This window comes from Protopterus annectens, chromosome 8.part0 (assembly GCF_019279795.1).
Source record: "Protopterus annectens isolate FY-2018-M chromosome 8.part0, PAN1.0, whole genome shotgun sequence".
NCBI lineage: Eukaryota > Metazoa > Chordata > Ceratodontiformes > Protopteridae > Protopterus > Protopterus annectens.
The window spans coordinates 505,978,786-506,050,874 of record NC_056741.1 but is presented as its reverse complement, the minus strand read 5'-3'; positions in this window follow the sequence as shown (position 1 = coordinate 506,050,874).

Sequence of the window (72,089 nt, the reverse complement as noted above, 5' to 3'; positions counted from 1 at the left end):
TATGCATTACTTAGAAGTGCACTGGTGGCATGGGCATGTTTGTCAGGCATTTCACAGGTATACATGATTGGCACCTTAAAATGGAATTTTGTTGTGTTAAATCTGTACGCATTTTTCAGGGACGGTTCATTTCATAGTACCTTTAGCATTTCAAAGATGGTTTGTTAGTAAAATGTGTCATTTGTCTGTTCTTTTGGGAGTGAAGGAGCAAAGCTGCGTTTGTTATGGCACAAGCAAGGATATGTTGCTATTGTTACTCTTTTTTTCCTTCATACTGTTGTAGTTAATACTGAAATACTACCTTTTCTGTTTTATCTTGGAACAGCTATTTTGTAGTTATGTGATGGTTATGTGTATTATCCTTCTGTTGGCTTTTAGGACACATAGGACTTTGGCACCCAGGAAGCTCAGTCATTGAAAACCACCCTTCACTGACACTGAAAATCAGGTTATTGTAGAAGCTTTTAGGCAACATGGTGCTTTCCTGCTAGAGAGGGGATGTGGAGATATGTCAAGCAGAATGCAAATTTTGCAGCAGATAGTTGCAGATGTTAATGCAGTAGGCAGCCACAGCAGAACATATGATCAGGTGCACCATAAGTTCATTGGCATGATCTCATCTGCACTAAGGAGAGCTGCAGTGGCTTGTGATTGGATGGGTACTAAAGTGGAATGCTACACAGCCACCACTAACAGCAATGAAGAGTTCCTGTCCACTCTCAGGGATCCAGGCAGCACCCAGGAAAGTGCAGAACAGCATGTCCTTGACATCAGTGCTACTGTTTCCAGGACATCAAGCAGGTCCCAAGAGGGGCTTCTATTTATGCTTTTGTATTTCAGTTGTTAAATACTATTGTACAGTAAAACAATTTAAATCAATATGTTAGTTCTGTTTCACAAGAATTTTTTGGGGTGGGAATTTGATTGCTACCAGTTAATAACACATTCTGAGTGCTTACACATGGGTTTAGATTGGAATTGTCATCCAAGTTCTTGTTGAAAGTATAGTTAATAGACATATAAAGGGGGGAAAGTATTATCTCCTGTGTTACCATTAATTGTGTTGATATTGTCTTTATGTTTTGTTTAACCTCTTCAAGGACCATACGGCATACGCAGCATAATATCATCTACACATGTTAAGCCAAACATTTGTCAGTACTGATGAGCAATTCTAAGAAATATTTGTGTGTTATGTTGATGTCAAGACTGTTGTGTGTATTGCTGTACTGTCTAATAGTGGCATCACTGTTATTTTATTAGCATATACTGGACTATAGTACTGTAGACATTAATTGTTCCTTTGTTTGTTGCTTATTATCACAGGCAATCCTGACAATGGGAGTGTGGGACTTCTACCACCTGATGTCAGATGGTGGCTCACCAGATGCACAGTTGGGGGGGCTCAAAAGTTGAATCTGACACTGAGGTTCACATACAGCTATCCCCTGAAATTGTGTCAGACACAGCCAGTAGGCCAAGGCCTACCCATTCCAGTAATTCCTCAGATATTGGACAGGTGGAATGAAACATTCGATCAGGGAAGTGTAGTTACTGCAGCTTCAGTGCCTGTTGAGTCTAACCTTAGCCAAAGTGTGGGCATGGTGTCACACATGAGAATTGATAGGGGTGCTCAGAGGAGGCCTGATGTCCATCCTCCACATGATTCAGGTGTCTTTTCCAGTGCCACTCAACGTATGTTTAAGGCCATCATGTAGGCAGAGGCATGTTCCCATAGGTCCTCCAGAAAATGTTTAGGGTTGTAGATGTGGCACAGGCGGACATGCCTGACTACATCCACTGTGTTGCAGATGCAATGGATCAGAATAATGACACATTGGAATGAGCGGTGTCTGTGATGAAATGTCTGCTGAAAGGGGGCTGGCATCTTCAGGGGCATAGGTTAGCCACATCTGCTGTTAGCCAAGGAGGCCATGTCTGATCATGTTCTTATAGTGGAAGTACTTCCACTGTTCTGTCACTGGTTGAGCTATCCACACTCAGATGTGGTAGGCCTTGGAGTCGTGGTCCTGGAGATTATTGAGGGGAGCTCATCCAGCAGACATCAGTCAAGTTCAGGTAGAAGCAGCGCATTTGACCATGGGTGTGCCAGTGCAACTATTGACAGAGCCAGTTCTCATGGTCTGGTACATCAAAGATGAACTGACACCTCTAACATGCACGGTACACACCTGTCTAACATACCAAGACATACAGCTAGCATAGAGGTTGGCTGCATTCATGCAGACAATCATGCACCAATTTCACCTGGAGGATCCATCCAGACACACACACCCACATCAGTTACATAATTCAGCAGTGAAGCTTAAATTTTGTCTCCCTGGCCATTTGTTGCTTTATCTGAATGTCTGCCTGCTTCTCTTTCTTACTCACGCATACTCACCGAGCCTAGGATTCCTGCCCCCCCCCACATGCACACACACACACACACACACACACACACACACACACACACACACACACACACACACACACACACACACACACACACACACAAAACCTTGTGCAAGCTATGATAACTGAGCCATGTACCTGTTTTGTATCTTTTGGATTCAGGGATACATAAGCTTTGTGTCTGATGCCCAGAGGTAATAGCTTACTTAGTGCTTATTATATCTGCATTTGGGATGTTGAATTGGTTATTATACCTTTGACATATTGATCTTAGAAAGCCAGACAGTTGATAGCATCAAAATATTTCCATCTTTATTATTATTGATCTTGTGAGGATTGTAAAGTCTGAAACTGAAATCATCATAACTTTCTAACTGTGCTCTTTAATGATTTTCCAGTGCAAACGTATTGTGCTAAACTGAGGGCATGTAGTGAGCATCAGTATTTTTGAGAGGTACGACTGTGTGAATCTGTGATGCCTGAGGCCTACTACTTAGTAATTGACACATATAAGTCAAATAAGTCTCTCCTGTCATATGTTAAGGTAATTTCTTTTCAAATCTCCCACCTTTTACTTGTTTACACTACCAATTAGCAATATGCAAGGATATGCCAGTCATTTATATTATTACACAACATACTCCAGGTTCAGTGGTTACCTAGTAATCCAGCAGTTGCAACAGTTTTAGTTCAGGGTTAATTCTGTCAGATGCAAGCAGTACACAGCCAATACATGGGGAGGTAAAGGTTGTGACAGTTGTCTGGCATGAATGTTACTATATGTATGTACATAGGAAGAAGGTTTTAGGCCCTTAGGTGGTGAGTGAGTGTGCTATGTGCTGTCTCTTAACCAATGTGATGGCATATTGAACACATCTACATCTGCTTATGCCCACAGCCGCTGCTGCTTCCCCCTCTGACAGCTCACCTGCATGTGGCTGTGATGACCTTGCCATTGGTGGTGGGATGTGTGCCCCTTCCCCTTGTTGATCCTTCTGAAGCTATTTTCTCAGGATGATGTTGTGTAGCATGGCACATACTGTGAACATTTCAGTACATGTTGTTAGATTGTACTGCAGGCTCCCCTCCAATGTATCTAGGCACTGGAACTGCAACTTCAGCAGCCCAAACCCACAATCTGTTATAATTCTGGTTTGAGCGTGCGCCTTATTATAGTGTTCTTCAGCAGGTGTGTGTGGATTTCTGATGGTTGTCATCAGCCACAGTTCCAGTACAACCCTGCGGGACATTCCCCCACTGAACACCTGATGCAGTTGGGAGGTGTGCAAGATATGTAAGTCATAGTAACTGCCTGGATTGCCAGCACACACATTCAAGATAATTCCCTTGGCATTACACATGACTTGGCAGTATTAATGTAGACACTTCCCTGTTCCCCAGGTGGTCCCTTCATTTTTACATGTGTGCTATCTGTGGCACCCAGTACTCCAGGGTCGTGTGCTATAGGATAGAACTCCTGCATATTTCTGGCCCTGTCCTTAGGAGTACATGGAAAGATATGTGGGCACCACCATGTTGTAGAATAGCATTCAGGAATTGATGGAGTATCCTGGACACTGATGCCTGTGCCATCCCCAGTATGTTCCATGTCGGTCTCTAAAATTCTAAGTGCTACACATACCTTTGTCTCCAATAGGATGGGTTCCCCTCAGTTTGCCCTGTCTCTGAGTTCAGGATGACAGAGGTTGCAGAGTTCCAGTAGTCTGTCTTTATCCACCCTGTAGTGCTCTGCAATTTCCACATCATGAAGATTGTGATAGATTCTGATAAGTTATGTAGGGTTCTGAAAACCCTTCTCCTTCTTGGCCATGGGCTATTATCAGCATCAGCAGCAGCAGCAGCATCAGCGTAGACTTCAGCCTACTGCACATACACATGAATTAAAGCAACAGCAGCACCTAACATTGTTTCTGTGTAGACTCCTTTCCGTGGCTGTGTTCCAATAGGTTTTGGAATTCTCAGGGAAAACCAGCACTGAGCCTACGTGATTGCTATATAGCTTGTTGAATAGCTCCTACATGTTGGATTGGTTAATTAGCATACAGTTCAGCTGTTTATGCAGTAATTTGCATTCCACAGTGTTTACCTTGTTTGCACTGTGGTGCATGACTCTACACACCTCCATTTAATGAATACAAACAGTGTGGTGCAAATGGACCGTGTAGGCTTTATTGAATCTGTCCAATTACTTAATTCGATTTTGAGGTAGGTTTCACTATATTGCTTGTTTAAGTCTTACCTGGGCCAACCGTCTCAGAAAGAAAGGTGAAAGATGCAATGTCTACAGCTAGTGGGGGTTGGCATTATTAGCCGGAATGCATTGGTATATTTAAAAAAAAAGTAAAAAGTCATAGGCATTCACAATCCATGTGGGACAAACACTGTTTTTTCCTAAGTTATGATCTCTGTATATCCTATGAGCTTCCACAAAAGGAGGTTTAAGGTATTTTACAGTGAAGAGTCAAGCTTTGCATGGTCTCCCTTGGAACTCTCCAGTTATCCTGATATCTAAATGGAAGAAAGAGAGTCATAATTAGATACCAGATAAAAAATACGTTGTACTACTTTTACTGTGCACTTATTTTTATTATGGAACTTGCTCATTTCAAAATACAGTATACAATATACACTACATGAGATTTAGTTATGCGAGTCAAAACAATGCACTTTTTATTTGTACTGCACCATAGAGGTTTACCTCATTCAGTCCAGAGCAGCAGGAGCCTAATTCATCTGCATGCTTTCAGAAGTATCTTAAGATAATAAAAAACTTGATTTCTAAAAGGTTTTCTCCCAAATCTTTGAGATCATGACAGATATGCTTTACAATATCCACAGAATGTTGCAATTAATAATAGAAATGTGAACTACAAAAGTCTATAGTTAGATAATGGACTGATGTTAGCATCAAATATGTGTCTGGGTGCACTGCATTTATTTTGTTTGTAAATTTATGAATGAAAATGGCATTTTCTTGCAAAAATATAGTAATTTTATTATGAAAGAGTTACATTGCTGTGAGTGTGCAAGGTAACCCTAATATATTAGTATATTAGTATATCAATTGTTTGATCTTTTGTGGCCAAAAAGTTACACTTCTGTAAGTATAAACAATATGCCTAATGTATCAGTGAGTGAGTGAATTGTTTACATGCTCAAGGGCTTTTCAAAGACATAAGACAAAAATGAGAAACAGAGTGTTGTTTTGTACTAGTGCATAATCAATGCAAATTATGCACGTCATATTTTCACAATATTTCAGAACAGCAGTATTAATCTATAAAACCATGCATACTAGATGACAAGGAGTGACAAAGTCATCTTTTAAATGACTTCCATCTGTCATGTATAACCTACCTTGCGATATTAAGGTCAGTATTAGAGTATTGTTCATTTTAATATTGTGTACCTCAATGATATGTGTATTGCTGTGCTTGTCTCACCCAAATGTTATGATGTTATTTTGTTTCTAGCACCAACTACTTGAACAATCCCCCCAATATAACAATATCACACTCTATTTTTGTTTCATCAATGCAAATATTTAAAGTATTTCGTATTTTTTATAAGCTCTTACAAGTACTCTTCATTAGCTCACATCCTGTACATTCTTACAGAGATGTTTTCTCTTAGGGTGCCCACCATATCCTTCAACATGCATATGTCATCTTACATCCTAACCTACTTTTTATAAGATATTAGTGTCAGTATTAGAATAATGTTAATATTAATTCAATTTACGGCAAATTATATTTACTTTTGGTGCTTTGTTTGCCATATCCAATAGTCCTTTTGGTTTTCAGTTCACCCTGCATCAATGATGCATTGTGCCACAGGTTGACTCTGCTGTGTCCTATCAGCTGTGGCTTCTTTAGCTTTCTCTCAAGTGATATTCAGGTAATGGAGGTCTTTTGTTAAAACTTCTTTCCAGTTTTGTCGAATATCTGGTTGTTCATTTTCATCTTATCCTGTAGTATTTTCCATAATTTGTTTTTAGCACCTTCTGCTTGTATGGTCCCTATAACATGACAATATCACACTGCTTTTCTGATTTATTAAGGCGGATATTGGAAATACTCTATAATTGTATGTATAAATATCTGCAAACATTCTTCAGTCACTGAAGCCCTATACTTCTCACATTTATGTTTCTGCTGTTGATACCTGATAGTTTTGTGTCAGCTTGCAGTTGCCACTTTGTTTTCTAATGCATGATGTGCTGTTTGTGAAATATTATTGTCAATCATAGAAAAAAATATTAATATTTTTATGAGCTTATCTTCTGTGTATAGTTTTCGTTCTTGCAAGGTTTCTTCCCAATTGTGTGCTGGAAAAAAACAGTCCCCGGGATTCATGAACCTTGTGCCAGGCGCACTCATAGCGTAGGCGCTACAACGCCAGATATGGCCGCTGAGCGATTCAGGTACGATCCAATTCCATGTGCACTACCGCCGTGCGCCTGAGTTGCGCCACCTCTGGCGTAGGTATGTTAAACAACCCATGTGCGGTGTTGCACCATGCAAATGAAGGCATATAGCGATCCACGAAGTGGCGCAGGTGTAGCATAAGGGCACGGCAATGTAAACCAAAAAAAAACGGTTTACATATACCCAAACATGACATAGGAGTAACGGAAGGCTGTCAACATCAGGTATCATACTGTTGCAACACGCCAATGGCGAAAGACACCGAGAATGTCAAAAGAAAACATGCACAAAATGTAAATAATGACATAAATGGTATGTCCGCAGAAACCACAGCAGAATCCCAGGACATGTCCGCGGAAGGTGCTAAATAATGAAATAATATGACAATGTCATAAAAGAGCAGTATAATACACATCAGCTTCACAGCCACAATACACCATAGTATGCATGGAAAGCCACAACCACGGCGCAAGGGTTGCCAAGGAGTGGCGGCAGTGTTCGGCGCCATAACTATGAATTAGTAGTCAATGCCATGCAAATGAGGCAGATAATACTGAATCACAAAACCCCCGCCGGCGTAAGGCTGCACCAAACGGCGCAGCGGTAATACACCGAGGAGTGGCCCAGAGGGAATACATGTCAACCGCAGAGGGGTGTGCCACTGTAGATGGAAGCACATTGGAGCCCAGCAAACATGGGCTGTACAATGCACATCACAGCAGCAGGACCGGCGTGTAGGAAAATAGTTGAGCTGAGAGCACACAATGCGCGCAGAGATGCATGTGCACGAGGATGACTACGTTCCCCTAACCCAGTCATGTGACAGCCGCCCCATCAACAACAACGGATACAGGAAGGTGATGCAGAGAATATGAGGAAATGCGGAAGCAGTGTAATTGGAATCGTAATGAGCAATCAACACGAATCAACCCACGAAGGCCAATTGGCGGCAGCTGACAACTCTGCATGCAGAAACCCGCAAAACGGGATAGGGGAGGCATATGAATGCAAAGAAAGTAGGGGAGGTAGCAGAATGCAAAGAGTGAAGAACCGATACAGCACAGCCAAGTAGAGAGGTAGCATAACGGCGGCTGCAGACAAAATGCATGATATGCCATGTCCCAGAAACGACACATGACAGGGCTCTGCAGGATGCAATCCAGGAAATAGTATGCGCAACATGCAGAAACAGTAAGGTAAGGTCTAAAGCTAAACCAATGCAGGCAAGTGTAATGCAACACCAAAGGCAACAGCGTTGCAGTGCCAATGGTAAAACACGGAAGATAATCCACAGATACGGCCACACAGACACACCCTATGACATCACCGGGTATACAGCACAACAGTATAAAGTGTGAATGCACACAACACACAGCCGCGTATTCCCAAACGCCGCACTCTAGGTGTAAACACACGGGGAACTTTTAAAATGTATATGTTGGGTGCCGCCATGGCCGTGATACATCAGCATGTGTCAGAGACAGACGGAGTTGTGGAGGAGGGTGCCGACAACTACCGTAGGCCTCAGAGGAGGAGGAGAAGGAGAGTGTTCAGACCAAGGGTAACCTACCAGGGGCTACAAGACCTGGAGATAGTAGAGCATTACAGGGTGGACAGGGACACGTTACAGCAAATAGCGGAGCTGTGCCGGCCATGCCTGAGAACAAGAAACAACAGAGGGGAGCCCATCCCAGTGGACACAAAGGTATGTGTAAGCTTGCGAATACTGGCTACAGGTACCTTTCAAAGGCCAATCAGGGATATAATGGGCATCTCACAGGCATCAGCATCCAGGGTACTACACCAGTTTCTGGATGCCATGTTACGACATGCCCATGAGTATATATACTTCCCCCAGATCTCAGGAGGAGTTGGCTAGCAATATGCTCCACTTCCACCGTGTGGCACAATACCCGAGGTACTGGGTGCGATAGACTGTACGCACATACAAATCAAGTCACCACCTGGGGAGCAGGGTAGACGCTACATAAACCGCAAGGGATTCCCCTCCATCAATTGCCAGGTTGTGTGCAATGCACAGGGCATTATCATGGATGTGTATGCTGGCAGCCCTGGAAGCTACCACGACTCCCATATCTGGCATGCCTCACAGCTGTATCAGGTATTAGCCAGGGGACATCACACAAGGCCACCTTGTGGGGGATGCTGGCTATGCACTGGAGCCGTGGATGATGACTCCCATCAGAAATGCACAGACACACACATGCAAGAACACCATAATGAGGCACACGCACAAACCAGAATAATCGTAGAGCGTGTGTTTGGGATGCTGAAATCATGGTTCCGGTGCTTGGATACATCCGTGGAGCCTGCAGTACTCTCCAGGCACATGTGCCCACATATTCATAGTATGTGCCATGCTACATAATATGATCCTGCGGAAACAGCTGCTGCAGGGACATAATGGTGAAGGGCCACAAAGCCCACCACAACTGCCAAGGCAAGCACAGGCACAGAGGGTTCAGTGCCATGAGCACACTGTGCCAGCCCCAGTAAGGCAGGCGGGCGTACCCAATATGCCTATGCCCTGGCAAAGAGGGAACGTATAGCACATACTCTGACAGCGTAGGCCCCATGGACTGACACCTCCCTACCTGCACACACAGTGAAATGGACGGCACACAAACATGGCCACCCATAATGTGTACCGTATGGGTGGTCCCATGTGTGACTCCAACATAGGCAGCACCCAAACACTGCACCCAACAGCCAGCGGGCATGGAACGCCAACACCTTAACTGTGCGGGTCCTACAGCAGACGGTGTTGCTGTATGCTGCCACGTTCGCCGCAAGGTGTATACATATAGACATGTACATATGTGCATATACAGATATGGAGATAGATATCATTACACATATAGAAATATATGTACACATACACATATATAAAGTACAACAGGTAAGACAGGGAATCAGAGGGATGCAAGGTGACAGAGAAGTAAGACGCGATATCTGTACATAGTAAACATAGTGAACGACAACCTGAGTATCCGGGAGGGTTGACAGAACAGGAAACGCCACCCATGGAAAGGTCAACCTACCTAAATGCATAATCGCGAGTCGGGATGATCGCCAGGCCACGGTACAGTAGCAGTACATGTGCGGGTAATATTATGAGGATATGAGGGTGGAGGTAGACACCACCGCCGGTGATGCGGGCCACGCAGGCACTGTGTGCAACCATCCCTGTGACAGCCGCAGTATGTGTATGTGTGCGGTGAGGGTGTCGTGTGTTCCGCTGTGCGGTGTAATGTGTGTGCCACTGTAAAATGTGTATGTTGGTGCCATGTGACAGGCGGAGTGGAACAACATGTGTAGGCATACAGTATAGGAACCACAGGCGTATGTACAGCAGTACCCCCAAAGTAGTACTGAGAGCCCCTCCCTGGCTAGGCGTGTGGCGATGTAAAACGATGCAAGGTGAAAATGTCCCAGAATGTACCACAGGAATATAGCCAACATGAAATGTAAAGGACGTATGTACAAATCATGACCATATGCATGACACCGATATGTTAATTGTAAAACGATACATTGGCAACGTTACACAGCAATAGTCATGTACCACGGAAATATGCATGTGCTACCCCGGTACTGATCATGGCTACGTATCGGCCCGTAAACACCGCTGTGTGTTCTACGAGTGTCAAACAAGCAATCGCCACCTGAATAGGTGGCAACCAGTAGCATACAGGCCGTCCCAAGTACAGGACCACAGTGACTGTAAATATCCGGGACAAAATGCCAAGGGATAGTCGGCACATACGAACAACCGCAGATGTACTACCGATGTGATGGAGGAATACATGCAGGAAGCACACATGCAGGCGATACCGACACCAGATGACATCAACACAACCTACACTCCCAGAACAACAGACAGGTAACTGCCAGCTCCCCAGGCAGGGATGGAGCACACACACAAGCATACCGTGTATGTAGAAATGCAAGGCCCACAACCTGTACCCGTCACCCACAACCTCCGATATTCCCCATCGCACATATCAAAGGGATACAAGCCGCAATAGCAGCACAAACATACAGGCAGTCAATGACAGCAGCATAACCGCAACATCTCGCGTGGGAAACACTATCAGCAGCGGATGCATACCTGCATCCGTTGTTTAAAGGAATACAAGAGCTATGTTATACATCCGAATGCAAAACGCCATCGACAGACGCCGCCAGGACAGGGACACCCACATGTCGAACATAATACCATACCCAACACACACAATCCACGGCTAACACCACTGCAAAATGTACCTGACGCCACACATAGCGGCTGCAGTTTTAATAATAGAAATGTGAACTACAAAAGTCTATAGTTAGATAATGGACTGATGTTAGCATCAAATGTGTGTCTGGGTGCACTGCATTTATTTTGTTTGTAAATCTATGAATGAAAATGGCATTTTCTTGCAAAAATATAGTAATTTTATTATGAAAGAGTTACATTGCTGAGTGTGCAAGGTAACCCTAATATATTAGTATATTAGTACATATCAATTGTTTGATCTTTGTACAAAAGTTACACTTGTGGGTGCATAAACAATATGCCTAATGTATCAGTGAGTGAGTAAATTGTTTACATGCTCAAGGGCTTTCAAAGACATAAGACAAAAATGAGAAACAGAGTGTTGTTTGTACTAGTGCATAATCAATGCAAATTATGCACGCTTTTCACAATATTTCAGAACAGCAGTATTAATCTATAAAACCATGCATACTAGATGACAAGGAGTGGCAAAGTCATCTTTTTAAAATGACTCATCTGTCGCGTATAACCCACCCATGTATATTAATAAGGTCAGTATTAGAGTATTGTTCATTTTAATATTGTGTACCTCAAATGATATGTGTATTGCTGTGCTTATCCTCACCCAAATGTTATGATGTTATTTTGTTTCTAGCACCAACTACTGGAACAATCCCAATATAACAATATCACACTTATTTTGTTTCATCACGCAACATTTAAAGGGTTTCTCGATTTTTTATAAGCTCTTACAAGTACTCTTCTATTAGTTCACATCCTGTACATTCTTACAGAGATGTTTCTTTCTTAGGGTGCCCACCTATCCTTTCAACATGCATGCGTCATTCACATCCTAACCTACTTTTTTATAAGATAATAGTGCTGGTATTAGAATAATGTTAATATTAATTCAATTTACGGCAAATTATATTTACTTTGGTGCTTTGTTTGCCATATCCAATAGTATTTTTGGTTTTCAGTTCACCCTGCATCAATGATGCATTGTGCCATTATGGTTGGATTCTCTGCTGTGTCCTATCGCTGTGGCTTTAGCTCTCAAGTGATATTCAGGTAATGGAGGTCTTTGTCAAAACTTCTTTCCAGTTTTGTCGAAATATCTGGTTGTTCATTTTCATCTTATCCTGTAGTATTTACAATTTGTTTTTAGCACCTTCTGCTTGTATGTCCTGGCAACACAATATCACACTGCTTTTCTGATTTATTACATGGATATTGAAAATAATACCTATAATTGTATGTATAACATTCGGTAAACATTCTTCAGTCACCGAAGCCCCATACTTCTCACATTTATGTTTCTGCCGTTGATACTCGATAGTTTTGTGTCAGCTTGCAGTTGCTACTCGTTTCTAATGCATGATGCTGTTTGTAGACACATTAATCATAGAAAAATATTAATATTTTATGCGAGTTTATCTTCTGTGTATAGTTTTTTGTTCTGCAAGGCTTTTCCCAATTGTGTGCTGGAAAAAACAGTCCCCGGGATTCATGAACCTTGTGCCAGGCTTATTCCATAGCGAGTAGGCGCCGCCAACGCCAGATATGGTCATGAGCCGATTCAGGTACGATCCAATTTGCTGGCGTACCTGTCAAGCGCGGCGCTTGGAGTTGCGCCGCTTCTGGCGTAGGTATGTTAAACACCCTGGCGCGTGTTGCACCATGCAAATGAAGGCATATAGCTATCCAATGGGCGGCGAGGTGCATAGCAGTACCTGCAACAAACCAAAAAAAAGTGTTTACATATACCCAAACATGACATAGAGTAACGGAAGGCTGTCAACATCAGGCATCACATTGTTGCAACACGCCAATGGCGAAAGACAACGAATGTCAAAAGAAACATGCACAAAATGTAATGACATAAATGGTATGTCCGCAGACCACAGCAGACCGGTGACATGTCCGCGAAGGTGCTAACACGAAATAATATGACAATGTTGGCAAAAGAGCAGTATATTGGTTGATCAGTTTACAGCCACAATACACTATAGTGAGCGGCGGTGCCACAACCACGGGCGAAGGGTTGCTGGCGAGTGGCGGCAGCGTCGCCGCTTCATAATAAGGGAATTATAGTCACCGCCATGCAAATGAGGCAGACAATACTGAATCAAACCCCCGCTGGCGAAGGCTGCAATCTGCTGGTTAAAACCAAGTATAGCGGCACACACCGAGGAGTGGCCCAGAGGGAATACATGTCAACCGGGAGAGGGTAAAGCCACTGTAGATGGAAGTTATTACTGCTTCAGCAAATACGTGGCTGGTACAATGCACATCACAGCAGCAGGACCGGGCGTGGTAGGAAAATAGTTGAGCTGAGAGCACACACGCCGCAGAGATGTAATAAGGTGCACGAGGATGACTACGCCCTAACCCAGCCGCGGACAGCCGCCCCATCAACAATAACGGATACAGGAAGGTGATGCAGAGAATATGAGGAATGCGGAAGCAGTAATTGGAATCAGAAGCAATCAACACGTAATCAACCCACGGCGCCAATTGGCGGCAGCTGACAACTTCCAGATGCTGCAGAAACCCGCAAAACGGGATAGGAGGCATATGAATGCAAAGAAAAGAGAGGCAGCAGAATGCAAAGAGTGAAGAACCGACAGCACAGCCGCAGAGAGGTAGCATAACGGCGTGTTGCAGACAATGCATGATATGCCATGTCTCAGAAACGGCTATTACGATACAGGGCCTGCAGGATGCAATCCAGGAAATAGTATGCTAAATATGCAGAAACAGGCGGTAAGGTCTAGCCAACCAATGGCAGCAAGTGTACGTAACACCAAAGGCAACAGCGCGGTAGTGCCAATGAAACACGAAGATAATCTACAGATACGCCACACAGATACAAATTTAAGGATATCACCGGGTATACAGCACAACAGAGAAGTGTGAATGCACAACACACAGCCACAGACCTCAAACGCACTCTAGGTGTAAATACACGGGAACTTTTAAATGTATATGTTGGTGTCACGGACATGGATATACTAGTATGTGTCAGGAGACAGACGGAGTTGTGGAGGAGGGGTGCCGACAATCACTGTGAGGCCCTCAGAGGAGGGAGGAGAAGGAGAGGTTCAGACTAAGGGTAACCTACCAGGGCCAAGACCTGAGATAGTAGAGCATTACAGGGTGGACAGGGACACGTTACAAGCAAACATGGAGCTGTGCCGGCCACGCCTGGAGAACAAGAACAACAGAGGGGAGTTCATCCCAGTGGACACAAAGGTATGTGTAAGTTCATATCACTGGCCACAGGTACCTTTCAAAAGGCCAATCAGGGACATAATGGGCATCTCGCGCATCAGCATCCAGGGTACCACACCGTTTCGGGATGCCATGCCACGGTTGCTCGGCGAGTATATATACTTCCCCAGATCTCAGGAGTTATTACACATGCGCCACTTCACCGCCGTAGCGCAATACCCGGAGGTACTGCGCGAGGCAGACTGTACGCACATGAAGCAAACCAAGTCACCACCTGGGAGCAGGGTGACGCCACATAAAACCGCAAGGCAAGGGACCTCCACTCAATTGCCAGTTGTGTGCAATGTACAGGGTATTATCATGGATGTGTATGCTGCAGCCCTGGAAGCTACCACTAATCGGTATCTGCATGCCCTGCACAGCTGTATCAGGTTCGTGGCATCACAACACACAAGCGTCACCTTTGCGGGGATGCTGGCTGGTGCACTGGAGCCGTGGATGATGATCCCACCAGAAATGCGCCAGACATCAATACATGCAAGAACACCGAGACGGAGGCACGACGACAAACCAGAATAATCAGAGAGCGTAGGTTTGGATGAACTATGTCTGTGGTTGATGGCGCGATCCGGTGGAGCTCTGCAGTACTTCAGGCACATGCGCGGTTATACCAGTATGTGCCATATACGCGATCCTGCGGAAACAGCGTAGGACATAATGGGTGAAGGGCCACAAAGCCCACCAATTGCCATGCGCACAGGCACAGAGGCTCCAGTGCTGGCGAGCACACCAGCCAGCTCAGTAGGCGATTTGAGTATCGCAATATGCCTATGCCCTGGCAAGAGGGGAACGTGAGCGCGCCTGGCGCGAATCGGCGGACTGACACCTCCTTACCCAGCCACACAGTGAAATTGACGTACACAAACATGGCCACCCAAGCATTGTACCAGAGCAAGTGGTCCCATGTGACTGCAACATAGGCAGCACCCAAACACCACCCAACAGCCAGCGGAGCATGTGAATGCCACCACCACCAGACCCAAGGATTGCGTTGCTGTATGCCGCCACGCCCGCCGCAAGGTGGCACATAGACACATATACAGAGGAAGACAGACATTATTACATATATAGAAATACATAAATACACAGGCAATAGGTAAGAGCAGGGGAATCAGAGGGATGCAGACAGAGAAGTAAGACGCGATATTCGTACATAGTAAACATAGTGATCACAACCTGAGTGTCCGGAGGTTGACAAGAAATTATGGAAACTCCGCCACCATGGAGGTCAACCATCGAATGGATAATCGAATGACGATCGCAGCAGCAGTACACAAAGCGGGCATGATTATGAGGAGGAGGTGAGGCATACCACCGCCGTGGCGGCCACGGCAATTCGTGTGCAACCATCCCTGTGACAGCCGCAGGTATGTGTATGTGTGGGGCGGGGTGAGGGTGTCGGTGTTCCGCTTGCGCGAAAGTGTAATGTGGGTGCTAATTTCGGTAAATGTGGCGTTGCGCCGCGTGACAGGCGCAGTAAATCAACACGCAGCGGCGGCAAAACCAGGCGATGGGCTGCGCAATTTCCAGCATGTACGAGAGCCCTCCCCTGGCTGTGGGCGTGGCATGGCGTAAAACGGCTGCAAGGTGAAAATGTCCCAGAATGTACCACAGGAATATAGCCAACATGAAATGCGACGATGGCAAATCATGATCATATGCATGACACCGATATGTTAATTGTAAAGACACATTGGCATAACGTTATATTGGCAATAGTCATGTAACACGGAAATATGCATGTGTTACCCGGCATTGACTATGGTTACGTGATCGTGCCCGTAAACACCGCTGCCTACGAAAAGTCAAATACACCACCTGAATAGGGTGGCAACTAGTAGCATACAGGCCCGCGGTTGTGACCACAGTGATCAAATATCCGGGACAAAATGCTAAGGGATAGCCTGCACATACGAACAACCGCAGATGTACTACTGGCGTGATGGAGGAATACATGCAGGTGAAGCACATGCAGCTGACACTGACACCAGATGACATCAACACAACCTACAATACTCCCAGAACAACAGACAGGTAACTGCCAGCTCCCAGGCAGGGATGGAGGTCAATAAGCATACCGCAAAGGGAAATGCAAGGCCCACAACCTGTACCTGTTACCCACACCTGATATTCCCGCCATCGCATATACTGGGGTGACATGCCGCAATAGCAATAAACATACAGGCAGTCAATGACATGCATAAATCAGCAAATATCTCTGCCATGGGGAAACACTTATCAGCAGCTTGATGGTCACTGCATCCGCTAAGCCAGGAATACAAGAGCTATGTTATACATCCGAATGCAAAACGCCATCGACAGACGCCATAGGACAGGGACACCACATGTTTTAACATAATACCATACCCAACACACACAATCCACGCTAACACCACTGCAATGTAAATTTGACGCCACACATAGCGGTGCTGCAGCGATTACAACATAACACAATACAGACCATCTCCACGAAGGTAGTAACAAATCAACGCCCAGGAGGAACAAACCATGTTCGAAGTTACGGCGATTGTACTATCGGAGTAGATGGCAGTGATGCGCGCAGGCGACACACCGTGTGTGAGGAACAGTTATTGGTGTGATGAACCTGTCACGTCGCAGGTGATGACGATATAAGGATGACCTCAGATATTCAAACCGTATGCTCATACCGAACCACAACGTTATCGAGGAGAGATAACGCTATAGCGACACGAACGGAAATGGAAGGAAACATAGTGTAGAACCTACGATATGTACTGGTGTAACGAGCGATGTGTGGTGATTTGAAAGTTGCACTGTATGTGAACGGTGTGTGTAAGTAAGATACGGTTCATAGTTAGAGAGTGTTGAAAGTTGGGTGGCGTAGTGCTGGTCCCCGCTGAGGCACAACACAGGACACTGTGCACAGCAGTGGCCATCACGTGGGCCACAGCCGGAATACAGCATGCTAGGGGGCATAACAGAACAATGCCACTCACGCCGATGCGTTGCAGTGATGTCCAAATGCTGGGCGCCGAGCAGGATAGAACATGTATGTATACCGTCACAGCGCCATGTGTATAAGACATACCGCCAATGCCGTCGAATGCGCACGACGGCACGATGCCTCGCAGTAGGGCCATTGCGTTAAGTATGTGTAATGAAGCCGTCAAGGTGATATGACAGACATCACACACAGTATTACAGGCATATCATGCATAATGGAGTTACGCCCGGTGCTGCACACTAACAGGATACGCATGGCCTGCAAGAAGGGGACAGTGGCGGCAGCAGAATAGCCACCAAATGGAAGGAATATCAAGCAACCAGTGTCCAAATCATCCAGCAGGTGCAATGTGTGCAACAATGAAGTCCAGTCTGCTGTGTAAACACATGCAGCGTACACAGTAGCACTCTCCCATGGTACCACTGAACAGCAGAGGCGCATATCAACTGCATGTTCGAAGACAGCACTGCCGCTGTGGTGGCACCCGCTGACCAGGTGTCACCCTATCAGCAAGGAGCTATCACATGAACAGTGCCACAGGCAGTCCCTGTGGGATGTGCACAGGACCTATGTTCCATACGGTGCGTGTTGTGTCTGCGGGAAGAAGCCCAGGCCATGCAATGTGGCATGTGCGCAATATTATGCAGGAGTGTTCATCACCCCGCCCACTGCAACGCTATGTATGAGTACTACATGCATCAGTACGGAGGACATGGGCCCATGTCAGATGGTGATGACACCCCTGTGCAGGGCTGTGGATGGAGCGCAGAGTTCTGCCCGTCATCCACATATGTAAACTGTCTGAGCCTGGTACACATCATGGCATGACAATGTTGTGCCATGTAAAGTCGTAGCCGCCAGGGCACACCACAAATGTGGCATTGTAACCTGCTCAGGTGTAGATGTGTGTATGGCAGGTACAATGGCTACCTATGTACCAGCAACACACACAGCAGATGATGTGTCTTGCAGATGTGTACCCATGCCACAGTAACACAGCAACCACAGCACCATGGGGCATGCGTACAGCAAACCATGGCCAATGGGGATGCAGATGAGCGGGGGACAGTATCCGCGTGATACCCAGTGGATGACTGTTGGCTATGCAAAAGGTGATGTGCACGCACCATGCGTGATGCATCCTGACGCAATGACACCCACATTTACGTATCCGCCACAATCGGCTACCTGCAATGCTTTTTATCGCACAGCCGAGGAGCCGCCTGCGCCAGGTGGCAGTTATGTGGGATATCTAGGCACGGACGGTACTTCATGAAAGTGTTGTGTATGTAAGCAAATAGTGAACAGGAGGGGCCCCATGAGGAGCCCGTAGCTACATGTACCGACATGTAGTAGGTAGCATGATATGCTTGCACCACGTGCCCTGTCCAGGAGTCACAGCCATCCTGGCAGACACAGTGGTATGATGTGACGGGGTGATGTAAATTAACACGGCGAATGGTGCCAAAATGGACAATGGTTCATTCGCCTGTACCACACCGCCAACCACCGGCGCAATGGTATGCGCGGCAGGCGCGCACAGAACCCAACAAGCGCGCGGAGGTCATCAATGAGTGGTGTGAAGTATCGGTGATGAGACGGCCTGCGCTATACTGTTCAACCAGCCGCTGGTGCACGAATGCAGTTCACACGCGTAATGCAGTACCACCCATGTGAAAAGGAGCAGATGCAAAAAGTGTCAAGGTGGCTAAGCAATGTCTGGTCAGAACAGGGCTGGTGTTACGCCAGTGGCTGGTGGGATACAGTTGGCACCGCCAGGTTGGCGGACAGGCACAGCGAATGGCGCATTAACAGTACCAGGACATAACATGCATGGCAAAATGGCGTCCACAGGACACCGCAGTCCATGTATGACGCAAACCAGAGCAGGGTGTGTATTGCCGAAAATTAATGCTTGGCATGTTGCCAACATTATTCGCAGCTGGTACTGCGATTGTTGTATGTAAATAGATCCAATGGATGTAGCGAACAACACAGGCACACCACACTGGTGCCTGAGGGGCCCACACTGCAATGTGGCGGCTGTGTAAGAAATAGCCTTGAGCATGTGATGGACCAAGAGTAACCACCGCGCTGTCGCCGGCGATGCAACCTACACAAGCGTGAACATACCCACCGCAAGCAGCCCGCACTTGCACCCATACAGCAGATGTAAAGTAACGCGATTTCTACCACTGCATGCCCAGAAAAGGCCAGTACCCCACGGCAACCCTTGTGTATAGCATGGTCCTCGCCATTATGCATATGTTGCGGAAGTGCATTGCATATGTGTCAGCATAGTCACGGCGACCGTCCATTCCTGCCCGGGTGTTATGTTACGGCCGCACCCCATCGCAGAACAGAGCGCCATGGCGCGTAATGCGCTTGCCCGGTGTATGGCAGGCTGGAAGCAAGGGCACTATCACCGTAGGGATATCCTTGAGAGTTTAACACAGCAGACACATGGCGTATCGCGATGCTGAGGGGGGAAAGTGGTGTATGGTATGTTGTGTAATGTGTCACCCAATTGCGGAAAGCGCATGGGCTGCTGTTGTGTGGCACGGGAGTCCATACTAGGAAGTGAAGGTTGCACATGGCAGGCAGTAGCTGTCCTGTGCAAAAGACAACAGCACAACCCAGTACAGTGTAATCTCTGTTTCGTTACAATGTGTTCAGTGTCATGTTGATGGGTATCCTAACATGAGCACCTATACAATGTATTGTGTTCGAAAATATACAGTAAACATTGTGTGATGTGAACCCTCACCTGTGGGCAGTCAGGTATGTGCCTGGGAGGCATGATCCGTGGTACAATCTGGGACTGCAGGTGTGTTGTGCAGAGCATGCCGGAGGTGGTCCCAGGCACTAGAGAAATGTGAGGTGGCACGAAAGCGCCTGCCGTGCAGCGGCAGCGTGCTATTGTCCCACAACAAGATGCCATGCCCGCCTGTTACAGCCTTGCTGAGACAGACATGACACCGCCACAGAGGCATAGTGCGTGAAGAGATGTATGGGGCTCCGCGAATTCTAGCAGATGTCCGCAGGTCATGTGTGCGTGCCACAGCAGTGTGGTCACACGACTGTCATCAGACTGGACAGATACCACATGCCTGTATAAGTACAGTATGAGCATAGTCAACAGTCCCAGTGACAGAGTAGGCCAATGTACAGTATCCCTGTGCAGACCACTGGCTACTGTACACCTGGCTAGACACACACCCAGAGGGTGAATATACCATTGAGCCATCACATGTCCCAGTCCACGTGGGCCTGTACAATGCCATCACAGGGTGGTCACAATAGCAGGTGGTAAGACAGACATGTTGTACCAGGTGATGTGTCATGTGTGCATATGTTGAGTTGCACAGCCGTTCACATGTCTGCAACATACTGGTGCATGATGTATGTTACATGATGTGTGGAACTGCACTGTCACCACAACAGGGCCATCTGAGACAGGTGGGTAGTGAATGGTGTAACCCATGGTCACACGGATATACACTGGTGCTGTTGGCTGCCATGCTGGGGCCACCAGTGGTGCCTGCAGTGGTCATACAGACATACTGCACACAGTGTTCTGGCAGGAATGTCCATTGTTGTGGATGATGTGTTGCTACGTGAAGGTAGGTGTGTTGTGAATGTTACATATCCAGATGTGACCATCAGGCGCAGTCATGGTCGTCGACAGCATCACACACATCCACAGCGGTCAGAACCCTGTCCCCAGAATGGGTGTCAGCCGCCTCGTGACTGTGTGACGATGTGCAGATGACGGAACACCTCCTACTGGCTGGAGAACAGTGTCAGCTAGGACGGCTATGTGATGGCTGGAATACGCCGTGATAATGTACAATGCTGGTATCCCAATGAAGTACCTGGAATTACACACAGTACGCCATGGCTGGCATGTAAACCATGTACAACAATGACTGTGTGACAGACACAAACAATGCGTAGACATGTTGAACATGCACACATGAGAACACCAAATGAGGTATGTTGCACATAACTGTCATCCATGGCCATAGCATGGATGCAGACGCATATGCCCCACAGGCAGTACCACGCCATGTAGGTAGGGAGCATTGCACGCGGTACATGTGACAGTTGCTGTACCGCCACATGTCCTGCATAGCCGCCATGTAGGGGTAGCAGTGGTACGTGACTGTTGGACATGCCTGTACATTTGACCATGTCCCACAGGATATGTGTTACGTGTGTACAACATGTGTTGTGCCATCATCAAGCTGTGAAGTGTATGGCTGCCAGTGTACCTGTGTGACATGTTCTGAGATGGGTGCAAAGGCATGCTAGTACTGCATTGCATGCGCCCACATGCCCCACACAGGTGCATAGCCTGAACATACAATACAAAGAGGGTGTTGGATGATAGCAACCCACAAGAGGAGATGGGTACGGGTGGCAACCCACTACCACCTGTTCGCAAGGTGCATGTCTATGACACATTAGCACCCGAGAAGCTAGCAGTACAGCAGTACAGGGTGGCATGCATATATGTTCACCAATACCCCTGTGTGTCCCACCACTGGCCCATGGACAGACAGACACCAACACAATGTGCAGATTTGATATGTGCACAGCACATCACCGCTGGCTACTGTAAAACAGGCTTACTGTGTAGACATGTGCACAGTAGGTCTGCGCCAGCCACACTCAAACACGTTATGTGCTGAACCACACCAATAGTTTAGCCCATACCACAGACAGATGTGCACGCATCTGTGTATGTACGTCTGGGAATGTCCCCGGCCTAGCAGTATAGCTGTGTCAGTGTTGCGAACAACATACTGAATGGGCTGTATGTGTGAGGGGTGCGTCATACGTGTATGGTCAGATCGACGATACCATCAGTGCATCTGCTATGTGAACATCCCTGTCCCCATACATGGATACCTATGCTGTGCCCAACACCACGTTCCCCATGGGAGGGATGGCACTGTGCGGTGCACCAGCTGACATGGGGGTGGCAGCAGGCACTGGATGTAGACATATGTGGCACCCATTTCAGGCCAGGCAACCATCCATGTGCACGGGATAGCAGTGTGTGGGCACATACAGCACTGTGTTGAACAATATCGCAGTACATAGCACCTGTCAGGGTTAATGTGTATGCATGGATGTGCGATACCTGCATGCACCAGACACACCCCCACCAAGCAGCGTGCAGCCTACCTTGCAGAAGGCCAGTGTCCACACCATGATGATAGACATGTGTAATGTCCATATACACATAGCAATGACATATGGAATGGACAGCCACCCTGCCAATATCAGTACCCCCCAGGTGGGTCACATCCCAGTGCCATGTATGTGACATACCCTGCCATACCATGCAGCCCTGCCCAGCTAGGCTGCACATGCTATCACAGTCCTACATGGTGCGATGGACAAAAGGCACTTTCACTATCAACCGTCCACAGCAGTAATGTGGCAGTGATGCACCCTGTGGTGTTACAGGTGCTGTGTGTTGCTGTGGACAACGTGCGGCACGCTATGCATGACCTTCCTGCTAATGTCACATGGTTACACATTGTCCCATGTGTATCACATGTGCAACACAGGTGAGCCGTGGCAGGTTGGCCAACACCCGTACAGTGCTGTGTAGATGTACATGGCACAACACATGCATGTACAGGTGTCCATGTATGTGTGCAGTGCCACCGCTGACGCTCATAATGGCCGCTGCACGGGATGCCTAGTGACATATACACAGCATCCAGGTGAACAGTAGAACTGTTGTCACATGGGGACATGTGCCAACTGATATGGACACAGGTGCAGGCAGGTACACATGTCCACAGCAGGCTAACATCAACATGGTGCATGTACAGTGTGATGAGGTGACACACAGATATGATATAAGACCCACTGCTTAATGGTGTGACGGCAACACGTCGGCTGTGTCACTGCCATGATGCATCGCAGAGATTACTGTGCAGATGTTGTACATGTCATAGCAACGTATGTCCAGCAGTATGCCAGTACAGCAGTGTAAATGTGACCTGTCAACATCATTATGTCTTACAGATAATGCCACGTTCCCGGCTGCCTGCCTTCAGCCGACAGGAGGATGACATGATTATACCGTTGCTCCACGACAACTACGATATACTATTCAGCCATGTGCCACTACAGGCACAGCAGCGGGATGACGTGTGGCAGGATTTGGCGAGGAGGGTGAACAACGGGTGGCAACAACCGCACCTACCAGCAGATCCGCAGACACTGCACAGACCTAATTCGCACGCCAAACAGCGTGCCGCCGCAATCACCAGACAACAAGGTGGGACAGGTGGTGGGCCACCAACCCAGCCCCCACTCACACACATGGAGGAGCTCCTGGCCAGTCTGGGGACACCCAGGGAACAACATGCAGAAACACTCACTGCCATCGTGGAGGTGGGTGTCTCCCAACCAACGAGCCTGGAGCTGCCTGGTAAGTCAGTCTTGCATGTTTGTATGATAACTGACGTAGGTGTGGGTGTCATAGTACACCACATAATGTACCAACACATGCCAGGTATATGGCCACACAAGCTGCATACTACAGTATGCTACGCTAGGTTTGCAGACATGTGCATAGCACATGCTAACACACAGGTACATGATGTGACATGCACAGTGCTTACTGTGGTGATAGTAATGGATAATGTGTATACTGTTGTGTCGCCCCTATACAGGTACCTCTGGCGTGACGACAGACATGGGTCCGTCGTCGCAGGTGAGACTGTTGCTAGTAATAGGCATGATACAGTGTATAGATATTCCCCCTGTGTCCAGGTATGACATGCACACCTGGGTCTGCCCCAGTCACGGTATACAGGTTGCACCACCCGACACACATGCCACCCATGTACAGTAGATACAACCGTTAGTATAGACCGGCATGACACCACATAACCCATCGGTGTGATATGTGCAGTCAGCTATGCATACAATGGTGGAGGTGTTCCACAATGGCTGCATGTGTAGTATGCATCGGTATGCCTTTGCGGTATGCACACAGTACCACATAGTGAGCTGTGATCTGGCCAGCACACAGGTGTTACCACTGTGACCTATGCCCTTGCATTGGGTGCACACGTTGTGACATGGCACATGTCATGTCCCATGCACGTGGTGGTCTGTCCGCAACATTGTCACACCATGACATGACCTATGTACGACATAGCAGACATCCACAATGTCTGCATAGCCTTCGGGAATGTGACACCTCAGACTAGTACGGGTGTATGTCACATGGGCCACCACAGGGATGTGTACACGATGCCCATCACACACAATTGTCCATGAACCAGTCAAACATGGCCATGGGTGATACCTACAGGCATGTTGCCACACAGTACATCCGCAGTGGGTAGTCACCGTTGCACCCTGTCCACACATAGTGCGGTCATAGCTGTAGTGGACCCCCTGGACATCTGATGTGGTACACCAGACAAATGAAATGCCTGTCTGCAGCCAATAGAGGTGCCACCAATGTCTACCATATACGTGCTGTGGAACAGCATGACTGTGTTGCAGACATGGCAATGCAATGTGTCCAGGTTACGCATTGCACAGAAACATACCTGTGTCTTGCTGCCATGCAGTGGCACAGTGCCCGTACTCCCCACTGTACAGCTATGTACACAGCTCACACCAACCACACCTGCAGAGACATCCTTGTTACACATGCATTCTATCTGTAGCCGGTACACATAACACTGCACTGTGACATCCGTTTTGATGTGGTGCATGTGGTGGGACACCATTGTCACATGTCCACATGTTACCGCACATGTTTGCGGTGTACATGACATAGTGACGCCAGCCATGTGTACTGTTAACCCGCCTGCGGCCACACGGTATCACGGTGATGCATGCAAACTACCATGAATGTGTGTACTGCAAGCCTACTAAAAGACACCTGCTTGATGTAGTGTGCACCCCATGGCAGTATGCATACTACCACTATTAATGTCTGGGCTTCATTCACTGGGCTGTGGTGTGGGAATGCTGCATGCCACCTGCAATATCACATGCATGATGTGTCTGCATGTGTGTGTGTCTGTATGTCAGCGTGTGTGTGTCCGCATGTGTGTGTGTGTGTCTGTGTGTGTGTCTGCGTGTGTGTGTGTGTGTGTCTGCGTGTGTGTGTGTGTCTGCATGTGTGTCTGCGTGTGTGTAATGTAACTTACGGTATGTCTTTGTATTCACAGGTGCTGTAGGTGCGCCCTCCCAAGGTCCATCTGATGCTAGTGTCCCCACAGATACTAGCGGTGATGACCATGTGCATGAGGCACAGGCAGGGTCGTCACGGGCAGAAGCTGTGCCATTGGATAACATCCCACCTAATGCACACGGTTCAGATGCCGACACATACCACATCACCGTTGCCCATAGAGGAAGGACAGTCAGCGTCTGTTGGCACCGAGCAGGAATGTGTGGTGGCTACAGAAGGTGCGGGTACACACCATGTTGCCAGTGTAATGACTGGTGATGTGCCACACAGGCATGTGGCTGGTGCTGATCGTAGGAGGAGCACTGGTAGACATGCACCTTCCGTACAGGGTGCAGCAGCTGGTATCACCAGACGCATATTTCAGACTGTAATGGCGGCACAGGCACGTGCCGAACGGCAGAACCAAGAAGGGCAGAGGCTGCAGAGGGCCACAATCCGTTCCTTAAATGAGAACATCCAGTCATTGGCGAATGCTCAACAGCAGCTTGCCGATGTTCTGGATAGGAGATTAGGTGAGATGGTTGGAATCCTCGACCGAGGCATGTCAATCCGCGAGCGTGAGCTGTCTGTGCTGGAACACCTGGTAGGGGTGAGGCATAGGACACGGGTCGTAGGCCAGCAACACCACCTAGTGCAGGTCGACGCTTATGCGCCACCTCTCATGCCCACTCACACAGTGCTGGTAGCAGCAGCAGTGCAGCTGGTGCTACACCAACCACACCAGGACACAGCAGCCCACGTGGACGTGGCCCTGGCCCGGTCCCAGTGTGGACACGGTTCCAGCGGACATGTGTCATCGGAGAGTGGCCACTCCATACCTCCACCCGGTAGTGCCCGTGGCGACCCCAGGCAGGCATCGGTCACGCGTCAGCAGGACACAGTGAGCCATACAACCTGCACTGTACAGTCTGGGGCTGCCAAGTATACCCCGTGTAGGCATCACAGATGGCTGAACTGTGTGCACACATACCCACACACAGCAGACACAACTGTAGGGCTCCACCACATCCACATGCATTCTGCACAGTCATGCCCAGTAAATGCACAGGCCCTTACACACACACATGATGTCATCCATTGGTACAGCCTATGCCCCTGGCACACATATCACCCTGTGTATATGATGAAGCCTCTGCCGCAGCACCGTGATCCACACCATCGGTGCACGGTTATGCAAACATATTCTGATGCACAGAGTGGACAAGATAGTGAGAGGTGTATGTGATACCTGTGTCCGCATAGTACGCGATGTGTATGTTGCAGTGGTTGTGTATGACAGGTGACAGGTGCGTATGTGATGTGGGTCATGCACTGACATCATGCAGCAGACATACCATGTAGTGCAGGTGCAGCATACATTGATCTGTGTACACGGTATGCGTGGCAGTTACATGTGTAGCACCATGTTGGTTCAGTTAACCTGTATGCCAATTATGGTGTACTTGGATGTGCCTACTGGGAGCACTGTTATCAGTCCCCCACATGTAGCTGTGGGGTACCCACAGGCACATCTGGCAATATCAGCATACCACAGGTACCCGCAACCTGCATGGACCCCTACATAGGTACATAGGCGCAGGTACATACCAGGCTATGTGCCCCACGGCATGTGTAAGCCTAGCCAGAGTGTGTGTGGCTGTCACCACCCCTTAGGATGAGGATACCACATCCATCGGTCCGCTGTCCCTCTGTCCAGCAGTGACACAGAGATGATGCCTGGTGCATACCTACGATCACACATCCACATGTCAGGATTACTCTTGGACAAAGTCAGCCAGGGGCTCTGCTTCACATGGGCTGGGAATCCTTTCCATGTTGTAGGGGGTCTCTGGGCATTGACCCTGTTCCCCCAGCATGTCCTATTTATGTCCGTGTTGAGGTTTCTGTCAGTTGCTTCTGTGCCCGTGTTTGCTTGGAGCCTAGGAGGTGGAACATGTCCATGTCACCCAGGTCGGACATGGCCGTGTATGTCAGGGACAGATCACCACAGAGCAGACGTGCTGGGAAGGTATACAGCCGGAGTCCCCTTGGTCGGGCAGCATGTGACACATGTCTCAGCACCTTTATCCCTGTGTTGTGGAATGTTTGTGGCCCTTCCGAGTGCTGCAGGTGTCAGGTTAGGTACATCCCAGATGTGGCATTGTACGCAATCCTTGGTCTGATGTGTGAAGAGTACAGGGGTACAATGAACTCCCCTGATGTAGATGTGATTCCTTCCTGACCAGGTGGCCACAGTGGAATGTCTTCCCAACCACATTGGCATTGTGAGTGTCCACAGAGGTTACCGACAGGTGTGGTACCCATGTCCCTGAACACGTCCACCATGTTCAATGGATTACCACCTACATGGTACATCGGGGCGAACATGTCCTTCCCACTGGGTAGGTCTGCACCTTCCCTGGCATGTAGCATCAGGCCATGGCTCTGGCACCAGTTATCCATTTCTATGAGGCCCCAGGTGGATGTCCGTGTCTGATGGGGTGTTAAGTATGGTGGCCGGTGTGCAGTCATCTGCATACCTTGTCTGCCACAATCCCCCTATGTTTGCATGCACATTGGAAGGTTGAATGCCGAACAGGAGGGGGCCCAGGACTGAGCCCTGTGGGCCTCTACTCGAGACCAGCTTGGAGTCTGACATGGCACCAGGAACACAAACCCTGTGTGGTGTGACCTCCATCCAGTTGGCAAACCATCGTGTGACATATGTCTCCACATGTACGCTGGTGAGCCTTTCCATGAGTCCCACGTGGAGTGTTGTTTGAACGCCCCCCACCAGGTCATGGTAGTCTGTGCACACCGACGTACCCCCATCAATGGCCTTAGTGACCCCTCCAGACAGGTCGAGCAGGTTTGGGAGGCAGGATCTGCCCTTGACTAGGTCGATGTGGGTATGTTCCAGTATTGGCTGTACACCACTGTCTGTACTTATGGGCTCCAGTATGGACCTCCCCACAGCTTTGCAGACAAGGCTTGTCAAGCTGATAGGGCAGGGATGTCTACAGTCCATAAGAGCACTACCCTGGTGTAGTGGGACCACAGCTGCCATATGCCATCCAGCGGGGACCTAGCCTGTAGTAAGCCTAAGATGACACAGCGGCCTTATGTGTGGGGCGAGGGCCTCAATGAGGTTGTGTAGCACACAGCCAGGGACACCATCTGGTCCCATTGGTGCTGTGTTCACCGCTTAACAGATATCAGATCTCCTGGGCATACGAGATGTTTGGGAGGCTAGACTCTGGTGGGATGGATACATCCCTCTTGGGGGTAGATGTATGCATGGAACATGTCCGCTGGTTTGTTGACAATGTCTGTGGGTTCAGTGATCATTGTACCATTCTGGTGTAATTCCGGGCATGACTTTGTGCTCCCACCCATGTCCCTATCACAGCTAAGGAAGGCCCTATGGTTGTCTTATGTGTCCTCTGCAGTACCACTCCCACAAGCGGCCTTGGATGATTGTATGTGTGATCGTATGTTAATGCCGGTATTAATCAGTGATGCCTTCCCTGGTACTGATATTGCTCTGTCATGTATTAGCTCCAACTGTTGTTGTACAGTTTGTCAATGGCTGGGGTCCACCAGACCATGTGCCTGCCTTCGGTGGACAAGGTCCTGATGTTACCATGATCGCTTGTGCAGACATCCCTGGGGGTGCTCAGAGAAGGCATTTGTAAGGGTTTCAGCAGTGTGGCCTGTGTTTACCACTGGCATGGAGGCCTTGTAGGGTACCACACCGGTCGTATGACGTGTGTGGTTTGCTGTGGAGAGGTCGTCACTTTGGTCTCCGATGCCGTTGTTGGGTGCAGGATGCGGATTACCAGTGGATTCACTATACGGTCTGACATCACCATTGAGGGATGTACATCCTGTGTGGAGCATATCCTCCCCATGTGTGATGATCAGAACTGGTATACGTCCCCCCCTTGTGGGTATGGTGCATGGGTGTTCCACAGCAGTCAGGTGTATGAACACCTGGGACCTTTGGCGTAGGGTGTTGTGTCCTGGGTAATGTTCTCGGTCTATGTATGGGTGGTTGATGTCACCCAATATGACGGTGTTGTGAGAGCATTCCCACTCACCAGTGTCTTCAGGACGGCTGTGCAGGTATCCTGGGTTTGGGAGGGTGGTCTGTAACATGCAACAAACTGTAGGGCAGTCCTAACCATGGTTAATTGCACCTGGATATTCCCCGCTGCTACGTGCATCTCTGCCAACATGGAGGTGTGTGTATCCATCATGGAAATGGGGACTCCCCCTCCTTCTGTGTTATGTCCGGGTTATGGTCCTGAACGTGAGATATGGGGTATGACCCGACAGTGCTGGGGTGCTCTCAGCAGCCCTGACCAATGTTTCAGTCACAGCACTGACATCGATGTCCTCCATACTGAGGAGGGCATTTGAGGGTGTGCAGCTTGGCCGTAGACCACTGGCAGTGAGCTGTATTATCCTGTGTGTTCTCCAGGCTTGTAGTGTAGGGTGGTAGGTTTATCATTCCAGCCGTGCCTGCAGTGAGCACTGTGGGGGTGGCAGGTGCCTTCACCAAACCCTTGAAGACTGGGGGCGACAGCTGCCAGCCATACCATGCGAAGGGGCGTGGTGTGCCAAGCATGTCATCCCAGGTAAGAGGAATCCAGATCCCCTCAGACTGACACCAGTTACCAGGCACATTATCAAGGGTGACCACATTGAGCCAGTATAGTGGCATCATACTTGATGAGGGTGGGATACTGCCCAGGGTCAGGGACATGTCGGCCTGGGCTACACAATCTGAGTGGCCCTCTATGTCTCCTGTAATGTATCCCAGGGTGGTATGCCACCAGTCGTTGACACCAGCATGGGCAATGACCGCGTCATACCTGTACATGCTGCGGAGTGACCTGAGTGCGTGTGTTATGTGGCGTATTCCAGCACCCGGCAGGCAGCCTACTATGATCATTCCCTTGTTCAGTATGGTGGGTGGGACGTCGGTGTGTCTGGCAGCGGCGTCACCCATTACAGGTGTGTCTGGCAGTGTGTGTGTCGCCTTTGGGGCTCTGCCAGGTAAGCACACTGACGTTGAGAACTATGTGTTGCATGTCCTATGTCTTGTGGAGGCAGTAGCTTGTGTGCCTGCTTCAGAGGGCTCGTTAGGTTCGTGACATGTCCTACAGTGCCTCCAGGTATGTCTTAGTGTTTGTTCATGTGTTTGATTAGCATTTGCGATAGTCACATGTGACACTGGGTATGTGGTGTGCATTGTGTCCTTCCCCTCCCGCGTGGTCTTGCCGGTCATGGTTGGAGAGAGCACAGCCCCCTGTCTGGCTATATAGTTGCGTCTGTCACATGTATTATGTTCATTGGGGGAGGTGCGGCTTGTCCGTGGCCATGAGGCACCTGTAACAGTGGCCAGGATGCCCAGATTCACCATCTGAACAGGAGAGGTCGCTAGCAATTGACCCATCGACATGCCAGAGGATGTGAATGTATTTGCTGTGTAACCAGGTCAGAAGGCACCTATAGGGAAGTGGGCACACAAGGGGATTCTAGGACAGTGTAGTACTCCATTTAGTATACATGTACTTTATCTATGTGGGAATACTATGGGAGCAGGTGCAAAGCTTTTCTGATGTAGAGAACAGACAGTCGGGATTGCAAGAAGAGAGGTCATACACATAAACCTGCGGAGCACAGAGCCGGATACAGTGTAACATTGCTTACATGGTACATGACGCACATGTCCACACATATACTGCACCTGATGCCTGTGGTCGGTGCCACAGGCTACGGTGGACAGAGACATCACATACATGGCATGACACAGTACAGGTATGGTGACATTCTGCAGGTGTCGTACGCAGTGTGCTGGCTACTGACCACAGGTGTCACCTGTCAGCTGTGGTGCACAGTGTTCGACAGTCGGATGCTGTACCGGTATAGGAATATTCCGCATTCATGCGCGTACACCTCTATGGCACACACACCATTGTGTGCAGATGGGGACACCTGTCTGTGTGGTCGGCACCCTCACAAGACAATGCACCGACGCGCCATGTCACAGGGGGTGGTCTTGCACAGGTGGCCAGTAAGGCTCACAGGTATGGAAATGACAGGGCTGTACAATGCAGCACCACTACGGGATAGTCACCCTGTGTGGTCAGTGTCTAGTCACAACACGATATCTGCATACACCCTCTCAACAGGCAGCAGACATACACACATGTCGACACACTGACATGGTGAAGGCCACACATGTCTACACGGAGGGATGACGTGTTGCATGTACTACATCATCCACATCAGTGCACCCCACACTGAGGTAGGTACAGAGCTCTACCATGGTGTACAGTGATGTGTGGCACATGGCACATAGTTCCCCCGATCTGTGGCATACATGGGCACACATTCCTGCACACATGGTGCTAGGAATACCACACCCGCTACATGGGATTTGTGCAGGCGTGCAGCGGCATGTGGTGCATCCTGCGTACTACCACTGTATCTGGCAGCTGTGCCAATATCTGCACTTGGGTGGTGGTAGGGGTTACAGTGGCAATGTGACATATGGTCGAACCCGCATGGCCGATGGGTATGCATCATGGCAGCGCTGTCATGTAAAGGCGACATAGCGGACTGTATGCACATGGCAGTGTAGGACGGTGTGTGACACACCTGTGACCAGCACCTGCACACATGCATGTGGACAGGTGTTTAAACAAATGGTGTACACACAGACTGCCATGCGTGCTGTTACTATGCCACCATATGACGGCCCCCATGATGGGTATGCATGTGGGAGGGGGTTGCAACTGTGTTACGGACACCAGACACCGCCCCTGTATGGCTGCACCGTGCACAGTACACGTGTCACATGTATCCTCTGTTGCCATGTGTGTATGCATTGCTATGTTGTGACATGTGTGTCAACATGCATGGAACATGGACTGTGGTTTGGTATCACAGCTGTCACAGGCAAACTGTACAAAGGTATGTGTCCCTGTGAACACCGCCACATCCTGTAGGGGGTGCATACCACAGACATGTGTCCACCTTCCCTTCGTGTGTGTATTACCGCGTATGCCTGTGCCATGCATGTGGTACATCACAGGCTTCATATGTGTCCTGCGTGCAGTCCATGCACACAGCCTGGAAACCACATATGTGACATATCCGGACATTGTTTCACTGTGGTACAGCTGCAGTCATGTGTCATACCTGTGTCAGGCCCGTGGCATGTGTGGAGCATGCCTGTCCATGTATACCGGTACGGGTGGACTACATCACACCTGTGGGATCATTGATAGTACATGTGTACTCTGCACGACGGACGTACACCACCACATAGTCTTCTGGACATATGTCACATGCAGTTTCTGGACCGTGAGGCATACTGCTGCACCGATGACATGGTGCTGGCATAGCAGCTACAGTGTTCACTTCGGTGTGTACATGTTCAGCCTGCACCAGTGGCGCCTGTGCTGTCATCTGTGTATGTACGTGTGACTGCATGTGTGTCCACCCTGCGCGTGTGTACGGGTTTACCTGGCCATGACTTGCGGTGTGTGCACTCCGTCTGCATGCCGGATGGCACGTAGCACATACTACGTGTGTGAGCATGGCCGGGTCGCTGTTGTGTGGCTGGACACACGACGGTCCACAGTCTGCCTCCCATGCCGCCCCATGTGTATGCATGTCTGCACTGTGCCGATTCTAAGTGTCTGAGCATGCCCAGTACGCAGCTGTGTAGATGGACACACAGTACAGTGCACACCGCACCCGACTGCATTGATACCCCGGTGCATGCCTGTTTCTTAGCAACTGCCACATCTGTGGCATGGCCGGGTTGCTGTTGTGTGGCTGGACACACGACGGTCTACAGTCTGCCTCCCATGCTGCCGACCCATGTGTATGCATGTCTGCACTGTGCCGATTCTAAGTGTCTGAGCATGCCCAGTACGCAGCTGTGTAGATGGGCACACAGTACAGTGCACACCGCCTGACTGCATTGATACCCCGGTGCATGCCTGTTTCTTCACAACTGCCACATCTGTGGCATGGCCGGGTTGCTGTTGTGTGGCTGGACACACACGACGGTCCACAGTCTGCCTCCCATGCCGTCGCCCCATGTGTATGCATGTCTGCACTGTGCCGATTCTAAGTGTCTGAGCATGCCCAGTACGCAGCTGTGTAGATGGACACACAGTACAGTGCACACCGCGCCCGACTGCATTGATACCCCGGATGCATGCCTGTTTCCCCTTCGCAACTGCCACGTCTGTGGCACGGCCGGGTTGCTGTTGTGTGGCTGGACACACACGACGGTCCACAGTCTGCCTCCCATGCCATCACCCCATGTGTATGCATGTCTGCACTGTGCCGATTCTAAGTGTCTGAGCATGCCCAGTACGCAGCTGTGTAGATGGACACACAGTACAGTGCACACCGCCCGACTGCATTGATACCGGTGCATGCCTGTTTCTTCGCAACTGCCACATCTGTGGCATGGCCGGTTGTTGTTGTGTGGCTGGACACACACGACGTCCACAGTCTGCCTCCCATGCCGCCGCCCCCATGTGTATGCATGTCTGCACTGTGCCGATTCTAAGTGTCTGAGCATGCCCAGTGAGCAGCTGTGTAGATGGACACACAGTACAGTGCACACAGCGGCCGATCATGCTGATACCCGTGAGCATGTCTGTCTCCCCTTTGCAACCACTAGGTGTGAGAGGCATGGCCAGTACACCTGTCGGGGTGCACACGACAGTCGGCACCGATGTCTGCTACTAGGCGTAGCCATGGCCAATGACATCCTGCATAGCCATGGTGATCATCCAGGTGACTCATATGTGGCTGTCATGCCACATTGGCTGCCTACATCCTGCACGCCGGATGCCCTCTCATAGGGTATACTGTCATGTGGTGCATCCCGTATTCATGTCGTGATGTACTGCTCCGTAGTTATTTGGTATTCCTGACTGCAGCACTACTGTGTTACTGTACGGCCACCTTGGGATGGTAACAGGCTGTGTGACTGCGCACTCTGTCTTCATTCCCTATCGGCCGCATTGCCTCTGCAGATGATACCACCCACCTAGGGGTATGCCTCCTGACAGTGCTGTGCTCAGTAATCCCGGTAGCGTTCTGTAAATGCTGCATGCTGTAGTGAGTTCATGTAGGTAGGCGTAGGTTCGACTCTCGGCCCTTCCGTGTGTGTGTGTGTGTGTGTGTGTGTGTGTGTGTGTGTGTGTGTGTGTGTGTGTGTGTGTGTGTGTTTCCAGCTGCCTCTGCAGATGAACATGCTTTAGACGCTTCGCAACACATACCTTGGCTATTGCCAGCTATTCTCTTACGGGTGATGTCACCCGCCTAGAAGTATGCCTCTGACAGCACTGTGCTCAGTAATCTCGGTAGCACGCTCTGTAAATGCTTTATGCTGTAGTGAGTTCATGTAGGCAGGCGTGAGTTCGGCTCGGCCCTTCCTGTGTGTGTGTGTGTGTGTGTGTGTGTGTGTGTGTGTGTGTGTGTTTCCAGCTGCCTCTGCAGATGAACATGCTTTAGACGCCGCAACACATACCTTGGCTATTGCCAGCTATTCTCTTACGGGTGATGTCACCTGCCTAGAAGTATGCCTCTGACAGCACTGTGCTCAGTAATCTCGGTAGCGCATTCTGTAAATGCTTCATGCTGTAGTGAGTTCATGTAGGTAGGTGTAGGTTCGACTCTCGGCCCTTCCCTGTGTGTGTGTGTGTGCGTGTTTGTGCGTGTGTGCTTCCAGCTGCCTCTGCAGATGAACATGCTTTTAGACACTTCGCAACACATACCTTGGCTATTGCCAGCTATTCTCTTACGGGTGATGTCACCCACCTAGAAGTATGCCTCTGACAGCGCTGTGCTCAGTAATCTCGGTAGCGCGTTCTGTAAATGCTTCATGCTGTAGTGAGTTCATGTAGGTAGGCGTAGGTTCGACTCTCGGCCCTTCCCTGTGTGTGTGTGTGTGTGTGTGTGTTTCCAGCTGCCTCTGCAGATGAACATGCTTTTAGACGCTTCGCAACACATACCTTGGCTATTGCCAGCTATTCTCTTACGGGTGATGTCACCCGCCTAGAAGTATGCCTCTGATAGCGCTGTGCTCAGTAATCTCGGTAGCGCGTTCTGTAAATGCTTAATGCTGTAGTGAGTTCATGTAGGTAGGCGTAGGTTCAACTCTCGGCCCTTCCCTGTGTGTGTGTGTGTCTGTTTCCAGCTGCCTCTGCAGATGAACATGCTTTTAGACGCTTCGCAACACATACCTTGGCTATTGCCAGCTATTCTCTTACGGGTGATGTCACCCGCCTAGAAGTATGCCTCTGACAGCGCTGTGCTCAGTAATCTCGGTAGCACGTTCTGTAAATGCTTCATGCTGTAGTGAGTTCATGTAGGTAAGCGTAGGTTCGACTCTCGGCCCTTCCCTGTGTGTGTGTGTGTGTGTGTGTGTGTGTGTGTGTGTGTTTCCAGCTGCCTCTGCAGATGAACATGCTTTTAGACGCTTCGCAACACATACCTTGGCTATTGCCAGCTATTCTCTTACGGGTGATGTCACCCGCCTAGAAGTATGCCTCTGACAGCACTGTGCTCAGTAATCTCGGTAGCGCGTTTTGTAAATGCTTCATGCTGTAGTGAGTTCATGTAGGTAGGCGTAGGTTCAACTCGGCCCTTCCCTGTGTGTGTGTGTGTTTCCAGCTGCCTCTGCAGATGAACATGCTTTTAGACGCTTCGCAACACATACCTTGGCTATTGCCAGCTATTCTCTTATGAGTGATGTCACCCACCTAGAAGTATGCCTCTGACAGCACTGTGCTCAGTAATCTCGGTAGCGTGTTCTGTAAATGCTTCATGCTGTAGTGAGTTCATGTAGGTAGGCGTAGGTTCGACTCTCGGCCCTTCCCTGTGTGTGTGTGTGTGTGTGTGTGTGTGTGTGTGTGTGTTTCCAGCTGCCTCTGCAGATGAACATGCTTTTAGACGCTTTGCAACACATACCTTGGCTATCAGCGGCCATTCCTTTACGGATGTTGTCACCCACCTGTACATGTGCCTCTGACGGTGGTGTGTTCGGTGGTCCACGAGCATTCCATACCTGTGTCATACTTTTGTGCGGTTGGGTATGTGGGGTGTGGTCAATCACCATGCCTGCCACATGTGTGTGTGTGTCCATGCTCCCAGCTGCATGGGTTCATAGGGTATGGCTTTAAGGTTTCCGCAGAACACTCATATCCTGCCACCATCCCTGTGTTTGTGGATGGTGAGACGCAGCTCGTGTACTGCTTGTGTGCCTGCTGTGGTTGGCGACCTCCGTAGCGTGTTCTCCACGTGCACCCTGCTATGGTGTGGTGGGGTGGTGCTGTGTACATTACACTCACGGGCTTGCCACATGTGTCCGTCTGTATCTCTGTCATTGTATATATACGTACCTATGTTGTGCCCGTAGTGCTGCTCTTGCATGGGCAGCTGTCTTTCCCATGTATCGCATATTTGCACGGATGACACATAGAACTGTGGTACATTGCATATCCAGTCATTGTCCATGCACTGTCCGTATTCCAGAACACCCTAAAGACATCTGCTGGATATCGTGGCAGACAGCTATCCTTGCTGTACTGACACTGTACCCATACACGCCATACACCTTGTGTGTAATTGCCTATTTATGGTGTGTGTATGTCTACCTGTGCTGTATGCATGGCCGTGTGTGTGTCCCGCTATAGCCATCTGTGCAGGTGTCGCCACTATGGGTAATCCTTGTGGGCCGCTGTTTCATGTGCATGTCTGCACATACCTGCAGACCGTACTACCCCTCCTATGGTAGCGGCCTTAGATCGACTGCTGCCCTAGGCTGTAGGGCTCCATGGCGCCCACCACCACAACACATGGTGCCCCCATCTTGGTATACCTACATGACACACCTACTAGACAGGTGGCCCTACTAATGCGGTGCCCTGGGCAGCCGCAGGATTGGCATATGCCTACGGCCGGCTATGAGCACATCACAAGGCATATGAATACATTCGGTGTTTTACGACGTCTAGGTTATAATACCAGAGGGGGGACCTCATCAGGTATGCTATAGAATGCGGATTTAGATGGATTATTAGGTGGAGGGTTGGCCACACACCAGGGCTGACTGATGGAACACTGATGAGGCCTCTTTTGAGAAGCAGGTGGATTAAACCCCCGTAACAGGAATGTAGTTTAGGTACAGATGTAGAGTTAACACACATTTGTCCACTCTTTCAGTTCTGTACCACTGTATTACAGTGATATGATATGCATATCTTCTATATATATTGTTAGATCTTTGATTAATGAGTATTCGGCATAGTACAATATCATGTAATACATGTGTTAATAGGATGCTTTCTGAGATGTTAATATATGTGTGTGTAGTTAACATTGCATCTGTGCTTTCTATGCTGTGGTTACATGTTCATTGTTTGCTGAGAAAGTAACAAATGGAAGTGTAAGGGGGGATATTTAAAGCCTAGATGCTTCTATGTTATGTGTAAGTCTCACGGAGCCTACGGGTGAAAGCGCTTACATGTCTATGACGTAACCTTTGTATACCATATGTGACCTGTCGTGGACAATGTCTACGTTGACTGTTTCATCTACCTATGTGTGACTTGGTTTGTGTGCCATAAGGTGCCAGCGGGTCTTTGATGTTGATTAGGTGTATTCCATGGTCAGTTGACATTAATCCTATTAATTCACTGAAGGATGTTCTTCATAGGTGGGAACGCCATAGTTTGACCATCGTATGACTTTCCTAGCTGACGTTGATATTGTGCCATTGGTATGTGTTCCACAGGTCACCCATTTGTTCCACGGTATGGAAGCGTGTGATCCCCATTTTGGTGCTGGCAGATTGAGTGCTGTGTACGCCGGTATTCGCACAGTGGTCTGGCTTTGTATGGGGAGTGTCTACTGTAGTCCCTATCTGTATTTTCTGTGTTATGCCTCACTGCAGCTGTGTGATTCCACCAGGTTTGCAGTTATGGGTGCCATCTTGGTCCTACGCTTGTCCATCCCTAGCAATTGCCTACTGGACACTGGTATGGAGCAGTACACATTTCACACCTGCATTTAGCATTAGCCGGTGGATGCTTTGCACAATTAGTGAGGAGTAAGGCACGTGCTACTCCCACATCCCCTCCCACGGTGCGGGACAATGTATTATCTGCCAAACAACACCGAGCCCCGTTTCTGCATACCCAGGATCCCATGGCTGCAACCCTCGACGGTACCCATTACACATCCTTCATGTGTGCGGGACTGGGATGTGGACGCACATGTATGGACTCGTCGATCTGGGGATTTCTGTTCATATGTCCTGCATTTCATGGACACTTGTCATCAACCTTGAACACGCTGGGGGTGCATATGTCTGGCTGTACCATAGTCACAGCTGTCAGTTTTTCTGGGTCTTTCGATCTCAGCTGGTTGACATTGCATACGGATGAATCTTTGGGGTCCTACTATGAACACCATTGTGCATATGTACAGTGTAGACCTTGTTGGACTGTGTCCATCTGGCCAGTGGGTTTGACTGCTGCTGTATGTTCCCCAATCGTGGATGTCTGCTTGCTACCCATATTATGTAGTGCTACGTTAACCAGGTTATTCTAAACTGAAACCGGATGGTGTAAATCCAATGATGCAGGCTAGGAAATGCTTTAACTAATCCTCAGATGTCCCATTAGGAAATTTCCGCCACTGTATTGTCAAAATGACACAACCAAAACATGTAGATCCTATTAATTCATTGAAGGATGTTCTTTATATGCGTGAACGCCATAGTTTAAGGATCCTATGACTTTCCTAGTTGACGTTGTTGGTGTGCCATTAGTATGTGTTCCGCAGGTCGCCCATTTGTTCCGCAGTATGGTAGCGAGTGATCCCCATTTTCTTGCTGGCAGATTGAGTGCTGTGTACGCGGTATTTGCACGGCGGTCTGACTTTGTATGTGGAGTCTCTACTGTAGTCCCTATCTGTATTCCCTGTGTTATGCCTTACTACAGCTGTGTAATTCCACCAGGTTTGCAGTTATGGGTGCCATCTTGGTTGTACGTTTGTCCATCCTTGGGAAATGCCTACTGGACACTGGTATAGGGACCACAGCTGCATTTAGCATTTTGCGGTGGATGATTTTCATTATTGGTGGGGGGTAAGGCATGTGCTATACCCACATCCCTCCCACGGGGTGGGACAATGGATTATCTGCCAAACAACACTGAGCCCCATTTCTGCATACCCACGATCCCATGGCTGCAGCCCTCGACGGTACCCATTATACATTCTTCATGTGTGCGGGACTGAGATGTGGATGCACTTCTATGGACTCGGCCATATGGGTATTTCTGCTCATATGTCCTGCATTTCATGGACACCTGTCATCAACCTTAAACATGCTGGTGGTGCATATGTCTAACTGTGCCGTAGTCACGGCTGTTACTCCTTCAGCGTCGCTCGCTTCATCACATTTCTATTGCATAGGGTTAAATTTTTGGGTCCTACAATGGACACCGATGTGCATATGTAAAGTGTAGAACCTGTTGCACTGTGTCCATCTGGCCAGTGGGTTTGACTGCTGCTGTATGTTCCCTAATCGCGGATGTGTGTTTGACTACACATATTATGTAGTGCTACGACATCCAGGTCTTTCAAACCTGAAACCGAATGGTGTACATCCAAAGATGCAGGTTAGCAACTGCTTTACATAATCCTCAGAAGTCACAATAGGAAATATCTGCCACTGTATTGTCAAAATAACACCACCATAACATGTGGATCCTATTAATTCATTGAAGGATGTTCTTTATATGTGGGTACGCCATAGCTTAACCATCCTATAACCTTCCTAGTTGACGTTGTTGGTGTGCCATTAGTATGTGTTCCGCAGATCGCCCATTTGTTCCGCAGTATGGAAGCGAGTGATCCCCATTTTCTTGCTGGCAGATTGAGTGCTGTCTACGCCGGTATTCAGGCGCCGGTCTGGCTTTGTATGGGGGGTGTGTACTGTGGTCCCTATCTGTATTTTCTGTGTTATGCCTTACTGCAGCTGTGGAATTACACTGGGTTTGCAGTTATGGGTGACCATCTTGGTCGTACGTTTGTCCATCCATGGGAATCGCCTACTGGACACTGGTATAGGGCTGTACACATTTCACAGCTGCATTTAGCATTCTCCGTGGATGATTTGCATTATTAGTGGGGAGTAACGCATGTGCTATACCCACATCCCTCCCACGGGCGGACGACGGATTATCTGCCAATCAACACCGAACCCCATTTCTGCATACCCACGATCCCATGTCTGCAACCCTCAACGGTACCCATTGCACATCCTTCATGTGCGGAATGGGATGTGGACGCATCGCCTATGGACTCGGCAATCTGGGGAGTCCTATTCATATGTCCTGCATTTCATGGACACTTGTCATCAACCTTGAACATGCTGGTGGTGCACATATCTAGCTGTGCCGTAGTCACGGCTGTCAGTTCTTCTGGGTCTCGATCGCATGGCGGTTGACATTGCACGGATAAATTTTTGGGTCCTACAATGGACACCAATGTGCATATGTAAAGTGTAGAACATGTTGGACTGTGTCCATCTGGCCAGTGGGTTTGACTGCTGCTGTATGTTCGCAATCACGGATGTCTGTTTGAGTACTCATATTATGTAGTGCTACGTAGACCGCGTTTTTCTACACTGAACCCAAATGGTGTTATTCCAATGATGCAGGCTAACAATTGCTTCAACTAATCCGCAGATATCCCATTAGGACATTCCCGCCTCTGTATTGTCAAATTAACACGACCAAAACATGTAGATCCTATTGATTCATTGAAGGATGTTCTTTATATGTGGGTACGCCATAGCTTAACCATCCTATAACCTTCCTAGTTGACGTTGTTGGTGTGCCATTAGTATGTGTTCCGCAGGTCACCCATTTGTTCCGCAGTATGGAAGCGAGTGATCCCCATTCTCTTGCTGGCAGATTGAGTACTGTGTATGCCGGTATTCGCACGGTGGTCTGACTTTGTATGTGGAGTCTCTATTGTAGTCCCTATCTGTATTTCCTGTGTTATGCCTTACTACAGCTGTGTGATTCCACCAGGTTTGCAGTTATGGGTGCCATCTTGGCCGTACGTTTGTCCATCCATGGGAACTGCCTAATGGACACTGGTATAGGGCTGTACACATTTCACAGCTGCATTTAGCATTCTCCGGTGGATGATTTGCATTATTAGTGCAGAGTAACGCATATGCTATACCCACATCCCTCACACGGGGCGGGACAACGGATCATCTGCCAATCAACACCGAGACCCATTTCTGCATACCCACGATCCCATGTCTGCAACCCTCAATGGTACCCATTGCACATCCTTCATGTGTGCGGAATGGGATGTGGACGCACGTCTATGGACTCGGCAATCTGGGGAGTCCTATTCATATGTCCTGCATTTCATGGACACTTGTCATCAACCTTGAACATGCTGGTGGTGCATATATCTAGCTGTGCCGTAGTCACGGCTGTCAGTTCTTCTGGGTCTCTCGATCGCAGCCGGTTGACATTGCATACGGATAAATTTTTGGGTCCTACAATGGACACCAATGTGCATATGTAAAGTGTAGAACATGTTGGACTGTATTCATCTGGCCAGTGGGTTTGACTGCTGCTGTATGTTCAGCAATCACGGATGTCTGTTTGAGTACCCATATTATGTAGTGCTACGTAAACCGTGTTTTTCTACACTGAACCCAAATGGTGTTATTCCAATGATGCAGGCTAACAATTGCTTCAACTAATCCGCAGATATCCCATTAGGACATTCCGCCTCTGTATTGTCAAATTAACACGACCAAAACATGTAGATCCTGTTGATTCATTGAAGGATGTTCTTTATATGTGGCTACGCCATAGCTTAACCATCCTATAACCTTCCTAGTTGACCTTGTGGGTGTGCCATTAGTAAGTGTTCCAGGTCGCCCATTTGTTCCGCGGTATGGAAGCGAGTGATCCCCATACTCTTGCTGGCAGATTGAGTGCTGTGTACGCCGGTATTCATCGGCGGTCTGACTTTGTATGTGGAGTCTCTACTGTAGTCCCTATCTGTATTCCCTGTGTTATGCCTTACTACAGCTGCGTGATTCCACCAGGTTTGCAGTTATGGGTGCCATCTTGGTCGTCGCTTGTCCATCCATGGGAACTGCCTAATGGACACTGGTATAGGGCTGTACACATTTCACAGCTGCATTTAGCATTCTCCGTGGATGATATGCATTATTAGTGGGAGTAACGATATGCTATACCCACATCCCTCACACGGGCGGGACAACGGATCATCTGCCAATCAACACCGAGACCCATTTCTGCATACCCACAATCCCATGGCTGCAACCCTCGACGGTACCCATTGCACATCCTCCATGTGTGCGGAATGGGATGTGGACGCACTTCTATGGACTCGACAATCTGGGGATTTCTGTTCATATGTCCTGCATTTCATGGACAGTTGTCATCAACCTTGAACACGCTGGTGGTGCATATATGTAGCTGTGCCGTAGTCACGGCTGTCACTTCATTTGGGTCTCGATCGCAACAGGTTGATATTGCATACGGATAAATTTTTGGGTCCTACAATGGACACCAATGTGCATATGTAAAGTGTAGAACATGTTGGACTGTGTCCATCTGGCCAGTGGGTTTGACTGCTGCTGTATGTTCAGCAATCACGGATGTCTGTTTGAGTACCCATATTATGTAGTGCTACGTAAACCGGTTTTTCTACACTGAACCCAAATGGTGTAATTCCAATGATGCAGGATAACAATTGCTTTAACTAATCCGCAGATATCCCATTAGGACATTCCCGCCTCTGTATTGTCAAATTAACACGACCAAAACATGTAGATCCTATTAATTCATTGAAGGATGTTCTTTATATGTGGGTACGCCATAGCTTAACCATCCTATAACCTTCCTAGTTGACGTTGTTGGTGTGCCATTAGTATGTGTTCCGCAGGTCACCCATTTGTTCCGCAGTATGGAAGCGAGTGATCCCCATTCTCTTGCTGGCAGATTGAGTGCTGTGTACGCCGGTATTCGCACGGTGGTCTGACTTTGTATGTGGAGTCTCTACTGTAGTCCCTATCTGTATTCCCTGTGTTATGCCTTACTACAGCTGTGTGATTCCACCAGGTTTGCAGTTATGGGTGCCATCTTGGCGTCGTTTGTCCATCCATGGGAACTGCCTAATGGACACTGGTATAGGGCTGTACACATTTCACAGCTGCATTTAGCATTCTCCGGTGGATGATTTGCATTATTAGTGCGGAGTAACGCATATGCTATACCCACATCCCTCACACGGGCCGGGACAACGGATCATCTGCCAATCAACACCGAGACCCATTTCTGCATACCCACGATCCCATGGCTGCAACCCTCGACGGTACCCATTGCACATCCTCCATGTGTGCGGGAATGGGATGTGGACGCACTTCTATGGACTCGACAATCTGGGGATTTCTGTTCATATGTCCTGCATTTCATGGACAGTTGTCATCAACCTTGAACACGCTGGTGGTGCATATATCTAGCTGTGCCGTAGTCATGGCTGTCACTTCATCTGGGTCTCGATCGCAGCCAGTTGACATTGCATACGGATAAATTTTTGGGTCCTACAATGGACACCAATGTGCATATGTAAAGTGTAGAACTTGTTGGACTGTGTCCATCTGGCCAGTGGGTTTGACTGCTGCTGTATGTTCAGCAATCACGGATGTCTGTTTGACTACCCATATTATGTAGTGCTATGAACCCGGGTTTTCCTACACTGAACCCAAATGGTGTAATTCTAATGATGCAGGCTAACAATTGCTTTAACTAATCCAGATATCCCATTAGGAGATTCCCACCTCTATATTGTCAAATTAACACGACCAAAACATGTAGAACCTATTAATTCATTGAAGGATGTTCTTTATAAGCGGGAACGCCAGTGTTTAAACATCCTATGACCTTCCTAGTTGACGTTGTTGGTGTGCCATTAGTATGTGTTCCGCAGGTCACCCATTTGTTCCGCGGTATGGAAGCGAGTGATCCCCATTCTCTTTCTGGCAGATTGAGTGCTGTGTACGCCGGTATTCGCATGGCGGTCTGACTTTGTATGTGGAGTCTCTACTGTAGTCCCTATCTGTATTCCCTGTGTTATGCCTTACTACAGCTGTGTGATTCCACCAGGTTTGCAGTTATGGGTGCCATCTTGGCCGTACGTTTGTCCATCCATGGGAACTGCCTAATGGACACTGGTATAGGGCTGTACACATTTCACAGCTGCATTTAGCATTCTCCGGTGGATGATTTGCATTATTAGTGCGGAGTAACGATATGCTATACCCACATCCCTCACACGGGGCGGGACAATGGATCATCTGCCAATCAACACCGAGACCCATTTCTGCATACCCACGATCCCATGGCTGCAACCCTCGATGGTACCCATTGCACATCCTCCATGTGTGCGGGAATGGGATGTGGACGCACTTCTATGGACTCGACAATCTGGGGATTTCTGTTCATATGTCCTGCATTTCATGGACAGTTGTCATCAACCTTGAACACGCTGGTGGTGCATATATGTAGCTGTGCCGTAGTCACGGCTGTCACTTCATCTGGGTCTCTCGATCGCAGCCGGTTGACATTGCGTACGGGACAATTTTTGGGGTCCTATAATGGACAACAATGTCCATATGTAAAGTGTAGAACATGTTGGACTGTGTCCATCTGGCCAGTGGTTTTGACTGCTGCTGTATGTTCCCCAATCACGGATGTGTGTTTGACTACCCATATTATGTAGTGCTACGAACCCATGTTTTACTACGATTAACCCAAATGGTGTTAATCTAATGCTGCAGGTTGGCAACTGCTTTAACTAATCCTCAGTAGGATACACCACTGTATTGTCAATATAACACAGCCAGAACATGTAGAACCTATTAATTCATTGAAGGATGTTCTTTATAAGTGGGAACGCCAGTGTTTAAACATCCTATGACCTTCCTAGTTGACGTTGTTGGTGTGCCATTAGTATGTGTTCCACAGGTCGCCCATTTGTTCCGCAGTATGGCAGCGAGTAATCCCCATGTTGTTGCCGGCAGATTGAGTGCTGTGTACGCTGGTATTCGCACGGTGGTCTGGATTTCTATGGGGAGTGTCTACTGTAGTTGCCATCTGCATTTCCTGTGTTATGCCTTACTGCAGCTGTGTAATTCCACCGGGCTTGCAGGTATGGGTGCCATCCTGGTCGTAGGCTTGTCCATCCATGGGAATTGCCTACTGGACACTGTTATGGCCTGTACACATTCCACACCTGCATTTAGCATTATCTGGTGGATGCTTTGCATTATTAGTGGGGAGTAGGTCATGTGCTACACCCACATCCCTCCCACGGGGCGGGACAAGGGATTATCTGCCAAACAACACCGAGCCCCATTTCTGCATACCCAGGATCCCATGGCTGCAACCCTCGACAGTACCCATTACGCATCCTTCATGTATGTGACTGGGATGTGGACGCACATGTATGGACTCGTCGATCTGGGGATTTCTGTTCATATGTCCTGCATTTCATGGACACTTGTCATCAACCTTAAACACGCTGGTGGTGCATATGTCTAACTGTGCCATAGTCACGGCTATCGCGTCATCTGGTGGACGGTAACGGCTGGATGGAATTCTGTTAGGATAAATTTTTGGGTCCTACAATGGACACCAATGTGCATATGTAAAGTTAGATGTTGCTGGACTGTGTCCAACTGGCCAGTGGTTTTGACTGCTGCTGTATGTTCCCCAATCGCGGATGTCTGTTTGACTACCCATACTACGTGGTGCTACGTAAACCAGGTGTTTTAGAACTGAGAACAAATGGTGTACATCCAAAGATGCAGGTTAGCAACTGCTTTAAATTAACCTCAGATGTCCCAATAGGAAATATCCGTCACTGTATTTTCAACATAACACCACCAGAACATGTTGATCCCCTATGTATTCATTGAAGCATGTTTTCTTTATAGGTGGGAACGCCATAGTTTACATATCCTAGTTGACGTTGTTGGTGTGCCATTAGTATGTGTTCCACAGGTCGCCCATCTGTTCCGCAGTATGGTAGCGAGTGATCCCCATTTTGTTGCTGGCAGATTGAGTGCTGTGTACGCCGGTGTTCGCACGGCGGTCCAACTTTGTATGGGGAATGTCAACTGTAGTCCCTATGTGTATTTCCTGTGTTATGCCTTACTGCGGCTGTGTAATTCCACCTGGTTTGCAGTTATGGGTGCCATCTTAGTCGTACGCTTGTCCATCCATGAGAATTGCCTACTGGACACTGGTATAGGGCTGTACACATTTCACACCTGCATTTAGCATTCTCCGGTGGATGCTTTGCATTATCAGTGGGGAGTAAGGCAGGTGCTACGCCCACATCCCTCCCACGGGGCAGGACGATGGATTATCTGCCAAACAACACCGAGCCCTGTTTCTACATACCCAGGATCCCTTGGCTGCAACACTCGACAGTACCCATTACACATCCTTCATGTGTGCGGGACTGGGATGTGGACGCACTTCTATGGACTCGGAACTCTGGGGATTTCTGTGCATATGTCCTGCATTTCATGGACACTTGTCATCAACCGTAATAACGCTGGTGGTGCATATGTCTAGCCGTGCCGTGGTTACGGGTGTCGCTTCTTCTGGTTGAACGATAACAGCTATATGATGTTCCATAGGTATCAATTTTTGGGTCCTACAATGGACACCAATGTGCATATGTAAAGTGTAGAACTTGTTGGACTGTGTCCATCTGGCGGGTGGTTTTGACTGAACTTCCTAGTTGACGTTGTTGGTGTGCCATTAGTATGTGTTCCACAGGTCGCCCATTTGTTCCGCAGCATGGCAGCGAGTAATCCCCATTTTGGTGCTGGCAGATTGAGTGCTGCGTACGCCGGTATTTGCATGGCGGTCCGACTTTGTATGGGGAGTGTCCACTGTAGTTCCCACCTGTATTTCCTGTGTTATGCATTCCTGCAGCTGTGTAATTCCACCGGGTTTGCAGTTATGGGTGCCATCTTGGCCGTACGTTTGTCCGTCCATGGGTAATGCCTACTGGACACTGGTATAGGGCTGTACACATTTCACAGCTGCATTTAGCATTCTCCGGTGGATGTTTTGCATTATTAGTGGGGGGTAAGGCATGTGCTATACCCACATCCCTCCCACGGGCGGGACAACGGCTTATCTGCCAAACAACACCGAGCCCCGTTTCTGCATACCCAGGATCCCATGGCTGCAACACTCATCAGTACCCATTACAAATCCTTCATGTGTGCGGGACTGGGATGTGGACGAACTTCTATGGACTCGACAGTCTGGGGTTTTCTGTTCATATGTCCTGCATTTCATGGACACTTGTCATCAACATTAAACACGCTGGTGGTGCATATGTCTAGCTGTGCCGTGGTCACGACTGTCGCTTCTCCTGGTTGGACGATGAAGGCTGGCAGGTATTCCGTACGGGACAATTGTTGGGTCCTACAATGGACACCAATGTGCATATGTAAAGTGTAGAGCTTGTTGGACTGTGTCCATGTGGCCAGTGGTTTTGACTGCTGCTGTATGTTCCCCAATCGCGGATGTCTGCTTGACTACCCATAGTGTGTAGTGCTACGGAAACCAGGTTTTCCAAAACCGGAACCAAATGGTGTACATCCAATGATGCAGGTTAACAACCGCTTTAAATAATCCCCAGAGGTCCCAGTAGGGAAGTATCGCCACTTTATTGTCGGAATGACACCACCATAACAGGTAAATCACGAGCACTTTGGCCCGGTCTTACCGGCCATTTCAAAGTGTAATTAGCAGACACATATCAATAAATTTATAATAATACATATTGTACTACTGAAGTTAATCTATGTTATTTGCACAATGGCTTCTGCTATTGACATACGATGCTGTGGGTGTTGCCGGTTACCATACACATGGCTTTCTCAAAGGCCGAATTCACAATTCTGAACACTACTGTGGTCTCCTTTAAGGACCCTGAGCCAGTGGTCAACATTACTCAAGCCACTGCATCACTTACATATGCCTTCTACCGGCACCTACAGGACTGCATGGCTCAGGCATTCCCTTACCCAACTGTGGTTCATTGTACCAATGCCAAGCATCCAGTGTGGTGTACCCCAGCCATACACAAGCTGTACAATGAGAGGAGGTGGCTACTACAAGGCAGAGCAGACACCTTGTGAGGTATGACACCCTTGCTCATTATATGTGAAGAGCTACAGGCTGACATGACATAGTCCGGGGCAGGTTCCACAGATATATCTCCAAGGACTCAACAGACAATCATACGGCCTTCATTTGCTATGCTGGACACCTGGGAGGTAACTCCCAGATATGCTCTGACTGGGTTCACAATGATGTGGAGTTTACTGAACATACACACATTGCCAACATACGGGCTGACAGGTTCGGTGAAGACATCTCCACCCCCTCCCCCCACATGGAGAGATGTCTGTACCAGTGGTTTGTGGTCCCCGAATGTTCTGTAACGCACGGGTGGGACATGCTCTGTCCAAGGTAGTGAACACAGCATCCATGGGACCAGATGGTGTCCCGACTGTGTACTCCGCGATCTCATTGAGGAATTAGACCCACAGTTAGGACAGCTGTTTATTCTTAGCCTCACCTCGGGTAACGTACCCAAGTTGTGGCGCACGGCGACTGTAGTCCCACTTCACAGGGCCAGTGCCTCCACTGACCCTGGTTATTACCGTCCCATTACCATGAGAAGACTTATCTGCAAAGACATGGGGAAGGATCATACTGCGGCCCATAGATGACAACATAGGGGACCTGCATACTTTGCATCCAACCCAGTTTTGCTTGGTCAGGGGCGGTTCATGCATTTAAATCCTGGTTGACGTTTTAGGGACAGTCACCGAGGCCATTGATGAGGGTCATGCAGTCCATACAGCCTACCTCGACCTGGCAAAGGGCTTCAACACAATACCCCCCTCGGGTATCATTGATAAACCCATCGGCTTGGATGTGAACACGTACATCGCAGGATGGGTTGCAAACTGGCTAGGTGACACAACCCACGCGGTCATAGTTGCTGGCAGCATGTCGGAATTACTGCCTGTCACAGGCAATGTCCCACGGGGCTCTGCCCTGGGTCCACTCTTTTTCTACATCTACATTTCCACAGTACAAGCACACACAGGGGTGTTATGGCTGACATTGTTTGTAGATGACTGCGAACCGGGTGCCATAGTGGGACAGACATCTGACACAGATATCCTTCAAAGGAGCCTCCCAGATATGGATATCTGCTGTCAGGGACATGGCCTACAGCTAAATGCCAGGTGATGCATAGTCATACCCATCGGGAAGAATGAGGTCACCCCTGTCCGGCATATGGGTGGCAGTCCACTGAGCACGGGGGGAATTACCAGGGATCTGGGGACCCAGGTTGTCAGTCACCATTCGTTCGACACACACGTTGCTATCGTGGTTCGGTAGAACTTCTACATTGCCCGCCTGATCGTGCAGGGATTCACATCTAGATCAGGGTAGGTCATCATCTCCTTGTACTCATTACTCGTTACACCTATGATTGAGTACATTGCCCCATTCGGAAGGTATCTGACCCGACACCTACAGCAGCTGGGAAGGCCCCATAGGTTAATCGTCGGACAGATGCAGGGTGTCAGGGATTTGTGTTATGCTGCCCCACTGTAAGGACTCCTGCTCCATTCAGTCACATACCTCTTGTTCAGTGTTGACCTGTGCCTGACATACGAGGCCATGTCGACCCATATTTGATGACTATGCTTCACCTACTGGATCTACATCCCTCGGAACCACAAGGGCAGGTGACGTGAACCTTGACATGGTCATTAATAGAATGTGTTGGAGTGACACATACATCACACAGACACTCACTATGCTGTGGATCTACATCACAGTACATGTGAGGCAGAGAACCTTGCTAGCCTTGTTCGAGGGGGATCTTGTCCGTTGGATGGGGGATTGCAGATATACCCCAGGGATTACATCATTGTCACTGCTTGACAGAGGTACAGCAATATAATAGGCATTTATCTCCAGACCGGAGGGTTGGCAAAGGAAACCTAACTATAGCCTAGGGTTATGGCTGCACTTGGGTAGATAGCCTACTCTGTACCTATGGACCTATGAACCTATGTTCATAGTTTGTCCCATTCACACTTGTCTATCCCCTATCCTCTTTCTCATGTGTATATTTCTGTGGCACGTGATTGAACTCTGTATTACCTGCGGGTATGCTGTCTACAGTGCACATACGTCATGGTTGATTACAGTGTATCTGTGTACCTACCTCTGTGATACTGAGGACTACCACACATCCTTCACAGCATAACATGCATATGTCCATTCTATTATTCTTTGGCCTAAGGGGGGGTGTTAAGGCAACGGTTACACGTGTCCCTGTTTGTGCACGCGTCATGGTGGTCTTTGACCAGCCTCTGTTGCTGTCGTGGGATGGACGGTAGTGTTGGTGTGTGTTTGGCATGTGTTTTCACTGCCGGTACATCTGTGGGAGGTGGGGTTGGCACATGTTCCTCTTTGCAGGGGGCCCCATCCTGGACTTTTGTGTCATGCATCTACACTTGGCACGTGCCATATGTCCTGTGCTATTCCCACAGTCGTGTATGCCTTCATGCATTACTACTGCATGTTACTGGCTGTTTGTATGTGGTACACATGGCTATTATGGTGGATGGATTGGCCTATTCCCATGCTATGACATACCCATCCATCCAGGCATATGCATGTTATTCCGTCCTTTGCATTGGCCGTGGGTGTTTGGCCGTCTGGCAACGCTACTCTCAACATGTGATGTCCCACCTTCCCCTTCTGTGCCTGTGGCACCCTGTTAGGGCGTCCTGTTTGGTAGGCAGATGTTCCACTATATGTGTTGTGTTTGACATGTCTGCATAGCTAATCATCGGTACGGTGGCTGAACATACCACCTTGTCCAGATGTGTACAGTTATGGGCACCGTGGCGTGTGCACGCCTATGGGGTTTCGACAGGTCCATACCACATGCGGGATGTACACATTCTGCCGACACATTCACATGCAGCCATTTGGATATCTGTACCTGAGGTGGGTTGTTAACATGTGGGGTACATATTTGCCCGCGTGGCACTGCCTAGGACAATACTTCTTACCACATTTCAGGTATGCCCATTGTGTGTAGGTGTGTAGCTGCGCAAGGCTGCTAGCTGGGTTGGGTGCACGGTCGTACATGGGTGCAGGTTACATGCTATGACGGGGCTATTGTGTATTACATTTGCATGCATGAGTTCTGCTTCTGGATATTACGCTTAGACATACGCCGTCCTATGTGTTTGCGACGAGCACGTTGATGGGTGTGGTACATGTTGCTATGCACATGTTTGCCTGTGTTTAGGGTATCTTGTTTCCTTCTTGTTGTTATATCGACACGGCTACCCGGCTGTGTACTCTCACTACTGCTGGTGACCATGCCCATGTCGCTACGTCTATGTCGGTGCGGCGCGCTGACATGCTGTGGTACACCTTCCCTGGGTATGCCCACTGACAGTGCATTGCGGGACGGACACGGTATTGCGCGTATCCTTTGTTCCTTGGACGGGTACACTTAGGGCTTCGTGGGTTAATGTTTGGTTCTCCGTTTTGTTGGGACAGGTACTATGTTGCATAGTCTGCGTACGTTTCATTCTCCACAGGCCCTGGCTGGTGCGGTTACTATTACGGGTGGACTGTGGAAGTCAGCACTTTAGGTTGCTCATCGCCTGCCGGCTTGGCCACGCCTCCGGACGCATCCTACTTGGGCTCGCTCATGTGCCCTACGCACGTGTCTGTGGTTGCGGCGCGCACTCATTACTATGCATATGGCGCTGCTACGCCGACTATTCACTGCAACGCCGGCGCAAGCCTTACACCGGCCTTGCGCCGAGCTTCATGAATCCCGGGGAGTGCTAACACTTATAGGGTGTATACTGCCTGCACTGCCTGCATTCAGTTTCTAATTCATTAAGTCAAACACTAGAAATATGTCATATTTTTATAACCTTTTGCAACAAATTTTCATAGGTTCATAGGTTCATACTAGGCTATCTGCCCTAGGGCATTTATAAGCCTAGCCAGAATGTGTTTGGCTTTCACCACCCATTTTAAATTTATTTTGCTATGCCCTTTTTCGAGGTTAGTATACTGTGCCTCTGTCTAACAGTGACACAGAAGTGATACCCAGGGTAAACCTACGATCTCCCATCCACTCATCAAGATTCCTCTTGAAGAGAGTCAGTGAGGGACTCTGCCTAACCTGGACTGGGATTTTATTCCAGAGTGAAGGGAGCCTCTGGGTTATGAATCTGTCCCTCCAGCATGTCCTATTTATTTCAGTGCTGAGGTTCAAGTCTCTCGAGCATGTAGCTCAATGGGATTTGATTTTCTGAGGTGCAGCATGTCCATTAATTCCGGGTTGGATATGGCTTTATACGTCGGGCACAGATCGCCTCTGAACAGGCGGTATGCCACTGAGTAGAGCTGGAGTTTCTTTAACTGGGCAGCATATGGCATCTGTTTGAGCCCTTTGATCCTCTTGGTGAGGTACTTTTGGGGTCTTTCCAGTTGCTGCAGGTGTCTGGTAAGGTACATCCCAAAAGGGGCATTGTACTCACTTATGGGCCTGATGAGGGATGAGTAAAGAGGCACGATGACCTCCCCTGATCTAGATGTGAATCCCTTCATGATTAGGTGGGCTATATAAAATGTTTTTCTAACCACTTTGACCACATGGTTGTCAAATGAGAGATTGCTATCAACTTGGGTCTCCAGGTCCCTAATTACTTCTTCTGTACTTAATGGATTACCACCCATGTGGTAATTTGTGGGCACTTTGTTTTTGCCAAAGGGGATGACTATACACTTTTTGGCATTTAGCTTGAGGCCATGGCTCTGGCACCAGTTGTCTGTTTCTATGAGGCCCTTTTGGAGGATGCTTGTGTCAGCTGGAGAGTCGATTATGGCGCCCAGTTTGCAGTCATCTGGGAACTTGGTCAGCCACAGTCCTTCCGTGATGGCCTGTACCTTCGAGAAATATATACCGAACAAGAGAGGTCCCAGGAATGAGCCTTGTGGGACACCACTTGTAACTGGTTTGGAGTCTGACATGGCTCCAGCAATTCTAACCATGTGGGTTCTGTCCTTGACGTAGTTTGCAATCCATCTAGTGACATAGGGGTTTATATTTAATTTCAGTACCTCAAGCCTTTTAAGTCCCACAGCGATATTTTACTGTGAAGGCCTACCATATACTGATAGGTTGTAGATGCCACCTTGTTTTTTAATATCAATATATTTTTCATGAGACATTAGTCTCAATATTAAAATAATGAGAATATTGGTACAGTGCCCATTCTATGTCCAGTTGTTGTAGTATTTGTCCTACCTACTGTAAGTGTCTACACAGTATTTTTGACACACTGCTTCCACGGTCATCTTAACATGATATATAATATATATATATATATATATATATATATATATATATATATATATATATATATATATATATATATATATATATATATATATATATATATATATATATATATATATATATATATATATATATATATATATATATATATATATATATAGTACATTTGTTTACTGGGAAGGTCTGACTAGACAGAGCTGTCCGTTTTCAGCAGAGGCCCAGGAAGAAAAGCTCCAGAAAAATTGCTAACATAATATACATAAGATATTTACACATTCAGTTATGAAAATATAGCAGACAATAACATATGATAGCATAAAATATTTACATAAGCATAGTGGTTTAGACATACAATATAATATATATATATATATATATATATATATATATATATATATATATATATATATATATATATGTCTACCTATATCTATATCCATTATGAATCTTATAAAATATTTTTATTTAAATATCTACTCTAAAACATTAAATATGCAATTAATTTATAATGTAGAATTTAAAAATATGCACTTCAATGTAGTAGTGCTTGCTGCAGTTTGACTGACAGATGCATTTATAATGCTTAAGATGATTTTATAACAAAAAGTTTTTTGTTTTTTTTTCCTGCAAGAATCTACTTTAAACCAGGAAAAAAGGACAATGCCTTTATAATAATTGAAATGAATTTTTACTTACAATTACTTTATAATACTTCAGCCATAGCATCGCTTGCTCAGTATTCACAAGTGGCCTTTTATTGTCTGGCAACATCACCACAGTGTATGTGACAGGAGGGGTGATACAACATAGCATGATCTGCCCATGCATGAGATTAGTCGAAATGTAAAATATCAACCAACATTTTTCCGTAATAAAATAATTCATCAATAAAGGGCCATATCACTATAACAGTATGAAATGCTATAAGTGTTTTCTCAGAATAACTTCATGACCTCACCTATGAAAGCACTAGTAATTACTTATATAAATAGTCATGGATAACTTTATAATCATAAAATGTTCTTTGCTACATATATTCGGTGTAAGGGATAAACCTCATTCAACTGACAGGTTCTGTATTCACCATAAACATACATAACATTTGTAGTTTTGATTTAATAACAAGTCAACAAAAAACTCATCAATGAGAGAAAGATAAAACCACTTACAGGGGTGCCAAAGCTTCAAAACTTTTTTTTTTTTTTTATTTGCAGATGTAGAGAATTCCCTGCAATGTTTGCATCATATAGAGGATGGTAAGTATAAAGCTCCAGTGAGGAATTGGGTTCTGCAAAATAAATAAATAAAACAATGCATTGCCTGTATGGAATATTGTTTACTGCAGTGATGGTGCTGCGGTAGCTTTGTCGCCTCACAGTTAGACGTTGCCTGTTCGATTCTCAGTTAGAGCGTCTTCTGTGTAGCGACATGTGTGAATGGGCATTCCTTCATTGAAGGTTGTACGTTAGGCCCGGCAAGCCAGTACGTAAAAATCTACAGCCAATCATTAGCGGACTAGAGTTCCGCTGTGTTGACTCCTAACCGGGAAAAGCCGAAAGACAGAAACAAACATTGCCTGTATGGAATATTAAAGCCATTGCCTTTCTGCCAATTTGCATCATCATCTTGTTACATTTGTACTAGGGAAGTATATGTCGAGCTTGAACTATGCCTGTGTGTTGTGGAGTGAGATGGCCAACAGTCTTACCAATGTAGGAGGATATATCAGCAGACAGTAGTACATAACTGCATATGTATCCTAAAGGATGTCCTGCAGTAGGTCAATGCCTGTCAAACCACTGACCAGTTTAAGGTTTAGATGTGTATGGCATAGTGTGTGAGACCTTCCAAGAGCATACATGCATATTTATTTTGTATATGAAGTTGACAAGTCCAGAGATGAAAACACCCATAAGAGTAATCTTGCCATCTTGGTGCAGGTCCTCCACGAGATTGGTGGGGTAATACACTACCATTGAAGTTCTGACAGGGCTTACCATTATTATGTGCAGTGGGGAGTTGTACATGATTGCAGTCACAAAGGCCAGCATTCAAAAGTGTGTCTGGCCAATATAAAATGCAGAGCATGTACAACTGGCTAAAGAGATAATCCAATCATTATTACAGTTAGCAAGACATTTAATGTCACATACAACAGCTGTATTTTTGCTAGAAAAAAAATTCTTTAGATTTAACAACATATGAACAATGCGTACAATGTCCATAAGGGATACACCCATATAAACATGCCCCAGTAATAGTTAATTGTTGTTTGAATATAATGGGCTCAGACCATTGTTTATAGTGGCTAAAGTGAGAAACCAACATTTGTCCCCTTTGAAAAGAGAACAAGTATTTAGGAGTAAGTATGTCAGACAATCTATGGTCTGCCAATAAAATGTTCCAGTGCCAATTTATTTTTTTATTATTCTTTTTTTTATTTTACATTTGTTGACCGGGATAGTCCGACTGGATGCATGTCCATTTTCAGCGGAGACCCAGGGAGAAAAGCTCCAAGGGTAAGCAGATACAGCATTACATAATACCAGCATTACATATTACAAACAGACTATTTACAGAGATTACATAAGTAAGCAAGTTAAAAAAGTTCCACAGGTTACAGTTAATCCTGAGCACAAGTCAGGATTAAATTAAATTAAATTACACAGTAAACTGGTTAACAGATTTTTACACATTCTAGAGAGAGTTAGCCAGGCTTGATACATTGACATAGCCAGTTAAGTGACAAATGTTATTTGCGTCTAGTTTTAAATTGACCTAAGGTGGAAAGTAAGGTAATATCAGCTGGAAGAGAGTTCCAGGATCTACTTACAGAGTTTGCAAAGAGAGAATCACCGGCTGTGTTATTAATTTTGCTAGTCTGAATTAGTAGTTTGTTAGAGGATCGAAGCGGTCTAGGATTGTTATAGAGGGTGATAATATTTTTAAGTGCAGGAGTATTGTCCTGATTATAGAGGGTTTTATAGGCCATAATCAGTTGGTTATACTGGATTAGGCTGGGTAGTTCAAGCCAACCAAGCTGATTTAGATTGATGCAATGATGTGTCCTAAAAGGCAGCCCAGTGGCAAACCTGGCAATGTGGTTGTAGCAAACTGAGAGTTTGTTAAGGACAGTCTTGTTCAAATTCGAGAGTAGAGGGGATGCATACAGAAGGGTTGAAAGAAGGTGAGAGTGAGCTATGGCAATTTTAGCTGGAGGGGTTAGGAAGACTTTTATTCTGTAAAGTGACCCTAGTTTTTTATTGATGGTTTTGATAGTTTGGTTAATTGACAATTCACAATATTCCTAAGTAAATTAATATTTCGACCAAATGTAGTGACCAACTGAATATCTGAAACATCCCTGCGTTGTTGGTCCTGATGCAACAAAATATTTCTGTCCTGCATAGAAGCAATGTTGTCATATCTATACCCCCTCATTCAAAATCTGATGATGATGTCCTTTTTATAGTTTTCAAAAGAGTCGTGAGTTGAACAAATACGTCTCATGCATATGATATGGTGTAGATGGAAACTGGTGGCATATGTAGTAGTGTGTTATATTCTGGGTATTTACGATATACTTGGCTACTAAGAGTATTATCAATATTCCTAGCAACTGTAACATCAAGGAAATTAATTTGTTGAAGTTCGTAGTTAACCATAAATTGAATTCCCCATTTGTCCCAGTTCCCTTCAATAAACACATCACACCAAATGACATTTGATGACTTTTACTAAACTTCCATAACATAGCTTTGTACGCCAAATTCATTAATTATGACTAACCATAGTATAGTTGATTCTAAACACAGCATAACATCCTTGTAATGTTAATCAGAGGAGCGTACCTACTCACCTTGCACAGTAAGCACTGTCCATACCTCTGCTCACTTATTTACTTATGAAGCAGCATCCCATCTCACTTCATACACTATTCATTGAATTACCATCCACCAAATAAGCAGCGTCCATACCTCTGCTTGCTTACTTTACTTATGAAGCACAGTCCTTGTAATGTTAATCAGGGCAGCGTACTAACTCACCCTGCCCAACAAGCAGGGCCCATACCTCTGCTCACTTACTTTACTTATGAAGCAGCGTCCCATCTCATTTCATACACCATTCATTGAATTACCATCCACCAAATAAGCAGCATCCTTACCTCAGCTTGCTTATCTCTTCAGCAAGCTTCCTCCAAATACTCATTTTCCTTTCCCCAAATCCTTGAAATGAACATCCAGACACCAGAGGGGGAACAGAAGAGGGCAAGCCTATCCCTCTTCTCCGCATACCCCCACTGATAAAATAACCCCAATCCCCCCAACCCACCACAAAAGAGAGGGATCATGGGTGGGTAGCATGTTTACACCAAAATGTGATTACTTGCCCAGCTACACTTATCTAAATCCCTTAACCCCCTCCCCATCCTTATTTCATTTCCTCCCAACCATCCCTGCCTCTACTTAACCCTTTCACCTCCCCTACTCACTTAACTCCCACAAATATCAACCTACCCCTCATGAAGATGTCCAGAGACAACTTGGTTTGTTGCCAAACTTCATTTATTAGCATTGAGGTATTCTACAAATTCTTGAAAATAATTACTATCTGCCCTCCATACCATCCAACAATCATTCAAGTAATGTCTCCATATATCTATTTCATCCAAAAATATGTTAGGACTGGGGTCATAGATCAATTGTTCCTCTAAGAGGCCATAAACAGATCTGCATAAATGGGAGCAAACAATGCCTCCATTGCAATCCCTTGTACTTGCTAATAACATTTACCATGAAAGTAAAAAGCATTTTTAGTAAGAACATGTTCTGCCAAACAAATCAGGACAGTATTAAACCCAGGTGGATATAATTCAGCCCTATCAAGCCAATATTGCAGGGCTTGTAAACCTGCCCAATGCGGAATATTGGTGTATAATGCTGTAACATCAAGAGTACATAAATACCACCCAATATCCAACTGCATGCCAGAAATTACCTGCAAAAATTGTGTAGTATCTTGTATACATGGTCTAACATAACTTAACAAGGGTTTCAGATATTGAGTCAAAAACTGTGAAAGGGGTTCAGTGAGAGAACCCCTGCCTGAACCGATAGGCCTACCAGGTGGATTGTGTAAATCTTTATGAATTTTTGGCAATAGATATAAATATTGATGTTTTGTATCTGGCGCAGTAAGGTGGTGCAAACTAGAATCAGTAATGATACCTTCTTCCAAAGCAGTAAGACGACACAAATCTATTTTATGTTTAAATCTGAGAGTGGGATCAAGGGGCATATACATGTAAAATCTGCCATCCATCAGTTGTCTCTGAACTTCATTGTAATACTGCCCAGTCCATCACCACAACTGCTCCACCCTTATCCACTGGTGAAATTACCAATGTATTGTTATTTTTCAAATTTGTAACCACCTGCTGTTCAACCTTTGAGAGACTGTGTGGCAAAATATGATATTCACCGGTCTTGAAATGTAAATCTTTGAGTACATTAGTCTGAAACACAGAGACATATTTCTGCATGGGTGGCATAAAAGTAGATTTATGAAATCTAAATTCTCTTGTACAAGGATTTGGCAATTCAGAACCAAAATGGTGTCTTAAATTAAGTCACCAACAAAATGGAATAACATCCTGAGCCAAAGAATCTTTACCAAAAAAAAAAAAAAAAAGGTACAAAGTTTAAAGCTTTATTCAGGTGTTTTAACTCGACCTCAGATAGAGATGTAGAAGATATATTGTGAACATTGCCTGAACCACTTATAATGGTAACATAACCTTCAACAGGGTTTCATCATTGTTTACCCACCCTATGTTTTCTTCCACCCCTACGTGATCTGCCCCTAAAGGGTTGTCCAAACGACGTCTCTTAGGGGTAGGTGATTCCTGACTATGATTTCTATCTACATCTGTGGCGGAGGATGACTCGTCCCCTGAAGTCCCACTACTGGTAAATTTGGCCTTCTTCAGAATGGATTTAGGTCTCTTTTTTTTGTGCGAAGGATTTGATATTTAAGTTCCCAAATTTGACATTCTTTGTTAGACCAAAAGGTTTACCCCTTTGGTAATTCCCCATGTCCCTATTAAATTTTTGTATCTTTTTGTCTTTTAACTGTTTTTCCAAACTAAGTAATTCTTTGGTTAGCAGGTTCAAACTGGAAACATAAAATGCTTGACCTTCATAAATTTTGGTCTCTTCACAAATACTTCCCATCCATTACATTTGCAGATAGCAGAACATATCAGTGACATTAGGAATAAGACACTCTAATGCTTTGTATAAGCACTCTGTGAAACATACTGCTGCATGTTTTAGACTTATTATTGACAGGATAGTAAGAGATAGGACTAACAAAATTGGTTGCCATACTATTCTGAATAATAAAGAGAGAAACTGGATTATTTAAATTGGGAGGGTTGTTTCTCCCTGGTTTAAATGAGCATTTATAATTAGCCAATGAAATGGTTAAGCTTGTGATCAGGATGCATATAAATTCTTGTCTAGTTTTGTGTATTTTTCATTGACACTGAGGAAGGCTATTGCAGCCAAAACCCGTCTGATTTTTTGTGGAGTATTGTGTTTTCACGTTACCCTTATGGTGCTATTAGAATAATACATTTTTGTCATAGACTTTCATACTTTTGAGTACTGGCTTTTTTCTGACTGCATTAGAGTATTTTGGCCTGTGCACCTGCCGTACCTGCAGGGGTTGTCATAAGGTAGAGTTATACATCACACAAAATGCTGTGGCAAAAATCAGACTTAAGATAGAGGTATGAAAAAAGCCACTGACATAGCAACTTTAGCATTCACTAAGGTCACCCAACTGGGACAGAAGAAGAGAACCACATGTAAGGGTCCAGCAATAGAACCACCTATGGCCAACATGCAGGAGCTTCAAACATATGTGTATCAGGTACAGATAGATATGTGTCATCAGATTACTATTTCAGTAACCTAAGCTGTATGGATTATACCTAGCAATCATATGACCACCAAAGAGTACACAAACCTTTGGAGCACCTTCCTTGCATACTAACCACTATGGGACTCATGAGCTAGCCACATAAAATCACTGCTTGGGGTACCAAAATTTCAGAACTTTTTTGATGTTGAAGTGAATTCTCCCTGTGGGATTTGAGGAGTTGACGATGGGCGAGTGGTCTTTCAATTCTGGGCAGATAAATATACTTTGTGGAAAGCTTTCCACTTTATCAATATCTTTGAAGACAACAGTGATTTTTTTTTCCTAAAGAAAAGTATTTATTTATACTGGGAAGGGTGTTTTTATGGACTACCACTTGATATGTTCTACCAAAAAGAGGCCTTCTTGTGAAAATGTTTATGTGAAAAAAACATGTGTGAATCACTTGTGTGTTTTTAAATATATTGTTTTGTACATAAATGCACTTTTAGAGGTTAAACTATTAGTTTTGGAGTTATTACAGTGTTTTTAACCTCAAAGCAGTGAATTATCAATCAGAAGGTTCACTGCCTCATTCTCAGGATACACTATCGACTTTCCAGGTTTTTTTTCCGGCTAACCATTGAACATCTGTCTCTTCAGTTCCTCCTTTCCCTGACTGCAAGAAGAACATTTCTAGGTGAGCTTAACTATTTAGTTGCAAAATGTAACCCTGATGTCTGCTAAGTTCACTCTTAACCAGGATTAATTCTAATTCAAATAATTCGAATAAACTAAATTTTTATCATCTAACTAAAAGTTCCATTATGAAAATGGACATATTTCATAAGGCTTTTTATTGCTATTGCAGTTTCAATTCTCATATTCCTTAAGACATGTCTTTTATTACATAAATAATGTTATAGATTCATAATCAAAATATTATCTCAGGAAGCATAGCCTATTTTTTGTTTTCTATTGTATACAGAATAGTTAAGCAGTTTAAGAATCTTGGGTCATTTTTATATGTGTCAGGCCAATGCCCCTCTTTGGATAATGGCATTAAAACTGGAAATGGGAATGACATCTATAAATAGTATAACTGTAGCTACTGTAGGTACATTTTGGATGACCCTCTCCCTGGGATTCATAAAGCTCCATGCAAGAATAAGGCTATTCTTGCACGGAGTGGTTGGTGTCATTTAAGATAGCAGTGAGCCTTCCATATGCATGAAGACGTGCTGCTGTCTAAACTAAATGGACATGAACCAGGAGGGGGCATGTGTCAGTAGTCCCAGCACCAGAACCATGCCCCCTTCTTGCTGAAAGTGCAGTATGGCACTTTCTGACATGGATGAGTGTCAAACTATAGAATATTAGAGACTGGCTCTAATATTATATAGTAAACGAGTGTCTGCAGACACTGAAATGTAAATAGCTAACATTTCAGTGCCCGTGGACACTGAAAATAAAAAAAAAACACAAAAACACCTACAGAAGACAGCAGTGTTCAAGTGTACACCCCGAAGTGTATGTACTCTTGCCCTACATGCAAGGAAGCAGTAGTGCAAGAGGAAAGTAGTAAAAAATAAAAAAAAATGGAATAATATTTTTTTCATGAAGTAAATCCAAAGTTTAAGTGCTGCACAGCTTGTTTGCATGGCAAGCCGCTATGCTGAGCTTGGCTGAAATCCTGAAAATGATAGACAAGTGCTACTGTGATAAAGAACATCATCAACTGCTGTAGCATAGTGGTACTACCATGGTATAGCATGTAGAATATGTCTGGTTTGAATCCCCCCCTCTGCCAAGCTATTTAATAAACTTTTAAGGAATGTGAATGATAGATGTCAATCATACGTGTCACATATAGCACAGTAGGGGTGGGAATATGTAAAATATAAATGTAAAAAACAACTTATAACTTTAATGAAATAAAATAGATTTAGGCAATGCTTTGCTAGTGTAAGCATAGCTTACCTGCATTCAGCTCTGCTTAGCTGGTGTAAGCATTGCAATGTGGATTTGTGTGGAGCCAAGCATAGTACAGCATATTAAAACCATCCGTTCATGAAAAAGTGCAGGAAAACAGCCTTATTTAAACTGCACAGGTAGGAATATAGCCATAACCGCTTGGGATTGCACGCAGCAGGACCAAAATGACTGGTGTCGGAGAAGGTGTGTGCTTCCGAGCACAACATTTGGGGATCCAAGAGTCCAGGGTCATGGTTGGGCTCCTAGTTAAAAACTACGATGGCAGGTTGCTGCAGGGCCAGTACCAGGGCTCGCAGTACAAAGCGGAGTCCTGTGACCAGCTTGCAAGTGATCTCACCAGTGCCACTGGCACAACCCGGACTGGTGAGCAGGTACTTCATTAGCATAATGACCTGAAGTGGAAGAGGGATGCACTCTTAGACCAGTGGATCCAAGAAGCCCAAGCACAGGATGTCCCACCTGTCTGTAAGTATGCAGTCTTATGTATCTCTAAGTATGGAAAAAGTTCAACTTGTGACTGTGCAGGTGTGATTAATGTGTGATGTCTCCCCATACAGCTGCTGTGGAGAGGTGCCAGAATGTGCAGGCTCATGCACAGTGACTGGCCCAGCTGTGTCAGCAGTACGGTGAGTACACAATACCCCCTACTATTAGCAGTAAGAAATCAAAACTTTAGTAATGGTAGTAATGCTTGTATATATAATTGTGCTGCAAAAGTCAGGAATAAATGCCTGTGTAAGGCTGCCAGTGTTACAATGGAGTATTCCCAGCTGGTGTATAAGACAGATATCAGTAGCAAACAAGGTACAATATGCAGGACAGCAATAATAGAATATGTATGAGTTTGTCTGAATGAACTTGCCAAGAACATGCCATTTCAGGGCTACTGTAACAGAAATGAAAAGCATTCCCTTGTGCAGATCATGCAGGAATAGTAATTGTGGAGTTCTGAGTCATACACAGATATGTATGTCAAAACTAATAAAGGTGATCCCAAACACCGGTATGAGTCATCTCACTTGTACCTGATAAATAGAAACGAGTATGTTCTGCAGAATGCATTAACTGAGGTGAACTGATTTAGTTGTAAAAAATAGTTGAGCAAGTAGTGGAAACAAACACCAATAAACGAAATAGCCACCACTGTCCCCAAGCACAAATAAATCCAATCCAGGTAGTAGGGTACGACAGTTTTATTCACAAAACGCCAACAATAAACACTTGACACAGTAATAATGCACTCCTGACACACGTTTCTGATATTCTAAACGCCAAATATGATTTTAATCAAGACCAAGTCAATGTTAAATATAGCGCTACATACACCACCTTGCTCAATGACTTGGATTTTTTTTTGTTTAAATACAAGACTTTGGACATGGACAACGCTTATTTAAAGCATTGCCTAACATTGAATATTGTCCCTAAGGGTTTGAGAGTCTGTAAATATCCCAACAATGTTGTGGAAGGGACAGAATTTTTTGATGAGCTTACTTCTGTTTTTGATAACTGTGGGTTTGGCATCATGAAAGCTATTATTAAGAATAATGAGATTTTAATGGAAAAGTTACACCTAGATATAGAAAATATTAACAAAGCTATTTTTATTTGATTTGTTGTACACAGTCGAGACAGAGAGAGTCAAATACCAAAACTTGTTCAAAAATGTAGAATTGAAGTGTAAAGAGGTGCAAAATAGAAAAACAGGAAAAATTAAGAGAGATTTGGAAGAATACAAAAATAAAACACATTACCCAAAACCCAAAACCTTATTCAGGCAAGGATATGGTAATTGGGTTAGGGAACAAACCCACGATTTAAGGTGGGAAGAAGATGAAAATAGAGAGCAACTTGAACAACCTATAGAAGCTGATGAATATCCCCCGCTCAGAAGATCTGAGTGGTTAATGAACCAAGAAAAGGTGGTTTATAATTCAAAAAACTACATGGGAGGGGGGGGCAAGGTCATTTGTGAGAAAGGGACAGGTTTGGAATTAACTGATGGTATTTTCAACACTATGTACACATGGACTTGTGATGGTTTTAACATTTTTAATTATTCAAATGTTCATGTTGACAAATCTTGGTTTGACTTGTTTTCGAAAGGTTTCACCTTTATTCCTAGACAAAAAACGGATATTTTTAAACTGTTGGTAGATATCAAGCTTTTTATTAGGAAAAAGAATCTGGAGCTGTTTTTTAAAGGTAAAACAGTGGATTGTGACCACCATCACTTAAAGCGTAAGAGCACATTCAACCCACCTACACACCCTCAGCTTAGAAATTTTGAGTTGAAGATGGAAAATGAAATTAGAACTCATTTAACAGGTAAATACATACACCCCAATTTAACACAAGAAGAAATGAGTACTTTAAAGGCTATCAGCAACAACCGAGATTTAAGGGTAATGAAACCCGACAAAGGTGGGGGGAGTTGTTGTGATGGAGGCAATTCAATACGAAGGAAAGATGATGGACTTACTCAATGATACCGATAAGTATTCTAGGGTGTCCATCAACGAAGTCAATATAGCATAAAAAAAGATTAAGGTTTTATTACATGACATGTTTTTAGAAGGTTCAATTGACAAGGACACCTATAAATTTTTAGTAGTTGAGAAGCCCAAAGTACCTTGCATCTTTGGTATTCCTAAGGTGCACAAGGATAGTCTTGATCCACCTTTAAGACCAATTGTGTCCGCTGAAGGTTCTATGATGGCACCTTTAGCCAAATTTGTGGACCAAAAAGTTAAAAATGTATTAGAAGGTAGCAACACTATTTTAAAGGATTCCTGGGACTTTCTGAGGAAAATCAAGCCCTCCTTATATACTGAAAACATAGCTTTTGGTACTGTGGATGTCATAGACATGTTTGGATGTATCCCACACGACTTGGGATTACATTGGTTTGAAGAAAAGTTAATTGTAAGCAAGAGGTTGACACATACTGATTTTAGGAACACTTTGACCTTGATGGAAGTTGTACTAAAAACAATTTAATTTATTTCCAAGGGGAGTATTTCAAGCAGGAAAAAGGTGTTGCTATGGGGCCTCATTGCGCCCCAGTATACGCCAATATTATTATGGCATACTGGGAAGAAAAATTTCTACTCAATTCTCCCTTTTGTAACCAATGGGTTTTATATACTAGGTTTCTTTATGATTTATGTTTTTTTCTGGAAGGGCAACCAAGATGAATTTGTTAACCTCTTGAGTTATGTTAACAATACCACCAGTTTTTTGAAGTTCACTCAAAATTTTGATCTTCAAGAACTGAGATATTTGGATGTTTGCATTGGTAAAAATAAAGGAAGTTTTACATCGCGTATATATAGAAAGGAAACTTTCTCTAATTCTTATTTGCACTACACCAGCTGCCACCCTCCACATCAAAAGAAGGGTGTAGTGAAAGGGCAGCTAGTGCATTTGAGCAGAATGACATCTGATAACGAAGTATTTGTAGAAGAGGTTAATTTTTTGAGGAATTTATTTATTAGGAGAGGTTATTCACAAGAACTTTTCAATAATGTCCTTGAAGAAGTAAACATGAAGAGAGATGATTCGTTTGCCCCATATATTAGGCAAAGATGAGGCCTTTGAGGCAAAAAAGCAACACAAACAACACAGTGATGAGCATAGGGCAGGGCTCACTACCACCTTTAGTGAGCATTCAGCACTTATTAGAAAGATATTTACCAGAGAATGGAATAGTTTTTCAAAAATTTCAGATTTGGAGTACATTTTTGATAATGAATTAACCTACACCTACCGCAAGGGTAGAAGTATTAAGAATATACTAGAAAGTGGTTTCAACACTAATGTTACGAACAAAAGTAATAAGGTAAAGAAAGGGTTATTCAAATGTGGCAAGTGTAGTTACTGCACACACTTAAATTGTGGTGACAGTATGTACTTGCAAGCGAGGAGTAAGACTTTACATTTAAACACCTTTGCCAACTGCGATACTAAAGGTATTATATATATTGCTACCTGCAAGAAATGTTCTTCATTTTATATTGGGAAAAGTGAAAGGAGGCTCAGGCAAAGAATTTATGAGCACTTATATGATGTTAAAGTGAATAATGAGAAAAATGCATTATGTAAGCATTCATTGAAATGTGGAACTTCAGGCTATCAATTCTTTGTTTTGGAGGTAGTTCCCACTAATCCTAGGGGGGTATGTGGGAAACCCTTATTGAATACAGGGAGTTGTATTGGCAACTTTTATTGGATGCAAGCAGAAACTTTGGGCTTAATGATATGGTGTCATTGGCACCAGTGTTGAAGTTAAGAGCTGCAAAGCTCTAATAATATTATGTATTTTAGATGTGTTAAGAGTGGCTTTGTTAAAATACTTGGATTGTTATTTATCATTGTTTTTTATCTTTATTTTTTAACAGTTTTTAATGGAACATTTTATATATGATGTGGTGTTAAGTTGAGTGTTGAATTCAATGGAAACCACTAGATGGTGTCACACTCTTGATTACAAGTGATTACACATTGTGCAGTATATAGGATTTAAAGAATTTTTAATCCATTTAAATAATGGTTTTTAAATATACATTTTTCAATATTTAGTATTGAACAAATTGAAGTCAGTTTTATATGTTTTTCTATGCATTTTATATATCTTCAATCATTTTAACCTTTAGGTTTTTATAATGTACAATGTACATGTATTTCTTTAAGTATTAATTACCATTTAAATAACTTGGATGATCATTGGCCAAGTTGAATAATGAAGTGGTTTGAAATGTATATATAAAGTACAAGTACTCAAAAATGGCTGTTATTACTGAAGAAGTTGGCGACGAAAACGTGTGTTAGGAGTGCGTTATTACTGTGTCAAGTGTTTATTGTTGGCGTTTTGTGAATAAAACTGTCGTACCCTACTACCTGGATCGGATTTATTTGTGCTTGGGGACAGTGGTGGCTATTTCGTTTATTGGTGAACTGATTTAGCACTGCTTGTCTGCATACTTTAGAATGGGCATATCAAATAATAGGAAAAGAGCAACAGTACATATTCCCATCAGAATGTGTTTTACTTGTTTGTCTGCCAGCATTGTCCTGTGTTAACCTTTCCATTTCAGACATATGTAGCTGTGAATGTACTGAGAAATGTATAAGGCTAACAGGAGCAGACCTAAAACCTACTCTGTGTACTCAAGAATCTAAATTGCAGTATGTAGTTGTAAAACAGTCAAATGTGGAAACCAGCTGATGTGCACGTTTCACAAACAGTGACATCAATATCTGTTGTGTATGCATAAAATGTACTGAAAATGGGAAACAAATAATTCAACATGTGATAATAAAAGTACTGTGCATAAAAATATGTACTAGATAGAAATGTCACAAGCAAAGCACAACACTTCCCGAGTAGCTCAGTCAGATAAGGGCTAGGCCAGTAGTTCAATTTTGCACACACAGCAACGTTCAAATCCAGGGACTACCACTAACATCTCAGTCTGGTTCTACAGTTTTAAACTGCAATCTGAATAAAAAAAATAATGTACTGCAACACATGCATTTCCATACAGGGCACACAGGTACAGCAATCTGAATAGAAATACTAGTATGATGTGTATAACTATGAAAGGTGTACAATTGCTGTGTTGCCAGCCCCAGTCCTACAATTACATGCAAGCTAGACATCCTCACTCTGAAGTCTGGCTCAGACAAGCCCCTCAAGTGTCATGCTGTCATGGATAGTTTCCCCAGTTGACAAGAAACCTGCACACAGAGAATGTCCCAGTAGATGTATGTGAAAGACATAACACACACTCCAGGGGCTGCAACTAAAATGTGAATCTGACATATGTGTAGAAACAGCAATGTAATGTGCACACAGTTAATCTGGACAGGTCCATAGTTAAAGAAATCTGTATAGAAACAGGTCTGAGGTGTTTAACTAAAATAAGGGTACAATTGCTCTGTTGATATCTACAGCTGTTGGTGTGCTGTAGCAGCCCAATGGCCCAGTTAGAGTGCAAGTGTGGTCAGAATGTAGAGTAGTGAATAGTAGTGTACTGACAAATATAGTTGATAGCAGTTGTCAACTGAATCTCTTCCCTTCCCCAACTACTCAGCTGATCCAACCATCACACTGAAACCAACATGGGCATGTTCCTAAACAAACCTCCACTGTTGGGACCATTGTTCCATTTGGTTTATTATTGTTTAAACTGTGTGCATACTCATCTCCCCTGTTGAATAATCATCTTATTGCCTGCCTGACATACCACTAACTGGCATGATGTTGCAACCCTGAATGCCATTCTATATATGCATGGGTTCTGTTTCCTGTGGCACTGTTATAATTGCACTGTTTTGGGTTAATGGGAATATCCATGCATGCTATTTTGACTAATGCCGTAATGTGTTGTGCATGACTAACCAATAATCATTCATTTCCACACTATAGCACATATGGGAAGGCAGATCGCAACGGATCTGCCTCTCCCACCCTACCTGGCTGAGGCACTGTGTCCCAGCATGTCTGGGACCCAACCCAGACCTCCTTCATCTGATGGTCTTGCACCACCCTCAGGTGGAACCACTGCAGGGGATGGGGCTCAACCCACATGCAAGTGGGCATGGTGAGGATGTTGTCACCCAAGACAAGGTCTGTGGCATGGTGCAAAGTGTCCTCCAGCTGGAGCTGGATGACCACCTGTGCCAGGTGGAGTGCAGACTGTTGCAGCTATTGGGGCAGAAAGCCCCCCCCAGCTTAGCCCCCAGCACAGCCACCTTTGGGGCTGTGAAGGAATAGTGGTGACTACTATTGGGTGGGGACATCAGTGTGATTACTACCATCTTGGGGGCTCATAAGCCTCAGATTCCCAACCACCCTCCCCGTCAAGGTGTCTACACCCCATAGTCATACACTGCCCCTCTCTGCTGTCTTCTCTATCTTGTCTGTCTGCAAATGCAACCTCTCCTACCAGACCTCCCTCACCACAATTACCAATAATCCTTCCTTAACATACTACTCTCACCTTAAAATAAATAAATGGGCATCTGTCCAACAAAAAAAACAAAGTCCCATACATAGCTCTGCATTTCACACAGAGACATGTACCCAGCACACAATCTAACCCTACCAATCATCCGTATTTTATGATACCCACACACCTTCTTGTAGGGTGTGAGGCTCCAAATTCTAAATTGCTCACACTGATAGCAGCTGTTGCTGCCAAAGAAATGCAGAGCTATTGTCCTTTCCTACACCCGTCCTACACATCCCTACTTGGTTCTCCTCTAGTTTGTCCCCTGCTTGCCCCAATTTCACCACTTATCTATCTCCCTTTTTTCTTTTCTTTATTTGAAATTAGTGTGGGTTTAAGTGGCTATAAGCGGCCAAAGGTGGGCGTAAGCGAAGCTAAGCTCACGTAAGTGGCGCTTAGCTTGATGCAAACCTGCTTACAACTGCTTTAAAATGCCTTAATCAGTTTCCAACAGCCCCTGTTCTGCCCAGCAACAAAATAAGCAATCCTTGCAAGTCTGAAATCTACGACCCTGCACACTACAGTCAAAATGATTTACCACTAAGTCTTATCAGACATAAATAAATTGGATGTTTTCTCAAACATATCATCAAGCACAGTCATTTAACAGTAGAGGAAATGGTTTTATATATATATATATATATATATATATATATATATATATATATATATATATATATATATAAATACATATATATATATATGTATATATATATATATATATATGTATATATAATGTGCAAATGAAGTAAATGTTCAAATAGAAGTACCACAATTGAAAAGCAGCAAATGGATGCTTGCAACAAACCAGATGAATGGATTCAATTCCTTTATTCGGACAAAACAATGACACGAAAACACATCTAATATCCAACAAGCGCTTTCGCCTGGTTGTACCAGGCTTTCTCAAGTTGATTAAACAATGCAAATGCTCATCTTTTATAGTCTACTTCCATTGGTCAAATGCACTTAATTAGCACCGTCAATTAAATAATTAATAAATTAGTTAAAACTTTTTATGCAAATGTTGAAAAGTAAAAAGTGTTAAAGTAGTGCAACATTGTGCTGCCGTTGTTTAAAGTGCAAAAGTGCATATGTTAAAACATGAAACTAGCATATATTGAATGTATTTTTTAAAAATTTTTAAACATATAATTCAGTAATGAAAATGAAGAAATAATAACTACAAACTCCATTTACAATAAATAAATAGTTTGGTAATAGATATAGCAAAACACATGGAACATAGCCTGTCAAAACATTTCATAAACTGCTGTTTCAAATATAAAAACCTTATCACAAGTACTACAATATTTTAAAAATATATTTAAAAATGTATTTAAAAATGTTGAACATATATAGTTGGACAAATGTCAAGTGTATTGAAATCATGTGAAGATACTAATGTAGATTGTTCCTATTCATCTTCAGGACGCTAGCAAGACTAATAGTGTCATTTAAACCTGGGTGATGAGAGGCATCTAATTTTAACTGCCAAATCAATTCTCTGTTTTCTAATAAAGTCTCCCAATCACCTCCCCTAGGGTCAAGTGGAACTTGTACTAATACAAAGAATGTAAAAAGATATATATATATATATATATATATATATATATATATATATATATATATATATATATATATATATATATATATATATATATATATATATATATATATAAATATATATATATTAGATATAGCTATATAGATATATCTAGATATATAAAAGAACACAGCAAATACATATATGACCAAAGGCACCATTAATGGGGTGCGGGGCCCATATTAACTACCTCTTGTAATTATTGATATCATCCACTCCTCCACAGCCGAACAGATCTGCCTTGCAACACAATACCAACACTTGCAAGTC